The sequence below is a fragment of the Ahaetulla prasina genome, chromosome 7 (genome assembly GCF_028640845.1).
Source record: "Ahaetulla prasina isolate Xishuangbanna chromosome 7, ASM2864084v1, whole genome shotgun sequence".
NCBI lineage: Eukaryota > Metazoa > Chordata > Lepidosauria > Squamata > Colubridae > Ahaetulla > Ahaetulla prasina.
This window is the reverse complement of record NC_080545.1, coordinates 41,667,261-41,739,349: the sequence shown is the minus strand read 5'-3', so window position 1 is coordinate 41,739,349 and position 72,089 is coordinate 41,667,261. Positions and strand designations below refer to the sequence as shown.

Here is a 72,089-nt window from a genome sequence, read left to right as displayed (position 1 = left end):
AACGAGGGCATGAGTGACCGTGCATAGAGAGTCCCGGTCCAGGAAGGGACGCAACTGGCGAATCAGGCGAACCTGATAAAAAGCTCCCCTGGTGACGGCTGTCAAATGATCTTCTAAAGACAGCCGTACATCCAGGAGAATGCCTAAGTTGTGCACTGATTCCCTGGGGGCCAACGATTCGCCCCCCACAGTCAGCGATGGAATTAGCTGACTGTGCCGGGATGCTGGTACCCACAGCCACTCCATCTTGGATGGGTTGAGTCGAAGTCTGTTCGTCCCCATCCAGACCCGAACGGCCTCAAGGCACCGGGATATCATATCAACGGCTTCGTTGGAGTAGTTCGGGGTGGAGATGTACAGATGAGTATCATCAACGTACACTTGACAACTCACCCCAAAACCACGGATGATCTCCCCCAGTGGCTTCATGTAGATGTTGAACAGGAGAGGCGAGAAAACCGACCCCTGTGGCACCCCACAAGTGAGGTGCCTAGTGGTCGACCTCTGCCCCCCTACCAACACCATCTGCAAATGGTCAGAGAGGTAGGAAGAGAACCACCAAAAGGAGGAGAACCACCCCACTCCCAAACCCCCCAACCGTCGCAGAAAGATACCATGGTTGATGGTATCAAAAGCCGCTGACAGATCTAATAGGACAAGGACAGAGGAACAACCCCTGTCCCGTGCCCTCCAGAGATCATCAACCAACGCGACCAAAGCTGTCTCCGTGCTGTACCCTGGCCGGAAGCCAGACTGGCACGGGTCTAGATAGACAGTTTCCTCCAGGTACCAGGGAAGCTACCATGCCACCACACTCTCAACAACCTTCGCAACAAAGCGAAGGTTGGAGACAGGACGATAATTAGCCAATATAGCTGGGTCCAGGGAAGGCTTCTTAAGGAGGGGCCTCACCACTGCCTCTTTCAAGGCGGCTGGGAAGACTCCCTTTACCAAAGAAGCAATAATAATTCCCTGGAGCCAGCCTTGTGTAACCTCCTGTGTGGCCAGTACCAACCAGGAGGGACACGGGTCCAGTAAATATGTGGTAGCATTCAGCTTCCCCAGTATCCTGTCCATGTCCTCGTGAGTCATAGAGTCGAACTCCGCCCAAGTAATATTCTCAAGAACTGCCTCCATCGTCCCACCTGAATCCACCCAATCAGCGTCCAGCCCGTCCCGGATCTGAGCGATTTTATCGTGCAGATACCCTCCAAACTCCTCAGCACGTCCCTGCAAGGGGTCCTCCTGAGCATCCTGAAAAAGAAGGGAGCGGGTCACCCTAAACAAGGTGGCTGGGTGGTTATCTGCTGATGTGATAAGAGCGGAAAAGAATTCCTGCTTTGCCATCCCTATCGCCACTAGATAGGCCTGAATATGCGACTGTATTAGTGTTCGGTCAGATTCGGAACGGCTGGCTCTCCAGACGCTCTCCAGGCGTCTTTTCCGGCACTTCATCTCTCTCAGCTCCTCAGAGAACCAAGGAACCGGTCGAGAGGAGCGCCGGGTCAGAGGCCGCAAAGGCACAACACAGTCCAAAGCCCCCGCCGCTGCCCTTTCCCAGGTGGCGACCAGTTCTTTGGCCGAGCTATGGGCTAGATCCTCAGGGATCGGCCCAAGCTCCGTCAGGAACCTAATCGGGTCCATCAGGCACCTGGGAAAGAACCACCGAACTGGCTCTGTCTCCCTGCGGTGTGGGTTTGCAGTTTGAAAGTCCAGGCAAAGAAGCGAATGATCCGTCCATGGCAGGGGAGTAATAACTAAATCCCCCAATTCCAGGTCATTCAGACACTGTCTCGAGACGAAAATCAAGTCCAGCGTGTGTCCCCCAATGTGCATGGGACCATTCACTAACTGGGTCAGATCCAAGGCTGCCATGGAGGCCATGAACTCCCGAGCTGTTGACAATGCTTCACCTACCGACAGCAAGTTGAAATCCCCCATGACCATAAGTCTGGGGGTTTCAACCGCCGACTCGGCTATCACATCGAGCAGCTCAGGCAGGGCTGCCGTCACATGGCAGGGAGCCAGGTACATGATCAGCAAGCCCACCTGTAACCCCTGGCCTGACCATACAAAGAGAGACTCACATCCGGCTGTCTGCGGGACAGTGACCTCCCTCGGCTCCAAACTCTCGTTGATAATAACCGCTACCCCCCACCCCTACCTTGAACCCTCCGCTGATGAAATGCTCAGAAACCCGGTGGGCACATTTCCACGAGGGGAACCCCCCCTTCCGTGCCCAACCAGGTCTTCGTAATGCTCATCAGGTCCGCACCCCCCTCTTGTATCAGATCTAAAATGAGGGGGGCCTTATTAATCATGGACCTGGCATTGCACAACATCAGCCGAAGGTCAAGGCCCTGAGGAATCCCGCCACTCGGGGAACGGGAAAAGACAGGGGGGCCAGAGCGCGCAATCACTTGCAAACAGCGTGGGCGCGCTCCCCGAACATGATATGGTCCCCCACTTCCGCCATATCTGCCCCTCCCATAAACTGTGCCGATCGAATAGCCCCCCTGGACACGGGCACTAGCCTCCTCCCCCAATACAACCTCCGGACCTACCTTTATGTCGCGAGCTCTGGCAAGGTCTGGCCCCCTCCCAAGTGGGTCACACCTCCGACCCATCCTAACCCTCCCTCCCCTTAAAAAACCCTTAAAAGATTTAATTAAAAAACTCCTCAAACCCCTTTTTGCTGCATGCCACCTCTCGGGATTCCAAAATCCGTCATCAAGGTAGGCCCTCGATAGAGTTGAGGGCCATATCTGCAAGAGGGGGGCATCTCGCAGACCCAAGAGTTGTGCAGGTAGGTACTTAATGTCCTCGAGGTAACGGAAAGTCAGGAAAGTCAAGTCCCAGCCAGTCCACAATGATGGTATCTTCCGCCAGGGGCTAACATAGATGACAAAGTATGGTCAAGGTGTAAAATGACCGAAGATAATTGCCTCTTCAGTGAACATCACCAGTCCGGCCTCTCCAGCCCCCCCAATGACCCCAATAAAAGGCAGCCCCCGCCGTCAGAGATGGAAAATTGCGGCCTCAGCCACTTAGGGGTCCATTGGGAGACTCCATGGCATCAGGGCGTCACCGCAGACCCCCACCACCAACCGCCAGTGTTGCCATCGCCGCCACCACCGCTGACGCCATAGCCATAGTCACAAGCCGCAAGTCCGCCCAAGCCCAAACCTCTCGAACCACCAGCCTCCTTCTGCACTGGCCAAGTGATCCATGGGTTCTCAGGGGTCTACTGAGGTCCACCGGGTCCCGCGATGAGACACTGCCGTCACCACCGCCGCCATCATACGCCAGGCCCGGATTCCGACCTCCGCTTGCCTCAAGCCACCTACTGGACCAGCCTTTCCCCTCTAGGCTGGAAGATGTTCCGCCAGCCAAACTAAAGACCCAAGAGGTCTCAACGGCTGCCCCCGGCCCAGCCCGGCCCGGAGAAGGCCGCTGCCACCGCCGCCACCGCCGCCGCATCACTCCGCCGCATCACTTCACCGAAGCTATGCCGCCGCTGCAGTCGCCACCCCACGCCGAGCTCAATCGGGGCCGCCGCTCCTCCCGGGGCTCATCTAGAGCCGGCTTCACCTCCATCTGGCCGGCGAAATACCCCCATGGCCGGGACAAGGACCGGGTAGGCACAGTTTGCCCTCCTAATGTGAGGGCTGGCCGGGAAAACACCCCTCTGTTCCACCACTAGCTCAGCCTGCCGCCATCTTGGAGCATGCGCAGTTCTGTTTTTTTAATTTGTACGCTAACCATCAGCCAGTTTTATTTGCATTTTCAAAATAATTTTGTTTTGTCATCCTAATCTTCTGTGCCAATTATTTTGGTATTATCAAATTGCTTTTATGTTTTAGAATGTTCCATTTTTCTTTTATTCTTTTATTTTATGGATCTTTCTGTAAATTATATTCTGTTTTCTGCAATTCTTCTTGTTGTATTTTCTTTTCTTTATTTTTCCTAGAATTATATGTGATCATTAATCCCCGGATGTTGTATCCCATAAATTCTGTGTCGAGGTGTCATCTTTTTTGTTTATGTGAAAAAATACTGTCCAACATCATTCTATATTCTTTGTCGTTATGTAGATTTTGGTTCATCGTCCATCCTTTTTTCTGTTTTTGGCCTTTCCATTTTATTATTATTGGATTATGGTCTGCCCAATCACTATGTTCAATTTCAATTTCTTCTATGCCATTTTGTAGCTCCGGTGTCATCCAGGTCATATCAATCCTTGACCAGGATTGATGTGGATATGAGTAAAATGTATACTGTTTGTCTAGCTTGTGTGTCTATCTCCAAACATCTTGGAGAATTAATTCTTAATTAAAAAATGATTTTGGTAATATATTCTTATTATTATTATTCTTTTTGCTACTTTTGTAGTCTTTCTCAACTTCAACAATTGCATTAAAATCTCCAATCAAACAAATGTTTTCATAATCTAAATCTACTGTTTTGTTGTGTACCTTTTAAAAATATTCGTGCTGGTTTCTATCTGGGGCATATATTGCTGTGAGTAAACTTTGTTTATATTCCAATTCTATTTTATATTACTTTATAATTCAATAAAAATGTTAACTCAAAAAAGAAAATGTAATGAGCGGCATTAACCAGATATCTTCAACTGGGAGATCTTTTGTTGATTTCCAAGTTTTATCTCAGAATTTAAGAATCCCCCATCTTTTCTTATTATTAGGTTCTTTTCAGTTCTCTAATCAAAATGGGGAGGAAACCTTACAGAGTAAATTCAAATTCAAATGTCTTTATTACTATCTTTTTACCTTAAAAAAGAGAAAAAGTTTAACACAGCAGTTTATTATTGAGAAAGGGGAAAAAACAAGACAATAAAATAGCATATCTAAAAGTTTTATAGAGTTCTATAACGATGAATATATTGGGTTCCCTGATAGATGAGTGTGTGGTTGGCATCCTTAAAAAGTAATAAACCTCCTTAATCTCTTACAGAGTAATTTCAAATCCACAACATTTGTTGGATTACCCAATTAGTCAACATCTGGCTGACCTTGTTGGACTCAGAAACTAAGCAGGGAGAACTAGGAGGAACAAGCTACTGGGATTACTAGGACTGCTATTGATTATAAAACTGCTGGAAAAAATGTTAACAACCATGTTTGTGTTTTTGCTAAGCAACCTAAATGGCTGCATCAATTAAATCTCCAGGTATCATTTAAAGGAGACTTTATAGACTGAAGAAAGTTATCACCCACCCCTCTGAGAAAAATGAAATATTTTAGGAAATATTAAAAAGGCAGATTATATTTCCCTGTGTTGAAAGAAATGTCCATGTGGGTTCAGTTCCAAGTGGGGGAAAAGACATTGGAAACATGGAGACTGCTTGGAAAGATGGTTTAATGGTGGATAGGATCACATGGTTTGAATTCCTGAACAGAAAAGGGTCAAGATGCTGAAGAGTCCCTTTTTAAAAAAAAAAAGATGTGAGTGGGACACACAGGCTCTTGGCAAAAGATTAAAATTGATCAGATCAGTGAGACTTGATGGGTGCTTTTAATTGTTCTGATGCAAAGGGGAAAGCATTGATAGAGGCAACAGAAAAGGATTCCTTCAGTGGCTCCCAAAAGCTTTCAACCATGAAGATCTAGCAACCAGGGGAAAAGTTGTCCATGCCAATTGTTTCCAGATGTTTCATGTCACTTTCTGTGAGCTTTCAGTCAGGTTTCAAGCAAGCACACATGCCAACATTTTTCACAGCCATGGTTTTCCTTTAAATTACAGGCTGCCCATTTCCAAGGGATGGTTACTTGAGCCTGCCCTAGTTCTTACTTTACTACATCCAGGATTTTTAGTCCAAATTAAGGTTAGCCAGTGTGCAATCCAGGTTTTTTTTTAAAGTATTTTTTTTAAATTACACACAATGAGCCCTGGGACTTCTACTCATGAAACCACCAGCACAACATATCTTGCTTCACTGGGCAACTGGGCAGCATCATTTATGAGTCACGGTCAAGGCTTGGGTTTTGGATATCACTTTTTCTGCTATTTCTTCAAGTGAGGGAATTGCCTGAAGGAGATGCCACTCCCTCATGGAATTAGCAGGGAATGACTGCTTGGGCTTTTAGTGCCACAGAGCAAAAATCAACCTAGGAGAAGTTTTGTGTGGAGGTAAGTTAAAGGAGTAAATTCAATCTGATTCTAAATGGTGTCTCTGTGTGTGCATGTGTATGCAGCTACTTCTAAAATACAGGCAATACAGACATTTTGGACAAATTTCCCTATCCACCAGACAGAAATCTAAGGTACAGAACTTGCTGTGGCAACCACTCCCAAATACAATTCTTATATGAATACATTAAACTGATTACAATACAAATGAGACAAGAAAGAAAACCTTACAATGAATTTCCACTCTCCCCCATAGTCTTTCCAGCTGTTTTCTGGGGATTGAAAAGAGTCTTTTGGTCTTTACTTGTACATCTCAGGGTCTTGTCTTTCATGTCTGCTGGGTGACATGCTTGGTGGTAAGGCTAGTCAGTCAGGCTTGGGAAGGTTTGCTCCACTCTGGTTGCTGTGATGACTTTTAGTGGAGGTTGGATTCAAAGCCAATTCCTGGCTCAAACAGATGGAAGGTCTCTTCTGGAGGAAGTATCTGGAGCCATGTGCTCTGCTTCCACAGGTTGCAGAGTCATTCGTGAAGGGTTGAAAGACATTAAAACAGTGTCTCCTCCCCCCTTTTGTGGGTAATCTTCCCAGGAATGGCATTATAACAGGATTGGAGATGGGCGGGTAGATAGCTTGCAGGCAGATTTGAAAAGAAACAACAACACATCAGTGTTGCAGTTATTAGACAGATAATGCAGTTTCAACAAAATGGAGACACATCAGATGCGAAAGAAAAAAACTGGATTCACATGCTTCAGGAAAGAGATGAACAGGTAAAACCATTTAAACACATACAGTAAGTACAAGACTGAATCTTTTTTCTGTAAATGAACTTAAAACATTTCCTCATAAATTTGGGTTGTTACTTTAAGATACAGAGAGGGAAGGAGAAAAAAATAGAAATGAAATGAAGTTTTCTTTACTCTGTTCTTGTTGGCCAGACAAACACAGGGCAAAGGTTCTTTCTTTTTTCTCTCTCTCCCCCATTTTTCATTGCTTCAACCTTTTTTTTTCTAACAATTTAAAATTCTTTTCTCTACGGATCAGATACATTTTACAGTTACAATTACCTCAAGGGCGCACAAAGACTTAGACACACATAAAAACAAGGAGGACAAAGAGAGGAAACCGGAACTCTGAGATTTACACACAAACTGATCATTCCCGCAATAAATCTCAGTTAAATTAGGGAAGGCACAAATCTTAACAAACATACCATGTGGTTGCATAGAAGACAAAGAGATGAACAAACAAAACAAACAAAAACCCAACATTCTTTTTTATATATTTCCCTTTTCTTTTAAGTACCTATATTTAGCCAAATTTGTCTTCCTGTGGTGCTTTTAGTGTTTTTATATCAAAAGTACCGCTGTCAGGCCAAATCTGTCTCCTGTGTTATCTCTCAGCAAAGCCCATTTTTTAATATAATTTCCTTGAGTTCTTTTTACTCATGCCAGCTAAGACTGGCATCTGCCTGGAAGATTGTTCCAGGGGGCTTCCTGCCACCCTCGAGCTACTGCTTCCCATGATTCATGATGTAAGGCTCACTTTGGTTTTAGCCGGGCAATGCCACTGTCAGTTTGCAGACAAAAAAAAGACTGGGTATTGCCAGAATGTTCAAGGATAAATCTGAAAAATGCTGGAAGTGTCATTAGACACCTGGATCATATTACCATATGTGGTGGACATGCATTGAAGCAAAAAGATATTGGACTAAAATACACACGTGGTTGGAGAAAATGATTAAAAAACATATAGATTTTAAGCCAGAAGTCTTTCTGTTGGGAATTATTCCTGAGATATATACTAGAGATGTAAAATATTTGATTGTGAATATTATTACAGCAGCCAGGATTGTGTTTGCTAAAAACTGGAAAAATGAGAAATTACCTTTGCAAGAAGAAATAATTAGGAAGATGATGGAATGTGCAGAGATGAGTAAATTGACATTTGAAATTAGAGATCAAGAAGATAAGCAATATTATGAAATATGGAATTTATTTTACCAGTGGTTAGAAGGAAAGATATGTTAGAAAAGATAATATATCTATATGAAAGAGATGTTTAAGTAGAGATTGCACAAGAAGATATGTAAACACCCCTTCAGCACATTGTAATTGTTTGATGAGAATGTGGTTTTTTTTTGTTGTTGTTGTTATGGAAAAATAAAAACTTTTATTAAAAAAAAGACTGGGAAGGACTCCCTGTACACAGTATGGGCCCCTTCCTGGTCAGGGAGTTTGCCTAGGTTTTTGGATCAAAATAAAAGGAGATCCAGGAGGACCTGCTGCTCCCTGCAGTGAATACTAGCACCTCCTTAGGTCGCTCAGAGGTGGAATCAGACTGTTGTCCGGGTGGAATCACACACACACACACACACACTCCCTCCTTCCCTAACAGAAGGTCCTGTGCTCTGGCAAATCCCCCATGCTCTCCAGATTGTTTGTATTTTTGCGGTTAGGAAATGCACAGAGGAAACAAGATCCAGCTGTGATTGGGTGAAGGGCCCTCTCACTCACACACATGCAGGCATACACACATTTCCCATGCTTTTCCATGCTTTAAAATTAAAATTTAGAGGTACTCACCTTCTTTCCAAGCAGCCTTTGAGCTCAACACTCAAAACCCCTTTAAAACCTAGTTCCAAATGGCCACGGTCCAGGAAAACTTACCCACAGATTAATGGGTCTGCTGCTAGCTTACCTGGGCCAGGTCCATTGGTTAGGTTAGCTTGGAGTCCCATCTCTGGGGTGCCAAATTGTTAGAAGAAATGCCCATCTAGGTTCAGTTCCAAATGGGGAAAAAGACACTGGAAACATGGAGACTGCTTGGAAAGATGGTTTAATGATGGACAGGATCACATGGTTTGAGTTCCTGAACAGAAAAAGGCCAAGATGCTGAGAGTCCCTGGGTTTTATACCCTCTCTGGCTTTTAACTTCCTGGGGCACAGGAAAAGTATCTTGATTGGTTGCTGTCAGATGTCATAGCTAGCCTTGCTGGCTGATGTAATCTGTCCAGGAAATTCTGTGAGGAGAAGTGGGGAGTTTCTGTTGCTAGATGGGTCCTATTGTGTTGCAGATGATCGTCCATTGACAAAGAGGGGGATTGGGTTTCTGCCTCTGGCCCATTGACAAAGGTGGGGAGGGAGGCAGGAAGGTGGGAGCTTCTTTGTCTTTAAAACATGTTTCTCCATTTCTCATCCCGGGAAATACATTCTGCCTTTTTAATATTTCCTAAAATATTTCATTCTTCTAGGAGAGGGGTGGGTGCTAACTTCCTACACCTGGATGAGAAAAGGAGAAACAGGTTTTTAAAGACAAAGAGCAGCTCCTTGCCCCCAGCAGATATTTGGTGCACATTAAGGCTGAGCCAGCCTATCTACAAAACAAAAGACCTCAGCTCCAGGCTGATGCGATTAAGACATGACCCTCAGGATGTAATAGGAGTAGCCCTCTACCCATCTAGCAACAGAACTCAGCACATGGCACAACCAAGCCGCTTGATTACATCACCCAGCACAGTTCAACCAGACTTATCTCAGATGAACTCCTAGGATTTGCGTATGACCCCTACAGCAACCAACAGAATACCTGCCCTTGCCACACAAACAGGAAGCTCAAGTTCAAAGCCCAAGAGAGAATATAAATAACACTCACTCTCTACTCCATGTGTTCAGCTGCACCAGGACCATGTGCTTAATGGTTCTGCTCCATTAAACCAGGTTTCCAAACAGCCTCCATGTTTCCAGTGTCTTTCTCCCCACTTGGAACTGAACCCAGATGGACATTTCTTCCAACAAGATTAAAGAATCATTGCCAGTAACAACTTACCTTTTTTAATTCTTAAAATTTAATTTTATGTTTTGTATTTGTTATGCTTTCTTAAATTCAGAGCAGATTATGTCAAGCCAAAATGTTAAAATAATTTATAGTTTTAAAAAGGGTCCAGTAAATTGTAAATATGACAACTTGCATAATAAATTGTAAACACAGCTGTATAATAATTTGCAAAAAAAAAGGTTTAACAAATTGAATTTAAAAAGGGAAGTTTGAATAATCACATCACTATTAACAAAAGCTGTCTGATTAAAAAAAAGGTTGGTCTTATTTATATAATAAAACATAATAACAAAGCTAGTTCTCAATGTACAAGCCATGGAGGAACTGGTGGGGTTATGAGAAATCAAGCAAAGTGGGGAACATATCCTCTCTTTTGTCTTCATGTCGTCCACCCAGCAGGCACAGCCTTAAAATCAAATATTGTAGGACTTTTTCCTGAGCAGCTTTCCTCTGTGGTGCGGTATTTTCCTAATTAGCATTAACAGCAAATTAACAAGCTCTGCTCTTTAATTAGCTGATTAGTACCCTGAAATTGACACAACCTTAATCAGTTATATGCAGAAAGTTTTTGTCTCCTTATCTGCTCTAGCACATTCCTGAGATTGAAAAACCAGTATTTCTGATGCTGGAGAAAGTCATTTCATATACAGTACAGTAAGTACTTTTTTGCAATTTTTCATTGTAATTTTTGTTGCACATGCCCAAAAAAGTTTTTTAAAAAATTAATGTGTCCTAATATCCACCACTTATCCTCCTCCCAAAGTGCCTAAGATCTCCTTTACCTGTTCAGATACTTGGTAACACTAGCTCATTGAGATTTTGAATTAGCCATTATTTTTCATTTTGTGTTTATTACAAGGATAGAATCGGGTTTGCAGGAATAGAGAGATGGGGTTTAGGGCTGGATGTCCTCACCCTCTAATTTAGCTTCTGCATAAGGCTACTGGGTCAAGTCATCAGTATACTGATGATACTCAGCTACACCCAATTCCTAGATCAGCCAAGCAAAACTATAGAATTTATCAGCCAGTGCCTATAAGCTGTGCAAGTCTGAATGGCGAGCAACAAACTCAGACTCAACCCTTGCTATTTTGAAAGGCTACTGATATTTGAAACCCCTGATGCTGAAGATATTCTATCCTTGATCCTGAATAGTCACACTACATCAATTAGATAAAATGCACAATCTGAGACCAGGACGGTTTCACACAAGTCCATCTCATATGTCTGTTGAACCCTTGCCTAGACTAAGAGGCCTTTCTGAAAGTTATGTCTTGTCACCTCACAGATGAACTCTTGCAATGTACTGTAACAGCACCTACCCTTGAAAATTATTTGTATGCTACAGCTGGTCCAAACTGCAGTGGCATGAGCAGTAATGGGCACACTTCAGTGGTGAAATTCAATTTTTTTCACTACCAGTTCTGTGGGCATGGCTTGGTGGGCGTGGCTTGGTGGAAGGATACTGCAAAAGGGGAATACTGCAAAATCTCCATTCCCACCCCACTCCAGGGGAAGAATACTGCAAAATCTCCATTCCCTCCCCACTCCTGGGGGAAGGATATTGCAAAATCTCCATTCCAACCTCACTCTGGGGCCAGCCAAAAGTGGTATTTACCATTTCTCCAAACTACTCAAAATTTCTGCTACCAGTTCTCCGAACTGCTCAAAATTTCCGCTACCGGTTCTCCAGAAACTGTCAGAACCTGCTGGATTTCAGCCCTGGCATACTTGTCCATCTTCCTCTAATAACCATGTTTTGTGAACAGCATTTGATACCAGTTATCTCCCAGGATCAATTCAACATGCTGCCTGTCACTTTGAAAACAAGGGATGTTAAATTATTTAAGGTACCATCTGTTTCCTATAGTCTCTGCCAGGGGTGAAATGCTCCCGGATTGGAGGAGATCGCACGATCCGGTAGCGATAATGGCTGCTGGTTCGGAGGACCGGTAGCAAAAATCCCTGGCCCCGCCCCCCTGCCTCTGCTGAGCTGCACCATCTGCAGAGGTTTTTTTTTTTAACTTTTAAAAGCCGGTTTTCTACAAGTAAAAGTAGAGATTCTAACTCTAAGGCACTTACCTGATTACTGAGGAACGCATGGCTCTTTCCAGCCGGAAAGCAGTTTCAGTTTCAGCCCAGACAGAATCAATCTATTCTACTAATCTATTTCTTCGGTGATCAACTGGCTGGCTTTGCTGACCGAGGAACTCTGGGATTTGAAGTCCACAATAAAATAAAATAAAATAAAATAAAATAAAATAAAATAAAATAAAATAAAATAAAATAAAATAAAATAAAATAAAATAAAATAAAATAAAATAAAATAAAATAAAATAAAATATTTGTGCAGCTTTCTGAGATTTGGTGTGTTTCTGTAGTGTTTCACTCTAACTACACAAACACACAAAATCTCAGAAAGCTGTGGCATATTGTGTGTGTGTGTGTGTGTGTGTGTGTGTGTTAGTTGTGTGTGTGTAAAGTGTGAAAGTTGGTTTTTGAGCTTTTTGTGGCTGTGTGAAGTGTGAAGTGCAGCTGCTTTTACATTGTGTGTGAGTCAGTTGGGTTGGGTTGTGTTGTGTGTGTGTAAAGTGTGAAAGTTGGTTTTTGAGCTTTTTGTGGCTATGTGAAGTGTGAAGTGCAGTTGCTTTTACATTGTGTGTGAGTCAGTTGTGGTGTGTGTGTAAAGTGTGAAAGTTGGTTTTTGGTACCTCTTATTGTTTTTTTAAACTTTATTATTTTTATTATTTATTGTTATTGGCCACGCCCACCAAGCCATCTGACCACCAAGCCACGCCCACCAATTAAGCCACGCCCACAGAACCGGTAGGGAAAATTTTTAGATTTCACCCCTGGTCTCTGCCCACTTTGACAAAGTTATCTCATTCCTGGTCCCATCAATTAAGCAATAGCACCTAACAGGACTTAGAAGGTGGCTCTTTGTTACAGCACCTGTTCTAGGAACAGCATCCTTCCCCCAGAAATTTCCATGGCTAACTTCCCATCTTATTGGCCTCCAAGACCTTTAAGAGAACTGATAAAATTATAGGAGACATTTTTGTGCTGTCATTTTTTCCTACTAATGAAAAAAGCTTCTCTTCAAATTAAGCCTGACTCAAAGTAACTTCATAGAGGAGTTGATATCTTCTACAGAGCTTAGAAATCCTGCCTCTAAGCATGTGAAATACATGTGAAGCTACATGAGCTAAGTGAACTCTTAGTTTGAATGACTTCCCACCTTTATTTATTATAGTATAAACATAAATGCTTTTCAGACTCACAAAACTCATCATTTCTAATAAACATAAGAATCATATCTCTTGCTGTTCAAACACTGTTCTGGCAGCCTGAATATTCCCATTCATCTGGGGCAGCCAGCCCAAAATTGAGATCCTTCAATCTGTTGATTTCAGCTCCCGTAACTGTCAGTCAAGATGCCCCACCCATTATAGGAGCTGGTCTCTAAGACATCTAAAGGGCAAAGGTAGGGTGAACTAAAGAAAAAGTCACAGGACTATCTCATGAATTATCTCAGTACAAATTAGGCTTCCCACTTAAGGGGTATTGTTTTTCCCCCCTCTGAGACACTCTGGGGAGCTAAGGTCAGATTCAATGTGAATACTTGAGCTTCGGGTCCAAACCCACAAGAGAAAAAACTAATCCTGTGGCAGGACCTAAAAGGGAACTGGTGAATGGGAAACGTAAATAAGCTCTTAAATTGAGTTGTTGAGCGCAGAGAAATCAAACAAATCGCACGTGTCTTCTGAGGATCTTTTACGTCTTTCTGTTTCACCTCGGATAACTTTCCTTTAATATTTTATGTTAACATTCCTTGGGGTTGAAAGAGTCACTCTCTACATGGGGAAACATGACGAGCAATATTGCTTTGATGTGGGTGAGTCCATCAATGGCTTGCTAGGCTGATTTCTTCCCAGCTCAGTCCTCAGCTCAGCTACAACCAGCTTGGTTATCGTCCCTGGAAGATGCTGTGATGAGATTACGAAGTGGGAAATGCGACTTCAGCGCACGTCCGCTCAGAGAAGATTCACCTCTGCAAGCCGGCACTTGCCTTTTTCTCACCATTAGCAGTTTTGATAATTAACTGTAACGTCGGCGTTTCCATTCCTTCTCCTCCCTAGGTGGGCGTGAAAGGCTTTGAACCAACCTGCGCTACCCTCCGCCTCGCCCCGCCCCGGGGTAGAGAGATGAGTAAAAGCTTCACGTGACGAGAAGGGCGCGTCAATCGTCTTCCAGCCGCAGTAGTGGAAATTTTTCGATCCGATTGCTGCGCGCGCAGCTAACAATACCACCCCCCCCCCCCCCGTCTTCTGCATCTAAATTCTAGAATATTCGGGAAAGAAAGAAGGGGAGCTGTTTCCGAATGGGTTTTGTAGGCTTTTTATAGCGGCACCAACAGGTAGAAGGCAAGGCAGAACAGGATGTCTTCCATTCCCCTGTCTGCTTTTCAGAAGACCAAGCAGCGAGGAATTCATAACGGGGCAGGAAAATATTGTCTAGGCTATAGTTGTGGCCACACCGTGTTTTCTTCCAGTAACACCTCCCCCCATGTTATCAGGGACAGTACCTTACTTAAGAGGCAGCCCAAAACACCCATTATTAATGAACGCATGTATTTTATACAGAGAAATATCTCGAAGAAGCTACTTGGAAGGTGGCAGGCAACAAAAGGAACACACCATCCTTCCGCCTTTCGTTCTATAATAAAGCCCTTCGTTAATATACCTTATATATATAAGGTATAATACCTAAGCATCCAAACAATAACTATGTGTTAACTATGTATAAAATTATGCTGTATAACTACAGCATAATTCTAAATAATTCCTTTTTAATGGTCTTCCCCATCATAGAAAAGGCAGTCTGTTTCATTCCCAAGTGGCAAATTTTGGATATAGTTTAAAATTTAGAAAAGCAGCTGAAGGAACATAGCAAGAGCTAATATAGCTCTTAATAAAAAGAGAAGTGCAAATGCAAAACAGGAGAAGAGAATATCACAAAAAAGATTATACAAGAGAAAGGGATCTGGTATACAATGTGGGATGGAAAACCTGTTTTTTTCAGCTCTTTGATCAAAACAATATATTTCTGAAGTATTTGATATATTTAGAACAAGAAAACATAGAATGGAGTACCTTTATTATGTGATAAAATCTATTGTGTTCTGCACATAAATTAATAATTGAAAATTTTCAAAACTTGCATAGGTGATCTGTGTCCCTATAATCTGGTATGTTTCTGCCTATTGATAGAAGAAAAATCCAGATCCAATTCCAAGCCGCGAGAAAGACACTGAAAATAACATGGAGGCTGATTGGAAAGAAGGTCCATTTATTCATGAACAGAACTATCAGGGTTTATGGTTCTGGGTCAGCTGAACAACTGGTTAGATGAGTACATGGATTTTTATAAAGCTCCTGAAATACAGTTGAAGTGGGGTTGTGGAATGAAGGGGCTTCTGTTCTGAAAGGGTGTTGGACAATTCTTATTGTGGCTAATGGCTTTCATCCTATGCTGGATCTTGGGTGAGGGGCTGCTGTACTAATCCTACAATTCTGCTTTTGTTAGCTATCAAACTTTGCTGCAAGGAGTTTCAAAATATCCTGTAAATGAAAACAAACAAACATTTTTTTCTTCTGAATGAGCTTCAACATTCTCTCCTGACAAACTTGAGCTGTTTTAATGTTACAGGGAGGAAAGAAAGAAGAGGGGAACACAGTTCTCCTCACCCTGTATTGCTGGCCAGGCAAACTAAGGTAAAGGCATTTTTCTGTTCATTACTTTTCCCCCCTAACAATTTAAAATTCTTATCTCTAAGGATCAGAGACATTTAACAGTTACAATTATTTAACACATGAAGAATTTTACACACATACACACAGAGAGACAAGGGAAAGAGAAAAAGAGAAGAAACAGAGTTTACATTCTGGTCATTCCCACCATAAATCTCAGTTAACTCAAATTAGGGAAGGTACAAATCTTAACAAACATATTATATGGTTGCATAGAAGACGGAGAGAGAATGGGGGGAATCAATGTTCGTATATATATTTCCCTTTTCTTTTTAAGTACCTTTATTTAGCCAAATTGGTCTAAATTCAGGGTTCATCCCTGAGCAAAGTCCACTTTTCACATAGCTTGCACATGCATGTCTTCCTCATTCCTCCCTGGATGGGCAATTTGTCCCAACCCCAGGCTTCCATCAGTCTCCCTTCCCATTTCCTGGTCTGCTCTTCCAAGGCTCTTCTCTCTTCTTTTACTTGGGTCCCTCACAAAGAGGGAGAGAGGGAGGGAGGGAGAAAGAGAGAACTTCTTCTCCACTTCCCTCTCTTTCCCTTTCTACTCTACTCTTCTCCCTTCCACTTCCCTCTCTCCTTTCCCCTCTCTGCCCTTACACTTTCTCCCCTCCTCTCCTACTCCCTTCCACTCCACTCCATTTCCCTCTCTCTTTTCGTTGTTGTATGTAATATTCCCAATACCTACAGGATATGATGTATTTTCCCATTAATATCTCTTTCAACTATAACTATACAACTTCTTAAAGTTACATTTGAAAATAAAAGAAACAGACTTAATCACTTAAACATGTGTTATTAATAATAATAATCATAATTATAATATCACGTTAATATTTTTGCACACATCATCATTCTAATCATATATATATTACACTCATCTCCAGAACAAAACGCTTAGCTGATGAACAACACCTAAAAACCGAACTACACGCTCTCACTAACATACTAACATCCAATGGATTCCAAAGAAATAAGATTACCAAACTAATCCAAAAAGAACCCCCCACTAAAATCCAAGACAGAGAACAAGAAAACGGCACAGCCCTCCTCCCATATATAAAAGGCACCACAGACAGAATCAGCAAGATCCTCCACAAACACAACATCAAGACAGCATTCTGCACAAACAGAAAAATATCCACCATCCTAAGAAACCCCAAAGACAAAATTGAGTTAGAAAATCAAGGAGTATATGAAATCCCATGCACCGCCTGCCCCACCACATACATTGGACAAACCAACAGAAGAATAAGTGCACGCATTGAAGAACACAAGAACTCAGTCAAAAAAGAGGAACCAACTTCTTCCCTGGTCCAACACTTTAAAGTCACAGGACATGATATTGACTTTAAAAAGACCAGAACTATCGCCAAAACTGAACACTTTAACAACAGAATAATCAGAGAAGCCATTGAGATAGAAAAACGCCCACACAGCATGAACAAACGAGATGACACCTCCCGCCTACCAGCCATTTGGAAACCCGCCCTTATTGACAAACGAGTCCCTAACACGAGGAATGACACCAGACCCACACTCACGAGGTCCACACAGGATGTCACCACCACACATCCACCCAGAAAGCAGACCCAAACCCACACTGATCATGAAGCACGGCCAAGGACCAGAAGCCAGACTGCAGCTGCAACATTAGCCATTTCAAACCCCTCCAATCCATACATGCAGCAGACTGACACCCACTATGAAGATGTAGCACGACCACAAAGCCAAACAACAGCTATGCAGCTCACCAGCTCAAATCCCCCTGCAACACAGACTAAACTGAGCACAAACAAGCCCCCACCAACACAGGAGACACCCCCAGCCAATCAGAGCACAAAACCCCCCCCCATCCAATCAGAGCACAGCCAAGCTCCCACCCAATCAGTTCAAACCCCCACTAGCAGTTAAAAGGAAGAAACAGCTGCGATCACACATTGCTCCCAGAAGCACGAAGCTGAAGCCTGAAGATGACGAATGAGACTTCGTCGAAACGTCGCCAAGACACTTCAATTTTACGGAGAAAACCCGAACAACCAAGACATATATATATATATATATATATATATATATATATATATATATATATATATATATATGTAGATCTTTGGTTATATATATATATGCAGCTGCAATATTATTCTTTTAATACTAACATCACTTCACTGATCAAACAGCATACCGTCTGAATACCAGTTTCTTACACCCTAACATTTCAAGTTTACCACCATTTTCATTCTTTGTGTCTATTTTTCATGTTTCTTTTCCTAACTTATTTGACTTTGTGATACATTGTTTTATACCCTTCCATTCTAAACTTCCACTAATATTTTTCCTCCTCCACATTATTATATTTAAGGACATAATACTCTGTTTTGTTATTCATATTCCCATTATTTAACTCTTCCTCTCTGTATATTTTAGTTTGTTAATACACATAAATATATCTACTGTCACATTACTTACACAATAATCATAGTTAAACACTTTTAATAATACCATCATTCAACCTCTCATTTCCAATTAATAATGAATTCTCATTCATAATTTTCCAGTTTCATATCTATTTGTTGTAGTGTTTATCCTAATATTTATTTATATTAAATACCAATTGTCCAGCCTATATCATTCTAATATTAATACAATTATTAACATATATTCATGACATACCTATAACTCTTTTTCTCCCCTTAACCATTATCTCTTATCCACATCCCATCTTTTAATATACCTTTTTTTAATTTGTCTCCTGTTTTCCTCTTAAGTCTGTTATTCCATCTACTTCAAAGTTTATATTCTGAATCCATAATTTATTTTTTCCCTTGCTCTGTCTTTTCCCACTGTTTAATTTGAAAGCTTTCTGCTCTAAATCCTATCGTTTCCCTCCAAACCATTTCCCGTTCCTCCCATTTCTTTTTATAATCTTTTAAAATGTTTTCTCCCTGTTTTAATTCCTCAATTCTTATTAATTTTAATAGTGTCTCCTCCTTGTTATCTTCTTTTTGCTGGTTTCTCAGTTCTCCAGCTAATTCCATTCTTTCCTTCTTGTCCTGGTCTTTGCTCCTTGTCTCTTGTATACAGTTTTCCTGTCTTCTATCTATACGATCAAATATTTCTATCATGTCCTTGTGTAGTTCCAGGATAAGGTCCTTAATGTCTTTAATGTTCTGAATCATTAACTCCATTCCATTTGAGTCTCCACAACCATCAGATCAGAAACCAAACCTCCAAGTCAAATTTAAATGTCTCATCAATGTTCAATCAAATCAGTTAGTTACTTCAGGGATCCTCCACTCCTCAAGTCATTTTTGTATATCCAATAGGTACTGTTGAGTGGGGGGGTTGAATGAAGAGGCAGGACTCCAACTAGTGATTTCAGCTCTTTATTTTGAGACTTGGAAAAACTTCTCAGCTGGCTGACTGAAAGAGCCCTCTTTTAAAGGGATCTGTCAGGCAGCCTGGCCATTGACATTGCTTTTTTTTCCTGCCTTTGGATGGACCAATTAGCAGTGAGTATGCTAATGTCTCTGCTGAATCATACTTGAGTGAAGCCTTTGCTCCAGGCTTCACTCCCTATATACTTATTTAACACCCCTCCACTCTGGAATTGTGCTAACCAATCTAAAAGGCTCAACTCACGTAATCCCGCAGGTAGGCGGGGCATGGGTGGATGCGCCCTGATCTGCACAGCTCAGTCATACCAGCAGCGGTAGCTGGGCAGTCAGGCCTGCTGCCTCTCCAGAGTTAGTTAGTTTTATTCCAAATTATTAATAATGAATTCCTAATTATGTGTCTTCTAAAATACCCATGGCTTTTGTACTTTTCACCCCACAGGAATGCATGCCATCCTATCTGTAGGTTGTGGCCTTCTATTGTTAAAATTCTTTTGTTTCTCAACTCCATCCATTCCTTTAACCATGTCAGGCATGCTGCTTGGTAATAAATTTCTCAATCTGGTAGGGCTAGTCCCCCACCATCTTTAGTATCCTATAGGGTTATTTGTCTAATTCTAGGCTTTCTTTCTTGCCATATAAATTTTGAGGTCAATTTATTTAATAAGTCAAAATATTTTTTTTCTATTCTTATCGGTATAACCTGGAAGAGGAACAGGATTTTAGGCAAGATATTCTTTTTTTTCTTTTGCAATTTTTAAATTTTTTTTATAAACATAATAGTAAAAAACATCATTGTAAACAGATTGTCAGTCAGGTACATGCTTAAAACCAATTCAGATTTCATCCCTCATTGTATATTTCCTTACAATATATTGTACAATATATTTCCTTCTTCTTCATTCAAATTAATAGTTTTGCAGATCTCTAGTAAATATTGTGTTCCATATCATTGAAATTTAAATGAAGTCTAGTCCCCATATTTAAATTCCCTAAAACCTCATTAATAATTCTCCTATTAGCTTCTTAAATTCCACAAATTTAAACATATCTAGATTACTTTTAATCAGAGGTCAGACCGTCTAAAAACCTTTTCATAAAGCTGCCCTGCAATCACATAAACATTTCCATCATACTTAGGATTAGTCCTGAAATCACAAACACTATTCCCTCTTATCAACTTCCTCTGCCTCTAAGTAACATATGTTTCTATATCATCAATTCTCATTAAAAAAAAACCAGCTTAAAATTGAGAGGGATAGATATTATTACTATTCCCTTGGAAATTTTATCACTAAACATTTTAAATTCCTCACATATTCTTAAAATGAAAAAAAAGCAAAGGAATAAAAAAGAAGAAAAGAAAAAAAAGATAGCCCATTAAATTTTCCAAAACTCAATTCCCACTTTCCCCCTCTATAGTTATCACTTATATTCTTGCTTGAATACAGTTCTCTATTAAAACCTTTAATGTAGATCTAAAAGCAGCCATTTAATGTCCTTTCTTAAAGCGGTCATGCAATCACACCAAACTATCAATCTTCATAAGAATAGTCCTGAAATCACAAAGACTATTCAGTTTTTACATTCTTCCTCTGCCTCCAGAAATCATCATTTAATACAGTTGCAAATCGTAAGTAACATAACATAACAACAGAGTTGGAAGGGACCTTGGAGGCCTTCTAGTCCAACCCCCTGCCCAGGCAGGAAACCCTACACCATCTCAGTCAGATGGTTATCCAACATTTTCTTAAAAATTTCCAGTGTTGGAGCATTCACAACTTCTGAAGGCAAGTCGTTCCACTTATTAATTGTTCTAACTGTCAGGAAATTTCTCCTTAGTTCTAAGTTGCTTCTTTCTTTGATCAGTTTCCACCCATTGCTTCTTGTTCTACCCTCAGGTGCTTTGGAGAACAGCCCAACTCCCTCTTCTTTGTGGCAACCCCTGAGATATTGGAACACAGCTATCATGTCTCCCCTAGTCCTTCTTTTTATTAAACTAGACATACCCAGTTCCTGCAACTGTTCTTCATATGTTTTAGCCTCCAGTCCCCTAATCATCTTTGTTGCTCTTCTCTGCACTCTTTTCTAGAGTCTCAACATCTTTTTTACATTGTGGCGACCAAAACTGGATGCAATATTCCAAGTGTGGCCTTACCAAGGCATTATAAAGTGGTACTAACACTTCACGTGATCTTGATTCTATCCCTCTGTTTATGCAGCCCAGAACTGTGTTGGCTTTTTTAGCAGCTGCTGCACATTGCTGGCGCATATCTAAATGGTTGTCCACTAGGACTCCAAGATCCCTCTCACAGGTACTACTATTGAGCAAGGTACCACATATATGGTACAGGTGCATTTTGTTTTTTTGGCCTAAATGTAGAACCTTACTTTTTTCACTGTTGAATTTCATTTTGTTAGATAGCGCCCAATGTTCAAGTCTGTCAAGATCTTTCTGTAACTTGAGCCTATCTTCTGGAGTGTTGGCTATTCCTGCCAGCTTGGTGTCATCTGCAAATTTGATGAGTTCCCCATCTATCCCCTCGTCCAAGTCATTGATGAAGATGTTGAAGAGTACTGGGCCTAAAACAGAGCCTTGGGGTACTCCACTGCATACTTCCCTCCATGTGGATGTAGTTCCGTTGAGGACTACACGTTGAGTGCGGTTGGTCAGCCAGTTACGAATCCATCTGGTGGTGGTGCTGTCTAACCCACATTTTTCTACTTTATCTAGTAGTAGGTTATGGTCTACTTTATCAAATGCTTTACTGAAGTCCAAGTAAATTATATCGACAGCATTCCTCTGGTCTACTAATTTTGTCATTTTGTCAAAGAATGCGATAAGATTAGTCTGGCATGATCTGTTTTTGACAAACCCATGTTGGCTTTTGGTTATTACTTTGTTTGCTTCTAGGTGTTTGGTGATTCGTTGCTTGATTATCTTTTCCAGAATCTTCCCCGGTATTGAAGTCAGGCTGATAGGTCTGTAATTTCCTGAATCTGTTTTTTCCCCCTTTTTTGAAGATGGGAACTACATCAGCTCTTTTCCAGTCCCCTGGCAGTTCCCCTGTGCTCCAGGATCTTTGAAAGATATAGTTCAGTGATTCTGAGATCTCATCTGCCAGTTCCTTCAGAACCTTGGGGTGTAATCCATCCAGTCCTGGTGATTTGAACTCATCTAGGGTAGACAGGTATTCACTTACCATTTTTTCCCCTACTTTAACTTGTGTTCCTAATCTGTTTTTTGTGGTGCTGTTTTTGATAGGTTGGATTGTTTTTTTTTCCTTTTGTGTAAAGACAGATGCAAAATATGAGTTAAGTAGATCTGCTTTCTCCCTGTTGCTTGTCACCTTCATGCCACTTTCTCCCAGCAATGGGCCAATTGTTTCCTTGACTTTTTTCTTGTTTTTAACATGTTGGAAGAAGCTTTTTGTTATTTTTACTTTTGTCGCTAGCCTTTGTTCATTGTGAGCCTTAGCTTTCCTCACTTCATCTTTACAGGCTCGGCTATTTGCTGATATTCTGCCTTAGTTATTTGCCCTCTTTCCACTTTTTATATTTGTCCTTTTGTCTTTCAATTTGTCAGATAGTTCTTTATGCATCCATGCTGGTTTCTTTTGAGATCTATTATTTTTCTTCTTCATTGGTATTGTGTTAGACTGTGCTTTTATAATCTCACTTTTCAAAATTTCCCAAGCTTCTTGAGTCGTTTTCCCCCTGAGGATTCTCATCCATTGAATCCTTCTCAAGCTCTAAGTTTATTGAAATTAGCTCTCTTAAAGTCCAAGACTCTAGTTTGACTTTGCTCTACTACTTGTATTTGCTTAATGTCGAATTCCAATATTGCGTGGTCACTTGCCCCCAAGGTTCCTGTAGCTTCAACACCTTCTATCATTTCATCTCTGTTAGTGAGAATTAAGTCCAATATGGCTGATCCCCTTGTCGCCTTCTCTATTTTTTGGGAAACAAAGTTGTCTGCTAGGTTTGTTAGGAACCTGTTGGATCTTCCACTTGGTGCAGAGTTTGTTTCCCAGTTGATGTCAGGGTAGTTAAAATCCCCCATTACTACTGTGATGTGCTTCCTACATACCTTAGTTAGCTGACTAGCAAAAAGTTCAAGTAATAGTATTACTTTAAAATTTCAAATTATAGAGAACAACTTTCTTCTTAAGAATTATTCTATAATTATCACTTGTATTTTTACATAAATTTAGTATAAATCTAAAAGCAACCATTCAACATCCTTTCTTGAGATGGTCGTGCAATCATACCAACCTTTCAATCTTCATAAGAATAGTCCTGAAATCACAAAGGCTATTCAAATCTTACATTATTTCTCTGCTTCTAGAAATCACAATTAAATAAAATTACAAATCATAAATAACAATATTTTTTAAAAAATTCAAATTATAAAAAAACAAGTTTTCTTGTCCCAAATCTTATTAATCCATAGTTATCACTTATGTTCTTGTTTAAATGACAAAGTTCTCTGCTTAGATCTTCTTTTAAAGGGAAGGTGTTCAAAGTCTTTTTTTGAAGCAGTCTTGAATCATACCAGCATCTCAATCTTCATGTAAAAATACTAAAGCAAAGTTTATTCAAGTCTTACTTTTCTTCCTCTGCCTCTAGATGTCACTCTTTGATACAGTTGCAAACCACAAAAGATTAAGTAGCCATTTTAAGTAGCAGTTGAATTTCTTCTTGTTTTTAAAAAGTCAATTTTGTAACCACAAATCTTATCTTAAATGTCTCTTAAAATCGCATCAAAATTATTTTAAAATCTCAAAAAACAATTTCTTACTTTCATTTTTTTCTATCTTTAAATGTTTTTTTTTAAATTACAGTCGTAATTAACACAGTGTCCATTTTAATTTCTAAAAAAATAAACCAAACCTTCCCTTTGTCTCCATTTGCTTTTCTTTTTCACTTACCCCACTTATACCTAATTTCCATATAGAGTCCATACCATGGAAACAACTATAAAGTCACAACAAACCATCATTGACTCCATTCAGTCAAGCTTAGAAAAAAAGAATACTAACATGTTTAGAACCACGTTTCACAAATCTTGGGGAAAAAAATACAGCACAAAAAAATGGAAACTCAGCAGATCAAAATCTTTTCCCAATTCAACAAACATTGCCTAATCTACAACCTAAACCGCAAATATATGCCAATCAACCAAACAACGTAGCCATACTAGTAAAAGATACCATCGAGAGAGAACAAAAACATCAAAATGCTATATTATTTGGATTAGAAAATACCAGTGAATCAGATATATCTAAAGTTCGTAACATCATTAAAAATTGCAATTCACTCACCTTCTTCCCTGATGAAATAACCGAAGTCTCCAGAGATGGACCTGAATACAAAAACAGTGATGGCTCAGTCGCACCTAAATTCTGTAGAGTCATCTGCATAAATGAGATCAGCAAATGAAAGTTTATTCATACTATAAACACAATTGCCAGAACCAACCCCAGCCTCAACAAACTTAGAGCAAGACCTGACCTGACCTATCATTTCTGCAACAAATTCACTCCTGTGAACTTCGCACAGAACTCAAATGACAACAAAACAAAGGCAAAACCTTTACATTGACTACCGTGCTGACTGCATAAAAAGAAAAACCTACAGTCAACTGGCAAACATCCAACCCCCCATTACTCAAAACATCCAACCATCCGTCGTACAAAACTTCCAACAATCCGTCGTACAGAACCTTCAACCAACCGTTGTTCAACCAACCAACCTCGTACAGAACTTCCAACCACCCATTGTACAGAACCGTCAACCCATCATACAGAACCTTCAACCACCCATCATTTAACCAACCAACCTCCAACCATCCGTCGTTCAGAACCTCCAACCAATTGTCATCCAAAACTAGGTATGCACGCCTCTTATTTCCAATACACCAAACACTGCAGATCTTAAATGCAAATTGATAAATGCAAGAAGTATTGTAAACAAATTGCCTGAATTTCTCCTCTTGTTAAATACTGGTACATTTGACATTATATTTGTATGCGAAACATGGCTGAACTCATCCCTCCCTGACTCCATTATTTCAAACAAAGAGTATCATGTTTTTCGGTCAGATCGTGAAACCTGTAGAGGAGGTGGAGTGGCTATCTTTTACAAAAAGTCACTGAATCTAAAAAAATATTCAAGTTGCACATAAACTCGCTCTTCCTGAAACTATTGTATGCGAACTGTACCTTAACATCACACTTCGCTTCTTGCTATGCTACAGAGCCCCTGACTATAACATCGCACATGCGAACATGTTAACCACACTACTAACATGGGCTACCTTTTGTCCATATCCTCTCATCTTCCTGGGTGACCTCAATCTACCTCTTATTAACTGGATAACAAACGAATGTACAACTGAACCCATCCATATTTCCCTGTACAATGCTGTTACAAATCTAGGTCTTGATCAACTAGCAACTAACAATAGTAGACTCAACAACTGCCTTGACCTCATCTCCTGCAACAATGCAAACTCAATTTATGGACTACAAATAAAAGAACCCTTTTCCAACAGTGACCACAGCATGATAGACTTTTGTCTCAATATACGCCCTTACAAAAATCTTCATAATAATGGTATTCTAAACTACAATTTCAAAAAAGCCAACTACCTTATAAACACCTACCTCTCATTTCTTGACTGGCAAAATCTATTCTCAACCTGTATCTGTTGTGTCTTGCCCACTCTCACAGCAGCCGGGGCCTTCTTATCTGCTCCCGAACACGGAGGAATGTATGCCTCCCGGCCCCAGTCCTGGCTCCATGCCCAGACAAGCTGAAGAGGAGGGGGCACCTCCCAGTCCCAGCCCTGGCTCCATGCCCAAGCAGGCTGCAGAGGAGGGAGCACCCCCCGGCCCCAGCCCTGGCTCCATGCCCAGGCAAACGGAGCAGCTAGACCCCTCCCCCTCCTCCACAGCATGTGAGCCTGAGGAAAGTTTATTTCCAACAGCTGCTGATTGGAGTGACCCTTGCATCAGAAGACTGGATAGGCGGAGGCAACAGAAGGAAGGGAGGGGCAGGCCTTAATGAGTGCTGAGTCATGGAGCCACACCCCATGGCCTATATAAAGGATCTGCTTTCTGGCAGTCTCTGAGTCAGGCAAAGTCGAACTTATCTTGCTGAAGTCACTTTCTGGTCTCCTGCCTGCTCTGAGGACTTTGCTAGGACTTTGGGCAGAGCTGCAGAGGCAAGCCTGATTTGGATTTCCCTGACCCGGCCGTCAGCGGAGGAGTGGGACACGACAGTATCACTGCTGAAGACCACTATAGAGTTTTTCTACTTGAAGTCAATAGAGTCATTAAACTACGTACCACAAACCACCACCATAATCAGAAAAAACAAATTACCCATATCAATAAAAAAGCTCCAATCCAAAAAAAAAAAATCCCTCTGGCGAAGAAACAAAACTGGCTATGTAGCCAACTACAGAAACTGCTACAAAAATATATGCAACCAAATAAAAATTGAATGCACCAAATTCCAAACGTGCTTTTTATAATTTTGTGAACAACAAACTTAAACACTCGAGATCCATCCCACCACTAAAAGGATCTAATGGCAAAGAATATAATGATGAAACAGTTAAAGCAAAACTATTTAACACATTCTTCGGCTAGTCTTTGTTACAGTAATGGCTCATACCCAACATTCCCCAGTCGTACCAACAATGAGTACAATGACCTAACACAAATAGATTTCACAGAACATAATGTTGAAAAGGCACAAACTAAAACCATCTCTGTCTATTGGACCTGATGTACTATGTGCATATTTCTTAAAAAAGCTTTCCACTAATATAGCAGAACCCCTAAGCATAATCTTTGAAAAAGCTTTCACGACCGCCTCCCTTCCCAAACTTTGGTCACTAGCCACGGTCATTACTGTCTTCAAAAAAGGAGACCTCAGCCTAGTTGAAAATTACAGACCAATCCCTTTATGCTGCGTCACCTGCAAAGTAATGGAATCAATCATCAACCAATCCATTATCCTCCAGCTAGAAACAAACAACCTATTCTCTAATAAACAATTTGGTTTCAGAAAAAAATTATCCTGTAATTTAGAATTTCTTCACTGCAAAAACATATGGACTACAAATTTTGATCAGGGCAAAGCAATAGATGCAATCTATATAGACTTCTGTAAAGCTTTTGACTCAGTGGTACATGACAAACTTCTCCTAAAACTAAATTCCTATGGCATCTCCGGACCCCTCCACAATTGGATAACAGCGTTCCTGTCAAACAGACAACAAGTGGTCAAAATAGGCAATGCCCTATCAAATCTTGTTCCTGTCCATAGCGGCATTCCCCAAGGCAGTATTCTTGGACCAACACTCTTCATATTATACATTAATGATCTCTCTGACCATATTATAAGTAATTGTGTTCTCTTCAGTGACGATGTTAAACTATTTAACACTACCAACAATACAGCTACCCTTCAAAAAGACCTTGACTTTGTGTCGGAATGGTCAAAACTTGGCAACCCCAAATCTCAACCAGCAAATGCTCTGTCTTACACATTTGAAAAAAGAATCTGAACAGTATATACAAGCTTAATGGACATTACCTTGTAGAAGACCCCCACCCCGTTAAAGACCTTGGAGTTTTCATATCAAATGATCTAAGTGCCAAAGCCCACTGCAACTACATCGCAAAAAAGGCTTTAAGAGTTGTAAACTTAATCTTGCATAGTTTCTTCTCCAGAAACACTTCACTACTAACCAGAGCATATAAAACATTCGTTAGACCAATTCTTGAATACAGCTCGCCTGTCTGGAACCCATACCCCATTTCGGACATTAATACAATTGAGCGTGTCCAGAAATATTTTACAAGAGTTCTCTACTCCTCTGATTACAACAAAATACCTTATGCCACCAGACCTGAAATCCTGGGTTTAGAAAATTTAGAACTACACTGTCTTCGACAGTACCTGAGTTTAACTCATAGAATCATCTGTTACAACGTCCTTCCTGTTGAAGACTACTTCAGCTTCAATCACAACAATACACGAGCACACAATAGATTTAAGCTTAATCTTGATTGCAGATTTAAGTTCCAATCTTGATTGCAGAAAATATGACTTCAGTAACAGGAATGCCTGGAATGCACTACCAGACTCTGTGGTCTCTTCCCCAAATCCCCAAAGCTTTAACCAAAAACTATCTACTATTGACCTCACCCCATTCCTAAGAGGTCTGTAAGGGGCGTGCATAAGAGCACCAGTGTGCCTACTGTTCCTGTCCTAATGTCTCCTTTGATTGTATCCAATTTCATATAGTTATTACATACTTATGATTATATATTATATGAGGACCCAGATTGTTGGGGGCAATAAGTTGACTTTGCATATAATATACAAATGGATGAAGACTATTGCTTGACATAGTGTAAGCTGCCCTGAGTCTTCGGAGAAGGGCGGGATATAAATGCAAATATATATATATAGGTCTTTGGTTATTCGGGTTTTCTCCCGCGTAAAATTGGAAGTGTCTTGGCGACGTTTCGACGAAGTCTCATTCGTCATCTTCAGGCTTCAGCTTCGTGCTTCTGGGAGCAATTTGTGATTGCAGCTGTTTCTTCCTTTTTAACTGCTAGTGGGGGTTTGAACTGATTGGGTGGGAGCTTGGCTGTGCTTTGATTGGATGGGGGATTTTTTGTGCTCTGATTGGATGGGGGTGTGTCCTGTTTGGGTGGGGGCTTGGTTGTGCTCAGATTAGTCTGAGTTGCAGGGGGATTTGAGCTGGTGAGCTGCACTGCTGCTGTGTGGCTTCGTGGTCGTGGTTGTGCTACATCTTCGTAGTGGGTGTCAGTCTGCTGCATGTATGGATTGGAGGGGTTTGAAATGGCTAATGTTGCAGCTGCGGTCTGGCTTCTGGTCCTTGGTCGTGCTTCCTGATCAGTGTGGGTTTGGGTCTGCTTTCTGGGTGGATGTGTGGTGGTGACATCCTGTGTGGACCTCGTGAGTGTGGGTCTGGTGTCATTCCTCATGTTAAGGACTCGTTTGTCATTAAGGGCAGGTTTCCAAATGGCTGGTAGGCGGGAGGTATCATCTCGTTTGTTCATGCTGTGTGGGCATTTTTCTATCTCGATGGCTTCTCTGATTATTCTGTTGTTAAAGTGTTCAGTTTTGGCAATAGTTCTGGTCTTTTTAAAGTCAATATCGTGTCCTGTGGCTTTAAGGTGTTGGACCAGGGAAGAAGTTGGTTCCTCTTTTTTGACTGAGTTCTTGTGTTCTTCAATGCGTGCACTTATTCTTCTGTTGGTTTGTCCGATGTATGTGGTGGGGCAGGCGGTGCATGGGATTTCATATACTCCTTGATTTTCTAACTCAATTTTGTCTTTGGGGTTTCTTAGGATGGTGGATATTTTTTGATTTGTTCAGAATGCTGTCTTGATGTTATGTTTGTGGAGGATCTTGCTGATTCTGTCTGTGGTGCCTTTTATATATGGGAGGAGGGCTGTGCCGGTTTCTTGTTCTCTGTCTTGGGTTTTAGTAGGGGGTTCTTTTTGGATTAGTTTGGTAATCTTATTTCTCTGGAATCCATTGGATGTTAGTACATTTGTGAGAGTGTGTAGTTCGGTTTTTAGGTGTTATTCGTCAGCTAAGCGTTTTGTTGTAGAGATGAGTGTCTTGGCTACGGAGTTGATCTGTGCTGGGTGGTGGTGTGAGAGTGCGTGCAGATAGCGGTTTGTGTGTGTTTTCTTCTGGTAGATGGTGTGTCCTAGGGAGCCATTGGGTTTCTTGTAGACTAAGACATCTAGGAAGGGAAGTTGGTTGTTAACTTCTGTTTCCATGGTGAACTGTATTTTGGGGTGTAGGCTATTGAGGTGATGAAGTATGTCTATGTATCTATAACGGACAAAAATAAAAACAAATAGAAGGCGCACCCATGGGATCACCCCTCTCACCTGTCATTGCCAACTTCTACATGGAACACTTTGAAACCCAAGCACTAGAAAAATCTGATCACAAACCCAAACTCTGGCTCAGATACGTAGACGACACCTTCATAATCTGGCCACACGGGAAAGAAAAACTTGACAACTTCCTCACACACCTCAATAGCCTACACCCCAAAATACAGTTCACCATGGAAACAGAAGTTAACAACCAACTTCCCTTCCTAGATGTCTTAGTCTACAAGAAACCCAATGGCTCCCTAGGACACACCATCTACCAGAAGAAAACACACACAAACCGCTATCTGCACGCACTCTCACACCACCACCCAGCACAGATCAACTCCGTAGCCAAGACACTCATCTCTACAAAACGCTTAGCTGACGAACAACACCTAAAAACCGAACTACACATTCTCACAAATGTACTAACATCCAATAGATTCCAGAGAAATAAGATTACCAAACTAATCCAAAAAGAACCCCCCACTAAAACCCAAGACAGAGAACAAGAAAACGGCACAGCCCTCCTCCCATATATAAAAGGCACCACAGACAGAATCAGCAAGATCCTCCACAAACATAGCATCAAGACAGCATTCTGCACAAACCAAAAAATATCCACCATCCTAAGAAACCCCAAAGACAAAATTGAGTTAGAAAATCAAGGAGTATATGAAATCCCATGCACCGCCTGCCCCACCACATACATCGGACAAACCAACAGAAGAATAAGTGCACGCATTGAAGAACACAAGAACTCAGTCAAAAAAGAGGAACCAACTTCTTCCCTGGTCCAACACCTTAAAGCCACAGGACACGATATTGACTTTAAAAAGACCAGAACTATTGCCAAAACTGAACACTTTAACAACAGAATAATCAGAGAAGCCATCGAGATAGAAAAACGCCCACACAGCATGAACAAACGAGATGATACCTCCTGCCTACCAGCCATTTGGAAACCTGCCCTTATTGACAAACGAGTCCTTAACATGAGGAATGACACCAGACCCACACTCACGAAGTCCACACAGGATGTCACCACCACACATCCACCCAGAAAGCAGACCCAAACCCACACTGATCAGGAAGCACGACCAAGGACCAGAAGCCAGACCGCAGCTGCAACATTAGCCATTTCAAACCCCTCCAATCCATACATGCAGCAGACTGACACCCACTACGAAGATGTAGCACGAACACGAACACGAAGCCAAACAGCAGCAGTGCAGCTCACCAGCTCAAATCTCCCTGCAACTCAGACTAATCTGAGCACAACCAAGCCCCCACCCAAACAGGACACACCCCCAGCCAATCAGAGCACAAAAAATCCCCCATCCAATCAAAGCACAGCCAAGCTCCCACCCAATCAGTTCAAACCCCCACTAGCAGTTAAAAAGGAAGAAACAGCTGCAATCACAAATTGCTCCCAGAAGCACGAAGCTGAAGCCTGAAGATGACGAATGAGACTTCGTCGAAACGCCGCCAAGACACTTCCAATTTTACACGGAGAAAACCCAATAACCAAAGACCTACATACAAACACCATGAAAACCTCAGAAAATATATATATATATATATATATATATATATATATATATATATATATATATATATATATATATATATATATATATATATATATATATATATATGCTTATATATCGTATAGTTATTTTATGCTTATGCTTATATATATTGTTGTGACAAATAAATAAATAAATAAAATAGTTGGCTTCATGCTGAAGACAAGACTAGGTCTATGTTTTTAGCCTGATGCTGTAACTGCCACACCAATCTGGCTGTTCTATCATTAAGCAATCTCAACTGAAGAGTGTATATAATATTCAGATGACATTCCCAGAATTTAGCATGCATAACTTGCTGGCAGGCATATTATGTGACATCATTTCCCTGGAATTTTTCCGAGTTAAAGTATTATTTAACTTGTCTCTTCCCTGCACTGTCATTATCAGTGAGAATTTCAAGTTTGCCAGGGCCACCCAGGTTCTTGGAAGCAGTTACATGATCTCAGTTGTGACCCCGTTGAAACAGGGGACTTGGCTAAGACAAATAAATCTCTTCCCTACTCTCAGCACCAGGGGATTTAAGGCTTTCGCCGAGCTACTTCGAATAGTGTCTGAATAAAACACGGCGTAGGGTCAGCTTCAGAGATCTTCTCTTCGACCAGGAGGTTCCTGGAAGTCGCAGTAGATGTTTGGGGAAGAAGGGTGGAGCCATGAAGCCCAATGTTGGTACACACCGTAAAGTCTCTGCACGCTGCCGACGCGAATCCTCCCCTTCCCTTACATTGCTTGCTACCTCTGACGTCGCTACATGCTTCTCTCAAAAGCAGAGGTATCAGCGCGCGTCCCCTAGAACCGAGCGTGCTGTTCCGCGAGTGGCTTCTCCTCGCTCTCGTTCACCCCAGCGTTTCTCTGAGCGTGGGGCCTTTGTCTGTTTTCACCAGAAACAACCTAACTTATTGTTTTCTGTCGGCTTGACATATTACAATTGTTTTTTTTAAATATATTTAATTTTATTACTACTGGTAATTATTTTTCGTACCGGTCCTTCGGACTGTCGATATTTAAGATTTTTTTGCTTCGATTTAAAGAGAAATCGACCGAAGAAAGAAGCTCCGGAACTTTGCAAGTTTTAAGCTTTGTAGATTGAGGTAAAATATTCAATTTTGGGTTTGGGGGAGAGGCTTGAAGAAGGTATCAACAGCTGTCTGAGTGGGTTAACTGCGTTTGCTAGTGATATAACTAGCTGTGGACTGATTTTTTAAATGTAAGAATGTGTGAGAAGATGTGAGGAGGATAGGGAGGGAGCATTTGGGGGAGGGAGAATCCATCAGCCGCCGCCAGCTCTACTGTGTCACAGCAGGGCGTCGAGGATCTTCCCCCTCCCCTCCGCCTTTTCAAACCCTCCCCACAAAAGACGTCGCTGGTGAGGCAGTCTTGTGACTGATTTGCATTGTTGTCTACATTTTCCAAAGTATAATTCCCGGGAAGGAAGAATTCCCGAGGAGGAGAAATAAATAGCTGAAAACGCTCCGGAAAGTCCAAAAGATGCTTCGGGCGGCAGAATCAGTTAACGTTAGAAAAAGACCGTGACAATCGGTTACTTAGATTGCATCATATGAAGTTCCGGGCGAAAAGAGGACGGATGGGTGGAGTTCGTTCACTTCCAAATCTGATTACGCAATCATGTAGTGAGTGTGTGTTCATAAGCTTCCCTGATCTTAATGTGTTGTGTCTCTGGATGATTGAAACGGGGGAAAACGCGTGAAGGCTCTTTGCTTATCTGCTTGGCTGGGCAGAGAAGCCTCTTTTGCCCTGTCACCCTGGCTTCTCACCGTAGATCTTTTGTTCCCCCCAGCCACCCCATCTTTCTAGACAACGTGTGCTCCCAGTGTTCTAGCTGGAGATATCTTTGTTCTCCTCCCAGTACTTTTCCTTCCCTCGCCCCTCTTCGCTCATCCCGCCCTTCTCTGCTGGTACTTTTCCACTCGCCTGGCTGAATCAGCCGCGGTGAGCAGTAGCTTCGAAACAGCATCTCACGTGACCAGCTTCGGAAGACTACTGCAGTATTGACGTTTTCCCCTCACCTTCGCAGACAAGGCAGGACCCGCGCCGTCAAGGACAAAAGATCACGAGGACCCCAGGCGATCCCTCCCAATCCAAATAATTGTTTGGCTTAATTGATCCGCTCCCTAAGAAGACACCCTGGATCCCAGTATGACCAAAGCTGAAATGGGCAAGCTGAACAATACCCGAGAGGAGGACAGCAGCAGCTACAGCTCCAACAGCAACGATTTCAGCTATCACTACCCCACCAAATCAGCTGCGATGAAGAGGTCAGGGAGATTTCTTTGCCTTACTTTGAACCACAGTACAACATCCTTTTCAAATACCTGTCCCATCTGACTGAACTGGGAAAAATAGGATAGATAGATAGATAGATAGATAGATAGATAGATAGATAGATAGATAGATAGATAGATAGATAGATAGATAGATAGATAGATAGATAGATCGATCTGTTTTTAGAATTCCCCCACTAAAGGAAAATTTTAAAAAATAACCATATCACAAGCCAGGAAAAAAAAGAAAATGTGGCACATTGTGGACACATTTATTCAGATTTTAACTCAGTTAAAAATAAGTGGAATTTTACAAAACCGTAGTATTTAAAGTTCCTCTTTCTCTTCCTTTCACAGCCATTATGTAGATATGGATCCAGAAAACCAAAACTTTTTACTTGAATCCAACCAAGGGAAGAAGAAATATGAAACTGAATATGTAAGCACATACCAATAGTGTTTTTACAAAGTAAAATCAATTTTATTATAAAACCTGTTGCAAGTAACAGCAAATTGTGAACTTTCACCATTCTTATTTACAGCATCCAGGTACAACTTCCTTTGGAATGTCAGTATTTAATCTGAGCAATGCTATTGTGGGCAGTGGCATCCTTGGACTTTCTTATGCCATGGCAAACACAGGAATTGCTCTCTTTGTGTAAGTATTAAAATGCAATAAAATCACAATATGTTATTTTAGGAAAATATTTGCAGGTGCTTGCTTCAAACCTAAAACTTAATTCTACTAAAGTATCTGAACACAAGCCATTTTAATCCCGTTGACATTGCTAGAGGCAAGAACCAGTGAACATTTATCTAGAAATACATTTAAACTTACAGTAAATTGTTTTAAGTGGCAAGCCTATGAGATTAGACTGCAAATTACTTTGAACAGAAAAAAATCAGCTCAAACTAATAATTTAGAGACCCAGTAATTTCAGTTGAAGAATAAAGCTCATGTTTATGTTTACATTTCTCCTATTGGAGCCAGTAGGATTTTAAACATTTAGGTTTGAATAGCTCATATACATCTTCTTTCCTTTTTGTAGGCAATGGAACAGATTTTGAAATTTTTGAATTTATACACTATAAAAATGAAATTGCACTCACTTTTAGTGTTTTAGTTATAATTTGTTAAGTTGCATTTTATTTTGTTTAAAGGCTGTGTCTTTCCTCAAAAATGATTTTTACATTAATATAAATATCACTGATAGTTTTCTCAAATATTTCAATTTATTTATTTTAATTTCTGGATTATAATGTTATAACATTACTGGCTGGTGACTTTGGGCCAATCATTCTCTCTCAGCTCAAGCTATCTCACAGGGTTGTTATTATAGGAAAATAGTAGGAAGGAGGAGAATTAGGTATGTTCATCAGCTTGAGTTATTTATAAAAATGGGAAACAAACTAGATTTGGATACTATTTGCCATCCTACATTTTGCCTATAGCATCATAAAGCATTTGTCAATTTTTGCTTTGATAATTTCTCATTAAAAAACATCATATGCTATAGAGTTTGCTATTGGTCCTGCTTTAAATAAGAAAAGGGCATCTGTCATATTACAGAGAGCAGCAGATCCTGAGTAAAATTTAGCTATGTAGTCATTGGTGTGAAAAACAAGGAGATACATAGAGATGTATTTCTGTTAGAAGGCTATTTTAAGTCTGAAAAGTTAAAGGACTGTATATTCAGAAAGGCAAATATATAATGGCATGTATATGTTGGTTAGGGGGATGTGGTGGCTCAGTGGGTAAGAAGCTGAGCTTGTTGGCAGTTCAGCGGTTCAAATCCCTAGTGCCGCGTAACAGGATGAGCTCCTGTTACTTGTCCCAGCTTCTGCCAACCTAGCAGTTCGGAAGCACATAAAAAATGCAAATAGAAAAATAGGGGCCACCTTGGTGGGAAGGTAACAGCATTCCGTGCGCCTTTGGCATTTAGTCATGTCGGCCACATGACCATGGAGACGTCTTCAAACAGCGCTGGCTCTTCTATTAATAGAAACCAAAGAAATATAGAAATAACATAATAAATAATTGTATTTTATTGTGCCATTTCATGCTCCAAAAAAGTTTTGCAGTGGTTACAATGTAATCAGCATAATGCATGGTAGTGGGATTCTCTGATGGGCAGAGTTTGACAAAAAGCACATTTAAGTCAGAGGAAATAACACACATATAAACACACATACAAACAACAGACACAGAGTTTGTTAGTACGTTTTATATCAGTGTAAGCAGTGATGGGATTCAGCCAGTTCGCACCACTTCGGGAGAACCGGTTGTTAAATTTCTGAGCAGTTCGGTGAACTGGTTGTTGGAAGAAATCATTAGGGCAGAGAACCGGTTGTTAAATTATTTGAATCCCATCACTGAGTGTAAGTATGTTAGAATAAACAATGAGTTCAGTGAAGCTTGCGGATATAAAAATGTAACCTAACATTATGTTTTTTTCTTAAATTGTTTATCTTTTCTATTGGAAATTAATTTATCTAAAATATAAATTATAAATAATTTATCTAAAATATATTGTAAAGCAAGGACTAAAATTTTAAAAAAGTAAATACCATTTTATTTCTTCTTGGAATAAATAAGCATTTCAGACAATAGAAACAACTGAGTAGACAATGTTGATCAGCTTATAAAATAATTCCTGTCTGTATCTGAAATGGCTTAAATCTTGAGATGTATTTTCTAATCAATTTATATAGCTTCTCCCACATAAACAAGTGCTCTGGGCAGTATATAACAGAGCAAAAACTGTTAATAAATATATTAAAAGTTTAAAACCAAGCTAAAATAAAGAATAATAGACAGAAAACTGTTAAAAGTAGCAGAGCTACCTCGCTAATTTACAATCTTGAATCCCCAGGCCTGCAGGCATAAACTGGTCTTAAGGGACCTCCAGAAGCCCAACAGTGATGAGGCCAACCTTGTCTCAGGGAGAAAAAGATTCCACAGCACAAGTGCCAAGGCAGAAATGACTCACTGCCAAGGGCCTGCAAAATGTAGCTCCATAGGTAACCGAACCCATAACATGCCCTCTTTGCATGGTAGATGGGAATATAAAATTGGAAAAAGACCCCCAAACAACTCAGTGCCATGCTATGAAGGGCTTCAAAGGTCAACACCAGCACCTTGCATTGGACCCAGAAACACACTGGTAAACAATGCAGCTCATGAAGTGAACGTGTGACATGATCTACCAGAAACAATCTTAACTGCTTGCACCATTACACTAGGCATCTGCTAAGGTTTCCAGATAGTCTTCAGGAACAGCCTGATATACAGTGGATTGCAGTAATCTAGCAGAGAGTACCAGAGCAGGAATGACCATGAAATCATCCCCTGATCTAGAAATGATTTGTGCTAGATTTATATTTTTAAAAGTGGCAGTTGGGCTCTTTTTAATCCTTCTTAGACTGTTTCTTGTCCCTTGAGCACAGTAAATATTCCTAATATATTCACTGCATTTAAATTTATATTTAATTTCATTATTTACTTTGGGAATAATGTGACCATGTTAAATTTATTCATTTTTCAAAGCCATTATAGCCAATAAAGAATTTAAGTGTGTTTAGGTAGTTGTAATTTAACTCACTGGAAGAAATATGTATATAAATTTATATGATCTTGATACTTTTTATTTATATATTCAATTTCAAAACAAAACATTTCATTTATATTTGCTTTTTAGAATTCTCTTAGTCTTCGTGTCAATATTTTCTCTATATTCCGTTCATCTTCTTTTGAAGACTTCCAACGAAGGAGGTAATGACAGTAACTATTTGTCAGTCATAGATTCAACCCCTTTTCCCTTTCTAAATTGCATTATTCCGAATCTCTGGTCCTATAGGATCTTTATTATATGAACAATTGGGAATGAAAGCATTTGGTATGCCTGGAAAACTTGCAGCATCTGGATCAATTACAATGCAGAACATTGGAGGTAAGATAGTTCTCAGACACCCTAAAAGCAGTCGTCTTCTTATTCCTAAAACTATCTTTTTACAAAACATGCTTTCATTAACAAATTCAATCATGTCATTAGGAACTGTATTTTGTGATTTTATATAATATGTTGTTATTGTAATTATCTACAATATTATTCACTTGCAGCTATGTCAAGCTACCTCTACATCGTGAAATATGAGTTACCATTGGTCATCAAAGCATTTTTGAACATTGAAGAGCATTCAGGGTAAGTCCTAGAACTGCTTGGTAGAAATTGTTTTTATGAGAACATGTAAAGGGACATTGATATTTGAGGACTTTTGTTGAAACAGGTTAAGTTCTTAAACAAAGGTAACTAAAGTAGTAAATTACAGTTATGATTTCCTGACTCTGGAGAGGTCTGTTTGAAAGTCTAGTGGTTAAGGTACCAGGCCAGAAAGCCGGAGACCAGGAGTTCAAGTCCTGTCTTGGCCATGAAAGCCAGCTGTTACCTTGATGAACGTATATTTTCTTTTATGTACACTGAGAGCATATGCACCAAGACAAATTCCTTGTGTGTCCAATCACACTTGGCCAATAAAAAATTCTATTCTATTCTATTCTATTCTGTGTAACCCTGAGCCAAGTCATTCTCTCTTAGCCCAAGCCATCTCACAGTTGTTGTTGTGACGAAAATAAGAAAAGTAAGGTGTGTTGAATGTTTGTCTCCTTGAATTATTTCTAAAAATAGTAAAGGTGGGATTCAAATAAATAAATAAATACAAATAGTCAGATATGGAAAACCTTGTGCAGAAGATACTCCAGAATGGAATCATTGTGCTTCCTGCATTATAATCTCAAACAATCCTCAAAATATAAAATCTTCACTTGAAGTTCAGTTCTCGATGTTCTCTCAATATGTCACTATAGTTTTACTGGCAGCAAGAAGGAAGGAGTTGATTAATAATTTCCTTCTGACAAATCTTTTTGACTTCCTGATCTAGGTTAGAGCCCTTTAGTTCCTTAAAGTTTCTAATTCAGGTACTAAGCAATACGTTTTCAAAACCAGTCTAGGTTGGCCAGGTGCTTTCACTTGTGGAGACACCTAGCCTTAGAAGATTGTTAAATTGTCAAATCAGATTATCTTGCAAGGATTTCACCATGTACATTCTACTTTTCCTTCTAGAGAATGGTATTGGTACACTAATGGCGATTATTTGGTTATATTAGTATCCTTGGTGCTCATTCTTCCTTTGTCATTGTTAAAAAATTTAGGTAAGTGGTTGTTAATGTTGATATTAATGTGGAATAAACAAGAAAAACAATGGTTAACTTACTTGCAGTCCGTAAGAGAAATTCCTAATAGTCAAGCAGTTTTTCTTTTTCTTTATTCTGTATATGCAGATGTAAATAGCAAGATCAAATTCACAAAACTCTCTGGTTGGCGTATGTTAATTTAAAACAATACATGAATTTAACATGATGACTGTCCTGAAAGGAAAGTGTAGCACTATTTGCATCACATTAAGTATTCCAATTGTATATTGGTTTAACTTGGAATATACTGTCTGAACTTAAATGGGTTACAGTATATTCTTAATGGATATATGCCAATAGTTAACTTGCTAAATTAGACTATTTGCCATTTGGAATAATTTGAACTAATTATGTATTAGAAAGGAAATTCTGATTAATTGATTAAATGTGTACTGGGTGATTTGTAAGTGGATATTAAATTAAAATATTTCTGATAACAATTCCTACTAATGTCTACTGAACAAGATGTCATAACAGTTCAAAATGCTGAACATGTTATTTTTCATATGTACTGTATGCTTTAAATTAAAACATTCCTTTACCATTGTAGGTTATCTAGGCTACACCAGTGGATTTTCCTTATTGTGCATGGTCTTTTTCCTTATTGTGGTAGGTATTGTTTGTTTATCTATATTTTTAAATGTTTAGAATATTAATTCAAATGCTATTACAGAAACTTGTAATCATGTCTTGTAATTAGAATTAGAATGGCAACAGATTTATCATGTGAAATTAATTCTGGTCATCCTTTGTTAGGTCATTTGCAAGAAATTTCAAATTCCTTGTGGAGCAGAACATGATTTAATTAATGCAACTCTAAACATTACCATGGAACAACTGTTGATTGCAAATGAAACAAATATTAATGCAACGTATGATTCCTGTGTACCAAAATATTTTATCTTCAACTCAAAGGTAATAATTAAACTAAGTAAGTATGATTGTGACTTCTTCAAAGTCTAACTAGTTGTGAAACTTCCTATTCACCTTGTAAAAGCTATTATAGCAAAGATCAGTATCTTGTTGTCCTTGAATTAAATTGAACATAAGTATGGGTGAGGGAACAATTTCATCTTTACCCAGTTGTTTGACCAGACAGAATACTTCAAGAATAAACTAATGAGATACCACACTTATACCAGTGTGGTATAACCAGGTATCATCTCATACAGGGGGAGTTTTTCTTCCCTACCAATTCCATATATCACCCATTATTTAACTCCTTGGAATTAATTTGCAAGTATGAAGAATGTTACATAAACAGTATATTCTACTAGCCAACACTTTTGAATAAAACCCAACATGAGCACTCTCATACTCATTTAGTGAAACCTTTAAAATTCCATCTCACTGCCAAATAATTCCATGGTGTGCATAAAATGCAGTGCCATCTCTACAATTGTATTTTTTTTAAAAAAATGAATAGAGTGATTGATAACCTGCTTCATGACTTAGATAAAAGTAGATGTGACTAACAATTGTATACTAACAAATACTTTTCTAGTATTTAGTGTATTTGCGTAGGATTAAAAATTCCAATTGCCTTCAGACTATTTACTTTTCTTCCACCTAATCTTTTTCATTCAAACCTTTATTGTCAGTGCACAAGATATGTACAATGAGATTGGTTGAGCTCCCTCAGTGCACCCTCCCAACACAAAACAATTCACAGTGAGTTGTTTTCATATGGGAAAGTTGATAAATAGAAAGGGCAATTAACTGTTCATAAAAAAGGAGGAATATGAATGAAAAAAAAGTAAAACATGCTGTTTAGAATTACAGCTCTAGTTTTTCAAGAAACTATCTGAGTGCCTTTTAAGTTAATATAGAAATAGTCATACACCTATTTTTATGTTTTCCAGACTGTCTATGCAGTACCAATCCTGACATTTTCTTTTGTCTGTCATCCTGCTATTCTCCCTATTTATGAAGAACTGAAAGGGTATGTCATGTGTATTAACATCTGTCTTGTGTTTTCAAAGAATTGTATATACATATGGAATGATGTATTTCATAAAAATTCATAGCAATTTTTTTTTGTTTTTCTATAATAGCCGAACCCGCAGAAGAATGATGAAAGTATCCAATGTTTCATTTTTTTCTATGTTCCTCATGTATCTTTTGGCTGCTCTCTTTGGATACTTGACATTTTATGGTAAAAAAGCAACTCTTCTATTTTAAGCTTTGCATGTTAATTTTTTATATATCTTTGGAGTGTGAACAGATCAACTGCAGTAAAGCAAGCTCACACTGTTCTGTCCTTACGTAAACATGTGCTCCATTGTAACATTTGTATTTCTAATTAAGAGGGCAATTTCAACTTAAAGCAATAAGAAGCTTGCACAAGCATCCTTCCTTCCTTCCTTCTGCAGAAAAATAAGTTCCACAAATATGAATTAGGCATTCATTTTTTAGTTAACTGGTTCTATGGACTTCTGAACTCCATTACTAATAAGAAGCAAGTCCTACTAGAGTAATAAAACATATTTCCTGTAGAGATTGCATGAAAAAGGCTCTTCAATTTTTAATAACACCAGACCCATCAGTCATTGCGAGACCATGTTTATGGCCACACACAAATTAAAAATGGCTGTCAGGGAGGTTAGGACCAATCAATTTTGTGAATTTTTTGTTAATGTTATACTGAATCACACTTATGTTCTGCCTGACTTCTGTGGAAGGAAGACAAAGAAAGTCCATTACCTGCAAGGGGCAAGATGAGGACTCTATTTCTGGTTCCATGTGGCATTCCATTCTATTCAATTAGAATGTTATAAGGAAAAAGGGTTAGGAAGCTGAATCATATCATATCATAGACTATCAGTAACTTTCATTCGGGCAACAGCTGTATAATTTAACAGCACTTTGTTTATTGAACAGAATATCACTGCTTGTAGCTTTAGCTTTAGAAGCTTTGTAGCTTTAGCAACACACAATGTGATGTGCAATAACAATAGAAATACCATAATGGTATTAAATGGGAACACTAACAAGTAGTCAAAACTTAGATTGAAATAAAAGTTTCTGGAATTCAGCCAATTCAGAACACTATTTAACAAATAACATTATTATCAGTGTTACAAATAGATTGTGGCTACTGCATTGCAATGCATTCTATATTACAAAGCTGTATAGTCACACAATTCCACTTGCAAATCAATTGTAAACTTTTAAAAATATGCACAAGAATCTTGTTTATTATATTATGTGAATATTAAAGTTAACAAATATCCTGCTAAAACACATGTCCCTTTCCAGGAAAGGTGGAAGCCGAATTGCTCCATACTTATTCAGAAGTGCTTGGGACTGATAATCTCCTTCTGATTGTGCGCTTAGCAGTCTTGATGGCAGTCATTCTTACTGTTCCAGTTGTGATTTTTCCAGTGAGTAACTTTACTTAATGAGGGGAGTGTAATGTTAATTTATGTTGAATTTTGGAAAGCAAGTATTTATGGAGTTTGCATTTAGTTTCAATTATCATTTTCATTTTTTAAATTCTCTGTTATGTCTCTGTGTTCGGTTTGTTTTACTTTTTTCATCATTGTATAATCAGTACAGTTGGAAGGCAATATAAATTCTGTTTTAAAAGAATATTTAAAATTTATTTAAATATTTAAAACATTTTTGGGAGGGAGTAAATTTTAATGTGTCTTTAATAAAAAGTAATTTAATTAATGTGTATTTTACAGATCCGCAGTTCCATCACACAATTACTGTGTGCAGGCAAAGAATTTAGTTGGGTGCGTCATTGTATTATTACAGGAGCTATTTTGGTATGCACCAATATTCTCGTCATTTTTGTTCCCACAATTCGAGACATATTTGGATTCATTGGTGAGGATTATTTGAAATACTTACTGCTCTAAAAATGTCTATATAATGTAATAAAAAATAAGCAGTCTTAATTAAACTTTATGGTTCATTCAGGTGCCTCTGCTGCTGCCATGCTAATCTTTATACTTCCATCAGCTTTCTACATTAAGCTTGTGAAAAAAGAATCCATACAATCTGTGCAAAAAATTGGGGTAGGTACTTATCATTGTGTTTACCTAATAAAAGGAAATGTTTTTTTGATACTCAGAATTGTTAGCTTTGTTCTCGCAGAGTGTTTGACTTATAAAGCTTTCTTAATTGCCATGAATGTCTGCATTTACTGTACTGAGGCCTTTTCATTAACTCACCCCCTCTTTCTTTCTTTAAATGTTTGTTTTTATTCCTTTTATTTTATTTTTGCATCCCTGTAAGCTGCTGAAAATCTTTTTGGAAATTAAGGAGCATAACATACCCATATTTAAAAGTCCAGAATATTGGCCTGGATTTTATTAGCCTTCTCAAAAAACGAAGGCAGAATGTGTTCAATGTTTTTCATCTTGGCTTTGAATGATGCAGTTTTGAAAATTGCCAAAAAAAATCGACTTTTTTGTATAATAACTTTTTCTTTCATGCTCTTGTTTCTGACAAAATTAATTCAGTATTTTGTTTTGTTATTTATTTAGGCTCTCCTGTTCCTGCTAAGTGGCATAATTGTGATGATTGGAAGTATGACCTTAATCATTATGGATTGGATCAACAATTAACCTACCTGCTTTATACATTAGTCTTCATTCTGCCATCTTCTGGGAAACAAAAACTTCTGCCTATGTTTCCAGCTCTGCTTCCTTTGATGCTAGTACTTCTATTTGTAGAACAGATGGATTTTAAAGAAAGAAAAGCAAAAGAAATTATTCTGCACAAGAATCGATACTAATACTCAGCTGAATCTTTGGCTGAGTGAAGTGACTTTTTTTTATTCCATTCCAGGGAATGGACAGCTCACTCTATAAAATTTTATCAAGCCATGTTTGGCTTTGGACGTTGTTACTTGGAGTCTTTATTATTTACTTGAATGTGCCTAATGGAAACAATAGATGTGAGAAGTAAATTAGTTTACAGCAAGTTTCTAAGCTAGCCATTAAAAGCAAGGGGAAAAAACAATTATTATTTTTATACCAAATAACTATGGACTGAAAAGCACTATTTTGACTTTTAAGAAAACATTTTATAAGTTAAAGATCCAAATAAGGGTAAGAAAAAATCAGTATACTGTTTAATCAATAACCTCAGTTCAAAATGTTTGCCTGTCTACAAAGGCATGTTCTTAAAATTATATTTTTTCATCTCAATAAGCTTATTTTTTAAATCTATTACAACTAATATTTAATTGGCTATCTTGAAAGAATAGAACTATAATTAAATTCCATTTGGAATTTTAGTTATTCTAACACTAAAACCAAACCAAGATTTGTTAAGAAGTTCCAATTATAGTATATTGAATCAGTTAGCATAAGGTACTATACTGTGTTTCAAGGAGCCATTTCCTCAAATGTAATTTTTTGGGAAAAAAACATCAGAATTTCTGATATATTAATTTATGGCATTCTGTTCTCATTAGAGCTATATCCAGGCAACTCTTGAAATTAATGAAAATTGTATAGGAGCATTATTTGGCAAATTGCTGGGCCATTCATAAAATATAATGTTGGCATTTTTCTTCTTGAGGTACTCAGTAGTGCAATTACAGAAGATAAAAACATTTTTATTCTTTTTTTAAAAAAAATTGATCTTACCAAAGCACAGTAAATTGTTAGATAATGTGATGTTCCTAGCAAAAAATCTGGCTTTTTAGCATATAGAATAAAAATATTGAGGTCATGCTATAGTTTACTGGAGGTAAAGTGTACAGATAGTGTGGTACTTTTCAGATGCATGTTTTCATTCATTATTAATATTTTATATTATGATACATAATTGCACCACATAATGTGACAAAATTCTTTTCATAAAATAACTGGATTTCTTAATGCAGTTTTCTAATGATTGACTAAACTGTCTCATATATGTATGTGTGTGTGTGTATACATACACACACACATACATACATTCACACACATACACACAGCTAAATGAATGGGTCTCAGTATTATTGGAACAGTAGGATAACAACCATAGGTCATGTACAGTAGATGTCCAGAACATGATCCTGCCCTGATTGGGCAACATATTATATGGAGTATAAGCATTCAAAGAACATATGAACTGGCACACCTCTCACACTCCTGTCTGTCTCCCATTCATCACTCAGCCTGGAAACTCAGGAAGAACTGAATGTTGACATGGGGAATTCATATATCCCATTTCTATGAAAACTTAGAGAGATATTTAATGAATTTGCCAAATGGGATAGAGGGTAAACTCATCTCTATTATGCTTTGTAGTAATAAATCTGTGTTGCAAGATTTATTTGCAACATTTTCCAGAGGAAGAATCATGTTCCAGTTTGGTTACTACATATATTAATTTTACTATTTCAACCCCAAGGTATAGGGTTAAGACATATTTTTTTTCATTTCACAGAAATTGCTGAGCAGATTCTCTGCCAGAATCTAAAAAAGAATTTAACTAGGTAACATTCAGACAATTGGCATACTCTAACTTAATAGTAATAGTTCAATAGTAACTATTGAGTTAGAGCAATCAAAAAATGGTATATAATTAACCAGAACATTTTTTAAGCTTAGGTTTGTTTTTAAAAAAATATACAGTAAATATTTCCCATTGCCTTCTGATTCTTAACCTAATAATGTTTCATTAGGGCACTTGTCAATAAGGAACATGATTTATTGAAAAGTGACTATAATGTTTCCCCTATTGCCTTAGAAAGGCTAGAATCCAAGCCATGGTTCTAAACAGGACAATATAATCTGTACTTGAATAATAGTTGTGATAATCTCTTTTATTCTTAAAATGTCAGTAACCAACACTAGCACTGTTAAAAATAGAAAGCTTATTTTTTGATCTAGATTGTCTAAAGAAAACATCTTAGAATTTCAAAGATCACTTTTTAGTAAGCAATTGGCTTATATAATGTAAGATCTCATTGTTAAGTGTTTATATCTCAGAACTACCATTGGCATTACTGGGTGGATACAACATACTTATGTAGCAGATATAAATAACTTAATATTAATATCCAGACTTAATATCTTCTTGTATTTTGTACTAGTCTAATGGTATTTTGCACCACATAGTAAATACTCCAGAAAGCATATGGTATAATTTAAAAATGATTTTTTTTCTTTACAACAACTAGGGTTGCCCAGTATCTTTAACCTTTTTAGGGAGTTAAAGATCAAAAACAATTCTTTTCCAAACAATAAAAAATATTGTTATAACCTAATTATTCAACTAAAAGCCAGAAAAGTGACAAAAGTGGGGGAAACACTTGTCCATCTGCAAAAATGATACTGAATTCTTGCTGAATCAGCAATATCTGGGCAGTTCAAATTAGGGATTGCACAGTTTTCTTTCATTTGCAAAGTCAAACTTCTCTAACTACTCCTGAGTACTACTAAGATATCTTGTTTGCTAACATACAGATATGTGGTACACAAACTTCTCAGGAGCTAGTAGTTTCAGTATTAAACCACTGTTTGTCACCTCATTTTAAAATTACTGTCTTCCATATTATTTTACTCACAATATGTAACATGTTATTTATGGAACAGTAGCTGTTGACATTAAAACCTATTTTTCAATATTTATGGGTAACCTCTGTATATAAATTATTATACTGTACATGTATATATATGTATATATACTGTAAGTATATTGTATATAAGGTAAGGTGAGGATTTTGATTATGTATATAAGTTTATGTTAATAGTTAGCATATTAAATCCATAATTCATGTTGTATATCCAAGACATTGTCACAGGAAAATCTCTTAAGAAATTGTATGCCAGTGATCAATTGTTTTTGCATTTGTAATACAAATCTAAAAGTGTACCCAAAATGTATTAGTTCAATTTTACATTTCCCTTTGAACTGTACAACTCATACTATACTGCAAACTAATAATGAGATTCCTTTAGCTTCCAAAGCAGTTTGTGATGTGAGAAGAATGGGAGCTACTATTTGACGGCAAAAAAATACCCCTTTTTTGATTCAGAAAATTAGTTTCCTAATTATCTGGACCCAGGGCCATTGTTGTAGGCCACTGTTGTAAAGTGAGAAACCTAATTTTACAATGTACAATTTGCATTGATGTTTTCAGTGACTGTTTTTAAAACCAATGACTGATGTTTCATATATAGGTATGATTTGTATATATTATGTATATAGATAGAGATAGATAGATAGATAGATAGATAGATAGATAGATAGATAGATAGATAGATAGATAGATAGATAGTTAAAGAGATACACGCTGTATTGTTAGATCAACAATTTAAATACAGTTGTTGAAAAGAGTGCTACACTGTTTCAATGAAACACTGTAAGTTTTAGCTAAATAAAGATCAAAACTTAAGAATGTGCAAGAATGAAATTTATTGTCTATTATAGAAGTATTTGTTCATGTACTTTACAGGTAAATCAATCTTAGGCAGTTCACAAAAGTTGCAGTTGCCTTTGAATCCAAACTATGAGATCACAGATCATATTAAGTCATGATTTGTATTAATAAAAGTTTACTGAACATGCCATAATATCTAGTTCCACATATTATTATAAGCCAAAACCAAATAAGTACAAATTATGCATCATATAATAAGATGAAGCGTTTGCAGAAGTGCATTACACAGTTCTTGGTATATGAATATATATAACTCTAATACTGGACACGTTTCATCACTTGGAATTTGAAATAAACATTAGTGATAAATATTAATATGGGCATGTTAATAAAAGTGATGTGGAAACATTTTCAACAATACATTCAATGATTTTTATTGTTCAATGTATACCCTCTCTGTTTACTTCACCATTTAATACAATTAAAAATGCAAAATATAAATTAATAAAATTGAAACCAATCATTACAATCACTTATAAAAGGTTGGCAAAAGAAGGAGACTCTTACCCATCTTCCTAAATATTGAGAATGGGAACCAAATTCTTTGGACGGTGCAGTCTATTCCTTGGAAGCCACATGGAAAAAATACTTTCCCTGTATGCCCAGTAGTTGAAATGGTGGAGGTTGGGGCATATAGAGTGGCCTCAGTGATCTAATTAACCAGGCAGGTTCATAGCAGTAGGAGCGATTAACAAATAATTAGACATTTAGCCAAATTAAATTGTGTGTAAAGGTTCCCCTCGCACATACGTGCTAGTCATTGCTGACTATAGGGGGCAATGCTCATCTCCGTTTCAAAGCCGAAGAGCCAGCGCTGTCAGAAGACGTCTCCGTGGTCATGTGGCCGGCATGACTCAACACCAAAGGCACACGGAACACTGTTACCTTCCCACCAAAGGTGGTCCCTATTTTTTCTACTTGCATTTTTACGTGCTTTCAAAACTGCTAGGTTGGCAGAAGCTAGGACAAGTAACGGGAGCTCACCCCGTTACACGGCAGCACTAGGGATTCGAACCACCGTGCTGCTGACCTTTCGATCGACAAGCTCAACGTCCTAGCCCCTGAGCCACCGCATCCCCTAAACTACCTTTAAATTGTGCCTATTAAGCAATTAAAAGACAAGGCAAATTTATAAGGAATTATCCGTAATGTTCTTATGGATTGCATTAATCAGTAATATAGTCATTTTATCGCAAAATGTATTACAAATATTTTTCAAGAATAAACCCATTTAATACACATTTCAATACTTAAGTTAATACTTAATTTAATACTTAATACCTATCTCCACAACCCCCATCTCAGACACACCAACAACAGCCAAACCTCCTACAACTGACCCCATTTCATTGGGTTCACAACCCCTAGTGATCTCAGAAAAGGAAGTGCAGGACCTATTTCACAGACAAAAGCCAGGAAAAGCTCCAGGCCCAGACAAGATAACTCCTTCTTGCTTAAAAGTCTGTGCTGACCAATTGGCCCCCATCTTCACCCATATTTTCAATAAATCACTAGAGATGTGCTATGTTCCTTCTTGCTTCAAACGCTCTACCATCATCCCAGTGCCGAAGAAGCCCACCATCAAGGAACTGAATGACTACAGACCAGTTGCTTTAACATCTATAGTCATGAAAACCTTTGAAAGGCTAGTGCTTTCCTACTTGAAAACCATCACGGATCCGCTGTTAGACGCCTTGCAATTTGCATACCAAGCAAATAGATCAACAGATGATGCTGTTAATATGGCTCTGCACTACATCCTACAACATCTTGAATCTCCAAAGACCTATGAAAGGGTTCTCTTTGTAGACTTTAGTTCAGCATTCAATACCATCATTCCAGACACTCTTCTAACTAAGCTAAACCAACTACAGGTACCGGAACAGACTTGTAAGTGGATCACAAGCTTCCTAACAAACAGGAAGCAGCAGGTGAAGCTAAGCAAGATCACATCAAATACCTGTACAATTAGCACAGGGGCCCCCCAGGGCTGTGTGCTCTCCCCACTTCTCTCTGTATACCAATGACTGCATCTCCAACGATCCATCTGTTAAGCTACTGAAGTTCGCAGATGACACAATAGTGATTGGTCTCATTCGAGACAATGACGAATCTGCATATAGATGAGAGGTCGAACGACTAGCCTTTTGGTGCGACCAAAACAATCTGGAACTGAACACGCTCAAAACTGTAGAAATGATGGTAGACTTTAGGAGAAACCCTTCCAGACTTCCACCTCTCACAATACTAGACAACACAGTATCAACAGTAGAAACCTTCAAATTTCTAGGTTCTATCATATCGCAAGATCTAAAATGGACAGCTAACATCAAAAACATCATCAAAAAAGGACAACAAAGAATATTCTTTCTGCACCAACTCAGTAAGCTCAAACTGTCCAAGGAGCTGCTGATTCAATTCTACAGAGGAATTATTGAGTCTGTCATTTGCACCTCTATAACTGTCTGGTTCGGTTCTGCAACCCAACAACAACAACAACAACAACAACAACAACAACAACAACAACAACAACAACAATAATAATAATAATAATAATAATAATAATAATAATAATAATAATAATAATAATAATAATAATAATAATAATAATATTTTAATTTGTATACCGCCCTTCTCCCGAAGGACTCCGGGCAGTGAACAGGCAGATAAAATACAAATACATACAATAATTAAAAACATCCCTTAAAAAACTAATTTAAATGCCCAAATGTTAAAAAACATACTCCCCCATAAAATCACAAAATTTTAAAAACCCATCCAATAAAGATAAAAATCAGGCTAGTCCAGCCATACGAAATAAATAAGTTTTGAGTTCGCGGCGAAAGGTCCTAAGGTCAGGTAATTGTCGAAGTCCGAGGGGAAGTTCGTTCCACAGGGTCGGAGCCCCCACAGAGAAGGCCCTCCCCCTGGGGGCCGCCAGTCGACACTGTTTGGCTGACGGCACCCTGAGGAGTCCCTCTCTGTGGGAACGTACCGGACGATGGGAGATAGAGGCCGGCAATAGACGGTCCCGTAGATAGCCCAGTCCTAAGCCATGGAGCTTAGAACAAGAAAGACACAGACTTCAGAGGATAATTAGAACTGCAAAAAAAATAATTGCTACCAACCTGCCTTTCATTGAGGACCTGTATAGTGCATGAATCAAGAAGAGGGCCGTGAAAATATTTACAGATCCCTCACATCCAGGACATAAACTTACGGGACCGCCTGCTGCCACCGGTGGCCTCCCATTGACCAGTGCGCTCCCATAGAGAGGGTCTCCTCAGGGTGCTGTCGGCCAGACAATGTCGGCTGGAGACCCCCAGGGGAGGGCCTTCTCTGTGGGGGCCCCAGCCCTCTGGAACGAACCACCTCCAACGTTGTGCCAACTCTCTGACCTCCGAGCCTTCCAGCGTGAGCTGAAGACTCTTTTATTTCATCGAGCAGGACTGGCCTAATAGTTTTTAATAGTTTTAATTATTTTTTTAATGGGTTTTAGCAAATTTTTATATTTCGGCCAATTTAAAATTAGTTTTTTAAAATTGCTCTTAACTTTTGTATTATTGCTTTTACTTGGCTGTAAACCTCCCTGAGTCCTTTGGGAGAAGGGTGGTATAAAAGTTGAAATAATAAATAAATAAATAAATAAATAAACTGTTTCAACTCCTACCCTCAAAACGACGCTATAGAGCACTGCACACCAGAACAACAAGACACAAGAACAGTTTTTCCCTGAAGGCCATCACTCTGCTAAACAAATAATTCCCTCAACACTGTCAAACTATTTACTAAATCTGCACTACTATTAATCTTCTCATCATTCCCATCACCAATCTCTTTCCACTTATGACTGTATGACTGTAACTTTGTTGCTGGCAATCCTTATGATTTATATTGATATATTGACCACCATTTGTGTTGTAAATGTTGTACCTTGATGAACGTATCTTTTCTTTTATGCACATGAGAGCATATGCACCAAGACAAATTCCTTGTGTTTCCAATCACACTTGGCCAATAAAAAAAAAATTCTATTCTATTCTATTCTATTCTATTAAGAAAGGCTATAAACAAGACACAATTTTCCCTAGAACTAATTTACTCAGGAAGGATCAGAATTGGATCAGCTACTCATAATTATGCAAACATGTTTCTTGCATCTGTCACCACCTATAAATCCAATGTCTGCTGAAGACAAAGGACTCTCGGAAACTGCAAACCACTCTCTCTGGGGGAATGCAATTATACCCAAAACAAGTTTCATCTCAATACCCCGACCCATTTTTTCTTCTCTGTGGTGTCTGAATTTTAATTTCAGCTTGATCCAACCCACTACCAACATTAGCAATGCTCATGTTTCCCAATATTATCTCTTGTGACCTACCAATATTGGCATTCAAATCAAGTCAAAGTTTGAGTGACTTTGTCTGCAAAGAATTATGACAATTACTGGCATTACCTCTATTACAATTATCTACCCCCAATATATTTATGAAGGGTATACCCCATAGCACAGAAAAGTATTATTGGCCAATGAGTGTGAGTAGTGTTTTTCATTATTCCTATTACTAAAGTAGATTTTTTTTCTGATTCATTAAGAAAGATCCTCCATTTGAGATTCAACCTCATTGTTTCATTACTTTCAGTTCCTTAATTTTTAAAAAGGTCTCATTGGCTCTGCTACAGGAGAAACATTGCTTAGCCAGAATAGTGAAAATTATCTGGACAATCAATCATGCAACTCTTCAAACAATGAGGTATGAAATTTTGTTAACAAATGAGGTGTGAAATTTTCCAAGCACGATTTTAAAAAGTCATCTGAGTCTTTCAGACCTGGTTTAGAACATTTTAACTGAACCTCAATTCTTCCAGCGATTGATAGCTGTTGCCAGTCTAAATTGACCAGAGAGTGATCTGCTATGACAATGGAATTACAAAAAATGTTCAAAGCGTTATAGTGAGCATCAAATCCTGAGCCATTCCAAGCTGGGCTAGCATGGTATCATGGTATAGACCAGTGTTTCTCAAGCTTGGGAACTTTAAATTATATGGACTTCAACTTGCAGAATTCCACAGTCCGCATATTGGCTGGGGGATTTGAGGAGTTAAAATCCATGTCAGGGTTCCAAGTAATACACCCATAGAAAACAGAACTCCAAGTAGATTCCTCAAAGTATAGTTTTATTGGATATATCATATTGGCACAGACTGGTGAACGACTCTGAAGTTCCCGTGGATTTCACCTAATTAAAAGTTTTTCCCCTTTCCCAAACAATCAGTCACATGGTCCAATCAAGGTGCTGTCTAGTTACCTGGTAATGTCACTCCTCCTCTCTCCGGCCACCTGTTGGAATGTTTTTGGTTCCCAGGAGAAAGTATTTTCTTTTGGCTACAAAACCCCAGCTAAGGGGCATGCATAAGTGCACAAAAGTGCCTACTGTTCCTGTCCTATTGTTTTCTTTCATTATATGTGCTTGTATATAATGTTGTGACAAAATAAATAAATAAATAAATATTTCTATTCCCCCCTCCCTATCCCTAAGCTCCACTGTGGCAACACTGAAACTGCAAAATGGCCTCGGTCAGGTCTGCTTCAGGGTTGATAGTCCATACATTTTAAAGTTCTCAAGCTTGAGAAATGCTGGGTATATAAGATCTAAAAGAGACAAACAATAGCCCCTCATATGTTGGAGACCCAATGTCAGTGAAATGTGTAAAGAAAGATAAGCAACATATTCCTAGTTTTTTTAATGACACTTTGACTAAAATAGTTCATAATTCATTCTCTAATTCATTCTCTATTCTGTCACACAGGAAACCTCCAAGTAAAAATAAATGGGGCTTAGTTTTAAGCTTAATAAACCACAATGACATTTCTAAGAAATAGTCTGTAACAGAATTGCAAGAAGAAAGCGCAGAGGAAATGATGCTCAATATTCGTTTCTAATTGGTATTTCTGAATTGTTAGCAAACACTGTTGACCTTTTTAACTAACTGATGCAGGGGTGGGTTCCACTTACCTTTGCTACTGGTTTGCAAGGGGAATGTGTGCATGCACAGAAGCTTCTGTGATAATGTCCGGCGGGTGGGCAGAGCCTCCTGCCACCGTTACTACTGGTTCGCAAGATCCAGTCTGAATTGGTAGCAACCCACCACTGAACTGGGCCTCTGGTGGCTCAGACTGCTAAGACAGTCTGTTATTAACAGCAGCTGCTTGCAATTACTGCAGGTTCAAGTCCCACCAGGCCCAAGGTTGACTCAGCCTTCCATCCTTTATAAGGTAGGTAAAATGAGGACCCAGATTGTTGGGGGCAATAAGTTGACTTTGTATATAATATACAAATGGATGGAGACTATTGCTTGACATAATGTAAGCCTCCCTGTGTCTTCGGAGAAGGGCGGGATATAAATAAAAATTATATATATATATATATATATATATATAGACACATATACATACATACATACATACATACATACATACATACATACAGATATGTGTACTAAAATTTTGTAGAGATAAAAAATCCACTGAATAATATAAAAACTGATGCTTAAATTAAACTTAGTTTTAATTTTCTGATACACGCTTCCCAAGACAAAGAAAATCTAGGTGCTGGTAAGGTGCTAAGTTTAATATAATAATTGTTATATTCATTTAATATGTTTTGTGCTATGGACTTTTATATGCTTAGGTTATGTTCTGAACAAAATGAATGAGACTCGGTCTTTTTCTTTAATTTACTGATTCTTCAAAATGGGTCTAAGACAAATTCATCCTGATGTGCACGGTTTTATATAGGGGATTTACTATTTTATGCAGCAACCTTAAAATATAAATCTTAATCTGAGGGGGATAAAAATCACTTAGGAAAAGACATTAACATAGGAAAATATCAATTGACATTAAAGTCTCCAAGACAAGATGTCTAGAGTAATCCAGTGCCATGCTAGAGATCATCAAAGCTATTTCAGGAGAAGATACTGTTTATAGTGGAATAGATATATATTTCCAGTACTCCTATACTATCTCAATCATCCAACATCAAATGTTGTAACATCAAATATTCATATTTGATTTTTAAAAAAGGGGTTTAAATGAGGTTTTAAATTTGTATTTATAAGTTAGAGCATCAATTGAATTTAACTATCTATTCTTTAGCTGTTTTTATCTATTATATGTTTTCTGTTGTTTTTTGTCTGTGAACCGCCCTGAGTCCTTCAGGAGATGGGCGGTATACAAATATAATAAATAAATAAATAAATAAATAAATATTGGCATATCATTAAATTGAACTTCTGACTACAGAGATGAAATTCCTGTAGACTATGATCACAGCACCTCTCCACCCCACCCATTCCTAGACTGCTGGATCATATTCTGGTGGTGGATATAGCTGTGGAAGGTTGTTCTTCCTTTCTTCTCTCAGACAGATCTCTGAAGTACCATCCAACATTACATTGCAGCCAATTTTCCAGCAAGTGACCTGGCTTTTAAAAGCAAGACTTCAGCAATAGTTGTCACATAGACTTTTTTTTTGTTAGGCTTTACTCTGGAAATTAGTGAGGCCAGCTTCTGAACCACTATTTCTTTGCAATAGCAAGGTTGCAGCCAATACCTCCCTGCTTGTTACTCCCATGATTGCACCCACTGTCTCTGTAAAAAAATTCACAACTCCATCATTTAATGATAACAATCAAAAACATTGGAAGGATACCCACAACAAAAATGAATATTTTATCAAAATTACTATTTTTATTTCAAGCAATCCCGATAAAATTAGGAAAAAGGTTTTTTGAGGACTTAAACAAATTGATGACAGAGTTTGTCTGGCAAGGAAAAAAACCAAGAATCACATTGAAAATGCTACAAGACACTAAAAATAAGAATGGTTTGGACTACTGGACTAGGAGCTGTATTACCAGGCTTCAGTGCTCACATCCATCCAGTGCTTCATACATATGAAGAATGGGATAAATTTGAAGAACAAAAAAATATTGATGTTAGAAGGACATGACTTACAATTGGAGTGGCATGTATTTGTATGGGATAGAAAAGTAAACTAGATAGATATTTCCAAAAGCATAATATCAAGAATGCTCCATTGTCTGAGTAAATTTAGGAAATATTTTGTATTAGATATATTTTTGAAAGAGAGGGGAATTGAGAGTGTGATTATGTGTGGAGAGACTAGAGATTATAATTTAGGATTTATTTTGGATTATGATTGTTAGTTTTGATACCCTGAATTTTGCTCTGGGAAGTCAGGGGGATAAGGGGGAGGGGAATTGGGGGGGTTGAGGGTAGAGGATGGAGTGATGGTTAATGTACAGGGATTATTGAAGATGTATAAATACAATTAATGTAGGATCGGGTCTGCCCAGCTACCATTTTAGAATGGTGGGGAGGGAGAAAAGAGGAGAGAGTAGGAAGTAGGAAAGAGGAGAAGAGGGGTAGAAGAGGGAGAAGAGGAAGGAAGAGGGATAGAAGAGGGAGAAGGAAGGTATAGGGTGGAGGGAGGAGAGGATGTAGATAAGAGAAGGGGAGGAAGGTCTGGAAAGTAGAAGAAGGTAGACGAGGGAAGAGATTTAAAAGGAGGGGGTGGGGACTGGGCAAGCCCGACTAATTGTATATGACTGTACATTGGATGAGTTGTTGGTTATGAATATAAAAATAAAACTTTTTTATTAAAAAAAAAAGAATGCTCCATTGTCAGTATGGGAAAAAAATCAAACAAAATCACTATATGAAAATACCGGTCTGGCTATCCACGATGGAATCGCTAATATACCCTAATGTTTTAGAATTTGATAAAATTGTAAGGTACAAAGATATACTGAATGAACAAGGGGACTTAACATTAAAACAGAAACTTAAAAATCATTTTAATTGACGATTTGGAATTGACTTGGGCTGGTGGCCATATATCCAAATACAAATGAGACATAAGAAAGATGCTAAAAGATATGGATTTTACAAGGAACCCCAAGAATCGGACCAGAGATTGCTACGGACAGATGATAAATTAATAAAGAAAATTTATAATTACTTATTGAACTTTAAAATGGAAGAAGAATGTGTGAAAAAAAACATGGTAGTATGGGTAAAAAATAGAATTAGACAACTGGCAAAAATCGTGGGAAAGAAATTACTAATTAACAATGTCAACAGCATACAAAGAAAACCTGTACAAAATGTTCTGTAGGTGGCACTTCCCACCAGCAAGAATGGCAAAAATGTTCCAAATATGTCACCAGAGTGCTGGAAATGTAATCAGGTACTGGGATCCTATTACCATATGTAGTGGACCTGTCCAATGGCAAGAAAATATTGGTCAAAGTTAAAAAGATGTTTAGAAGAGATGACAGCACAACTGACAGATCTAAAACCAGAATTGTTCTTATTAGGTATACTACTGGGGAAATATAACAAAAGAATTACATACTTAATGTTACATGTAATAATAGCAGCAAGAATCACATATGCACAAAATTGGAAAAATGAAAGTATACTGATAGATGAAAATGTAATAAAGAAAATATTAGAATGCGCCAGAATAGACAGGTTAACAATGGAAATTAAGGATAAAGAGAAAACAGAACATTACTTAACATGGGATTTACTGCACAAATGGTTAGATAACAGGTGCAGAGATTAGTAATTTAATAATAAAAGAAGATTAACAAAATAGAAATACATATATACTATGAGTAATATTACCAGTGGACTGTACTCCACTATAAATTAAAATGTATAGAGTGACTAGTGTATAGAGTGTTACAGTATAATTATGAGAGTAACAGTTATAACTAGGATATACAAGATTATGTATATTTTAAAAAGACTACATTGTATAACTATGAGAACAATGGTTACAATCAGGGTGTATAATACTATGTATACTTATTTATTTATTTATTTATTTATTTATTTATTTATTTATTTATTTATTTATTTATTTATTTAGTCACAACAATATATGTAGGTATCATACAAAAAAGATTATATAGTATATAAACACATATATGAGTAAATATAAGGAGGTATAAGCATATATATATATATAGGAAGAAGAAAAGAAAAACAATAGGACAGGAACGGTAGGCACGTTTGTGCGCTTATGCACACCCCTTATGGTCCTCTTAGGAATGGGGTGAGGTCAATAGTAAAAAGGTTTTGGTTAAAGCTTTTAGGATTATGAGAAGAGACCACAGAGTCAGGTAAAGTATTCCAAGCACTGATGATTCTGTTACAGAAGTCATATTTTCTGTAATCTAGATTAAAGCAGTTGACATTAAGTTTAAATCTATTAGTTGCTCTAGTATTATTGCAATTAAAGCTGAAGTAGTCTTTAACAGGAAGGACATTACAATAGATGATTCTGTGAGTTAAACTTAGGTCTTGTCGAAGGCGACGGAGTTCCAAGTTTTCTAAGCCTAGGATTTCAAGTCTGGTGGGATAAGGTATTTTATTGTTTTCAGAGGAATGGAGAACTCTTCTTGTAAAATATTTCTGGACATGTTCAATTAAAAAAGATACTTGATACAAACAGTACACTGTCATTGCAGAAATGGAAACACGATGAATAATAAAGGAAAATGTATATTAAAAAATAATAATAAAAAAGAAAACAACAAAAAATAGTTTCTCCAGTGTTAGAATCTTTCAAAATGATTACTTTCTCTCTCCTGTATGTCCAAATAGAGAAAGTTAAAACACAGTCTGGCAATCTCTTACATATCTCCCAGATATAAACCTAATAACCTACTATGTTAAGTGCAGGTTCATAAGCTAACCTGGAAAAGCAGAGAGCTAAGGAGAGAAACAATTAGTGGTATGTCAACATAGAAACTTGGAGTGGATTGGGCAACAAAATAAAAAGAGGTTGATTTGGAATTTTAAAGAAGAAAATGGCTATATTTATTTAATCAATCAGCCCTTTGAGATAAGCCTGGGCAGAAGTCAGACTCCACAAGGACTTCTGAAACTCTATTTTATTTTTCACGGTGTAATCAAAGAATCTTGAAAGCCTGATGCTTTAGTCTTTGAAGAGCTGGAGGTCAAAACTATCTTATGGCTTTGCTATATTATAACATACAGTGGCTAAAGTAGTCTGGGATCTTAACTCCCGTCTGCAGTTGAAAGAGGACAATAAATGGATTCATGTTTAAAGGGAAGCATAGATATGAATCTGTACAATTTCAATTTTTCACTCAATATTAAGCTAACTACAATAAGCTGATAGGAACATAGGAAAATACAGAAAAAAGGGAATGCAAATATGTTACATCCTAAATCTGTCAGTATTGTCTAGCTACCTACTGCTACTGCTACTAAGAATAGAATAGAATAGAATAGAATAGAATAGAATAGAATAGAATAGAATAGAATAGAATAGAATAGAATAGAATAGGGGTGTGCATAAGAGCACAAACGTGCCTACCGTTCCTGTCCTATTGTTTTCTTTCATTATATCCAATTAATATAGTTATTGCATGCTTATGCTTATATATATATATATATGCTTATATATTATATAGTTACTTTCGTGCTTATGCTTATATATACTGTTGTGACAAAATAAATAAATAAAATAAATAAATAGAATTCTTTATTGGCCAAGTGTGATTGGACACACAAAGAATTTGTCTTCCATACATAAGCTGTCAGTGTACATAAAAGATATAAGTGAGAAATCATTATCATAATCATCATAAATACATTCATCATGAATCATAAGATACAACACTTAGTGATAGTCATAGGATACAAAATAAGCAATCAAAATCATACTAGGAAACTAAATAATACAACATAAATTGTAAAGATACAAGCAACAAAGTTATAGTATAAATAGAAAGAAGCTAGGTAATAGGAAGGATGAGAAGAAGAATAGTAATACAGTCTTAGTAAAGTTTGACAGTGTTGTGGGAATTAGTTGTTTAGTAGAGTGATGGCATGCAGAAAAAAACTGTCCTTGTGTCTAGTTATTCTGGTGTGCCATGCTCTATAATGTCGTTTTGAGGGTAGGATGTGAGGGATCTGTAGATATTTTCACAGCCTTCTTTTTGATCATGCAGTATACAGGTCCTCAATTGAAGGCAGGTTGATAGCAATTTTTCTGCAGTTCTAATTATCCGTTGAAATCTGTGTCTATCTTGTTGGGTTGCAGAACCAAACCAGACAGTTATAGAGGTGCAGATGACAGACTCAATGATTCCCCTGTAGAACTGTATCAGCAGCTCCTTGGGCAGTCTGAGCTTTCTGAGTTGGCACAGAAAGAACATTCTTTGTTGTGCTTTTTTGATGACATTTTTGATGTTAGGTGTCCATTTTAAGTCTTAAGATGTGATAGAACCTAGAAACTTGAAGGTCTCTACTGTCGATACTGTGTTGTGTAGTATTGTAAGAAGTGGTAGTATAGGAGGGTTTCTCCTAAAATCTACCATAATTTCTATGGTTTTGAGTGTGTTTAGTTCAAGATTGTTCTGGTTGCACAACACAGCTAGCTGTTGAACCTCCTATCTGTATGCAGATTTGTCGTTGTCTCGAATGAGACCAATCACTGTTGTATCATCTGCAAACTTCAGTACAGTACAGCGGTATCTTTTGAGATGCAGTCATTGGTATATAGAGAGAAGAGACGTGAAGAGAGCACACAGCCCTGGGGGGAGGGGGCTTTGCTAATTGTACAGCTATCTGATGTGATTTTGCCTGGCTTCACCTGCTGTTTCCTGTCTGTTAGGAAGCTTATGATCCATTTACAAGTGTAGTCAGGCACAGCTAGCTGGTTTAGCTTAGTTATAAGAGTGTCTGGAATGATGGCATTGAATGCTGAGCTGAAGTCTACAAAGATGACCCTTGCATAGGCCTTTGGAGATTCAAGATGTTGTAGGATGTAGTGCAGAACCATATTAACAGCATCATCTGCCAATCTATTTGCTTGGCAGGCAAACTGAAACAGCAGATTCACTATGGTTTTCAGGTGGGCCAGCACTAGCCTTTCAAAGGTTTTTATAACTACAGATGTTAGGTCTGAAGTCATTCAGTTCCTTGATGGAGGGTTTCTTTGGCACGAGGATGATAGTAGAGCATTTGAAGCAAGAAGGAACATAGCACATCTCTAGTGATTTATTAAAGATGGGGGTAAAGATGGGGGCCAGTTGGTCAGCATAAGCTTTTAAGCAAGAAGGAGTTACCTTGTCTGGGCCTGGTTCTTTTCCTGGCTTTTGTATGTGAAATAGACCTTGCACATCATTTTCTGTAATCACCAGAGGTAGGGGGCACAGTGGGATGGGGTCAGTTCAGTGGTGGGATTCAGCCAGTTCGCACCACTTTGGGAGAACCGGTTGTTAATTTCTGAGCAGTTTGGCAAATTGGTTGTTGGAAGAAATCATTAGGGCAGAGAACCGGTTGTTAAATTGCTTGAATCCCACCACTGGGTCAGTTGTAGGAGGTTTGGCTGTTGTTGGTGTCAGGGTTCTGACTGATGCCCTAATTATGAGCCTCAAGCCAAGTTTCAAAAGAAATCCAGTTATTTATTAGGCACTTCATGTCGGCACAGACCAAGCGAAGCCAACTCTGACCTCATTTAATTCACGTGCTGGGTTTGACCCTGTTTCCCCCTCCTCCCAAGGTGTGTCATCAGTCACATTCTCCAACAAAGCAATTTTGCAGATTGTAGAAGTCCCTCCTTCCGGCCACTGTGTGTCTGCACGGATATGACCTTGACGTGGCAAACTGAAATGTGCTTTGTTTTAACTGAAGTGCAAGTTCCTCAATGCAGTTGGGATGTTTGATTCCCCATTCCCCTGCCTATGGCACCACGAGAGCAGGTCAGGAATGCTTTGTGAATTGACATTCGGCTTCCCTCATTTCCTGAAGGTGACCTGTGCAAGGCAAAAACAGTTTGAGTACAGGTATAGATTTTAGGGGTGTGACCCCCCTCCCAGGCTTTGTTGGGTTGTCTTCATGGAATTTAGCTATGAGGCATTCACCTTGGATTTTTCTGCTCTTTACCAAGATGCCTCTGATAAGGGGTAGCCCTTCCACTTGATTAGGTATTGGAGCTGTCTCCTGTTCCATCTCGAGTCGAGGATGTGTTGTACCTCATAATGGGTTTAGCCCCCTATAACTACGGGGTCTGGGGGCTGATGGGGTAGTGGCCGACCATGAATTTTAAAAGGCTGCTATGGAATACTGGGTGTATCTTCCCTAGCAGTTGGGGCAATTTTAATTGCACCATGACCGGGTTGATAATCTTCACTCTGGGGAATGGCGCCATGAACTTGCTTCTTGCTGGTGAGTTTTAACCTCAAATATTTTGTGGAGGGGTAGACATTTTCCCCCAGCTGGAATGGCCATTGCAGGGCTTGGTGTTTGTCTCCCTGTTTCTTATAGGTCTGACATTTCTTGACATTTTCCCATGCTGCTTTCAACATTAACAGCCAGTCTGTCAAGCTGACTGAGGACGGGGAACCCCTTGGATATTCTGGCATTGGGACAAAGTCCATGCTGCTCACTACTTTGAAAGGAGTAAATCCCGTGCTACTGTGAACAGCATTATTGTACACAACCTCAGTGAAATGCAGGAGGTGTCAGGCTGCCTCTGATTATATCTAGGAAAGAAATACACCTTGACTTCATTTGCAAATAAAGAAAAGTACTTTTACTAGATACATCGGGATAGCAGCTGCGTTTAGCGGTGGAAAGTTGAATCTGAGACAAAATATGGCTAACAATCTGTATCACTCTATTCCTCCCTCCCCTTTCCCAAAAGGTCATCAGGTCTGGTCCAATGCCAGCTCCTTCCCGGGGTCCCGTGGTAATCTTCTTCCGCAGCCCTCTGGTTGTCAATCATATCAGGAATGCAATGTCCGTTAGAGTCCGCGCCAAACATTCCTGTTGAATTCAAAATAGCAATCTCCCCTCCCACCTTTAATTATGTCAGACCGACACTCTTAAAGGGCTCTCTCTACTTAACTTGAATCCAATAGCTATGTACATTAGAAATACAATCCCATGCTATCTATAACTAAATATAAGGAGCACAAAGAGATACGAAGGTTGGAGTGGAGGCTGACATTCGGCCCTCCTGCAACAAGGACGTCAGTCCTAGAAAGAAAAAGAAAAGTTAGGGTTTGTCAGGATATTTTTTATAGAATTGAGTTATTTTTCCTGAAGCACGAACATCTTCCTTGTTCACCCATTCAGCCTGGGATAAAGGGAAGTGCTTCCAAGCAATAGGATATTGAATCTTATTTCTATGTTTTCTGGAATCCAAAATTTCTTTTACTTCAAAATGTTGTTCGCCCTCAATGAGAATTGGTATAGGAGGGGGTACATGATCAGCACGGAAAGTGGATGTGTGTTCTGGTTTCAACAAACTGACATGGAACACAGGATGAATTCTTCTAAGAGTTTTTGGCAATTCTAGTTGTACAGTCACGGGGTTGATGATTTTCACTATGGGGAAAGGTCCCACATACTTAGGTCCTAGTTTTTTAGATTTTTGAGTGGTTTGTAAATATTTGGTGGAGAGATAAACCTTATCACCAACTTGGTATTTGTTCTCAGGGGATCTTTTTTTATCTGCTTGTTTCTTGTGTGCATGGTGAGCGTCATCGATCGCCTTGCGAGTCATTTTCCATGTGCTTTGTATTTGATCTATCCATTCTGATAAGGAGGAAACCATGGTTTTCTCCTTGGGAAGTTCTGAAATGGGGACAAAATCTTGGCCTGAAGCTATTTTAAAAGGAGTAAATCCTGTGCTACTATGAATAGAGTTATTGTAAGCGACTTCAGCAAAAGGTAGTAGGTCTGCCCAATTGTCTTGTTGATAGTTAATGTAGCAACGTAAATATTGTTCCAGTACCGAGTTCGAGCGTTCGCAACTTCCATTAGTCTGAGGATGATGGGAGGAGCTTAATCCTTGGGTGGAGCCAATCAATCGTAAAAACTCTTTCCAAAATTGAGAAGTGAATTGAACTCCGCGATCTGAGATGATGCGGTCAGGCATGCCGTGTAGTCTATAAATGTGTTGCACAAACAACTTCGCCAGAGTCTTTGAGGAGGCTATCTTTGAACATGGAATAAAATGAACTTGTTTGGAGAATAGGTCTGTCACTACCCAAATCACAGTATTGCCAGCACTTTCGGGTAGCTCTACTATGAAATCCATGAATATTTCTTTCCATGGAGCTCCTGGTCGGGCTACTGTTTGAAGTAGTCCAGGAGGTTTTCCTGGAGGCCTTTTAGATGATGCGCAAATAGGACAACTTGAGATATATGATTGAACATCTTTTTTCAGACTTGGCCACCAAAATTGTCTTTTAAGAAGATGTAGGGTTTTTACAAATCCAAAATGTCCTGCCATTTTGGCATCATGGCACCGTTGTAGGATGGTGTCTCTAAGTGACAAAGGAACATACAGTTTCGGTCCTATCCAAGCTAGGCCATCACGGAGTGTGCATTCATGCGAATGCATCAAGAACCAGTCATCAGTTTTCAAAGCTTCCTTAAACAAGTTAGTTAGTTCAGCTGGTAGGGATGACTCGGTCTTGGTATGGCTTCGGGTTATAGCTGGAGCTGCTAATTGTCGAATGGGAAGTATTGGCTGAACCACCTCAGAGCGAGTACCATTGTATTGGGGCAAACGTGAAAGAGCATCTGCCAAAAAATTTTTCCCTCCCGGAATGTAATGTAAGGAGAAGTTAAAATGATTAAAATATTGCGCCCACCAGGCTTGTTTGGGAGAAAGTCTTCTAGACGTTTTTAGCGCTTCTAAATTTTTGTGATCAGTCCAAACTTCAAAAGGATGATTAGAACCCTCTAGGAATTGTCTCCATGTGCAAAGAGCCCAGTGGACCGTGAATGCTTCCTTTTCCCAAATAGCCCATCGTCTTTCCGTTTCAGTTAATTTTCGAGAAGTGAAAGCACAAGGTTGTAGTTTACCATCGGAATTGTTTTGGAGTAAAACGGCGCCGACTGCTACATCACTTGCATCAGCTTGTATCACAAAAGGAACATCCATGTCTGGGTGTTTTAAGATAGGTTCAGCGGCAAACAATCTTTTTAATTTCTCAAACGCTGCTTGACATTCCATTGTCCATTCAAGAGGTAATGATGGGTTTTGTATCTCCTTTAGTTTTTAAGAGGTTGGTGATAGGCAAAGCAATTTGAGCAAAGGAAGGGATGAATTGACGATAAAAGTTTGCAAATCCCAGGAAACTTTGCAACTGTTTGCGTGTGCGTGGGGGGGCCCATTCTAAGACAGCTTTCACTTTCTCTGGGTCCATTTCTAGTCCATCAGCCGATATGCGATACCCTAAGTAGTCTATTTTAGTTTGATGGAAATCACATTTGGATAGTTTGTAATAAAGTTCTGCAGATAATAACTTTTTAAGAACTGCTCTTACTAGTTTAATATGTTCTTCCATTGTTTCTGTATAGATAAGTATATCGTCAAGGTAGACTAGAACTCCTTTAAACAAATGTTGATGGAGTATTTCATTTATCAGTTGCATGAAAACTGCAGGCGCTCCCTGCAGTCCAAATGGTAAAACTCGAAACTGAAAACACCCTAGGGGGCAATTGAAATCCGACTTCCTGGTTGGCTCCGTTGGCAATGGAGGTGATCTTTCTGGTCACCAACCTCTGGATCATGTTGGACTGCTAAGACAGCGACAATCAGCTGTCCAGCAGTTCGGAAATCCCCCTCTTCGGGAGAAGAAGCGGTGGTGAGCAAAAAGAAGCAGAGGTAGAGCTTCCCTAGAGCTCCTGGAAGATACCAGGGGGCTCGAAGGGTTAAGCCCCCTCAGAACTTCAAAGTGCTCCAGATCTGAGGCTTTTTTCCTGCTCCAGCAGACCTAATTGCCGCGACCAACTTCCGGGACCAATTTTAACTTAAAGAAGATAATACCGGACTGAACAGAAACAGGAGAGCTCTAATTATAAAAGCAAGTAATCAATCAATTCCCTGTTATTTTTTTTTTTTTAAGTTTTAGATTTGACTTCAAAGTGAAAATGGCGATCGTTCTTTAATGAGCTACGCAGTTGAAAACTAAAGTGTTACAATTCTCTGTCTGCTGTTTATTGCTGAAGGCCAGCTGGAAATTTTTTTTAAACATTGTAATGAGAAGGGAGAAGAGCTCGAGATACTGAGACTGATTTAAAAAAAAAAAAGATTTAAAAGGTTTATACGTAATATTAGCTGGGACCAATTTTAACTTAAAGAAGATAATACCGGACTGAACAGAAACAGGAGAGCTCTAATTATAAAAGCAAGTAATCAATCAATTCCCTGTTATTTTTTTTTTTAAGTTTTGGATTTGACTTCAAAGTGAAAATGGCGATCGTTCTTTAATGAGCTACATGATTGAAAACTAAAGTGTTACAATTCTCTGTCTGCTGTTTATTGCTGAAGGCCAGCTGGAAATTTTTAAACATTGTAATGAGAAGGAGAAGAGCTCGAGATACTGAGACTGATTTAAAAAAAAAGATTTAAAAGGTTTATCGTAATATTAGCTGGGACCAATTTTAACTTAAAGAAGATAATACGGACTGAACAGAAACAGGAGAGCTCTAATTATAAAAGCAAGTAATCAATCAATTCCTGTTATTTTTTTTTTTAAGTTTTGGATTTGACTTCAAAGTGAAAATGGCGATCGTTCTTTAATGAGCTACAGTTGAAAGCGAAAGTGTTACAAGTCTCATTGTCTGTTGTTTATTGCTGAAGGCCAGCTGGAAATTTTTTTTAAACATTGTAATGAGAAGGAGAAGAGATACTGAGACTGGAAAAAAAGAGACTTAAAAGGTTTATCGTAATATTAAGTTAAAGAGAAATTTTAAGAGATGGCAGCAAAACAATTAAAGTCAACTGCTACAAAAACCCCAGGAACATTAACACCGGGAGTCTCTCCAGCACATACAGCAGATACAAAATCACTAAATTTGGAAGCACTTCAGGATAACCTGAAAGAATTTATGAAAGAATCTCTTAACGATGCTATGAATTGGCAAACTTCCCAGATAGAGGATAAGTTTAAATTAATTACAGAAGAAATGTCAGAGATGAAAAAACAGATGTTAGAAATTCAAACTGGAAATAAAGAAGTTAAAGAAGGTTTGGTGTCAGCAGTACAGGGTCTGGCATCAAATGTGATTTTATTGGAGCAGGAAGTAGAAGAAATAAAGAAAGTTAATTTAAAATTGGAAAATGAGATTGAGGCAGTTCAATGTAAAATGGATAAAGTTGATGATGAAATTGTTTTGGTACAATATAGAGCAATGGAACTTGCTTTACGAATCCGTGGGCTGAAAGAATGTAAAAATGAGGATTTGAAGCAAATTTTTTCGGAGGCCTTTGCAGAGATTTTGGCAGTTCGGCCAGTAGATGTGGCATTTTATATTGATAAAATTTATCGTGTGAATTCCTGGATAGCAAGACAAAGAAATCTTCCCAGAGACATTGTTATTTATTTTACTACTAGAACAGTGAGAAATGAGATTTTACAAGCTTTTTTTAAAGGAGACAAGATTCAAGCAGCCGGCCAAGATATTTTAATACTAAAGGAAATTCCCCCCAAAATGTTGAGAGGTAGGAAGGAGTTTGCTTTTTTGGTGAACGAACTTAAAAAACGTCAGATTGAGTATAGATGGGATAATAGTTTACTATGAAGGGAAAGCACATCGTCTTAATACAGTCAGTAAAGCACAAGAGTTTTATGCTTATGTGCTTAAGGCTGGAAGTCCACCATCTCCGGATGGTAGGAGAAAGGAAGGTGAAATTAAAGAAAAAGAAGTGATAGTAATGGAAGAAGACCGTTTACAAGCGTTGGATGTGTCTAAGATGGGATCAGAGATTCCAAAAGAGCCAAGGATGACAAGAGCAGCTGTCAAACGCAAGGAACAAGAAGAAAAGGCTCAACAGGCTCAATCTGCTATTACCAAGACGGAAACAGTGGGAGGAGCAAGGCCCAAAGAAAGATATGATTTGCGGCTGGTGCTTCAAAAGTTTCCGATTGCTGATAATGGCAATTAGACTTTTATCTTGGAATGTCAATGGATTAAACTCACCACAAAAGAGAAGAAAGATATTTCATTATTTGAAGCAATTTAAAAATGACACTGTATGTTTACAAGAAACACATATTAGAACATTAGACCAGAAATATTTGATAAATTCGAAATTGGGAATACATTTTGTTGCATCTGCTACAGAAAAGAAGAATGGACTAGTTGTTTATATAAAGAGTAATTTATCTGCGACATTAATTGAAGCGGATAATCAAGGAAGATATATTGCTATTGAACTTTTATTGGAAGGGAGAAAAATACTTTTAATAGGAGTTTATGCACCAAATCAACAACAAGAAAAATTTTATAAGTTTTTACATAAAAGAATAACATCTTGGGATTATAAAACTTATATATTAATGGGTGATTGGAATGGAGTGATGGATACCCAGAAAGATAAAAGAAGTCTTAGAAATATTTCCAATCGTGTAAAACTGCCAAAGGCATTCTTTGATTTGATGGAAGATTTAGAATTGAGAGATGTATGGCGAGAACGCAATGAAAAGAGAGATTTTACATTTTTCTGACAGACATCAATCTTTTCTAGGATTGATTTCATTTTAATTACTAATGATTTGTTTTTCAGAGTGAAGAAGACAAAAATTTGTTCTAGATCCTTGTCTGATCATAGCCCGGTATGGATTGAGTTAGATCGGGAAAAAGAGGCCAGGAGGTCGTGGAGGATGAATGAGAACTTGTTTAAATATGAACAAAATGTAAATGAATGTAAAACTCTAATGAAGGAATTTTTTTCTTTGAACATGGATAAAGGGACACCTATAGAGATAGTTTGGGACACCAGCAAAGCTTATATGAGGGGAATTTTATTAGAGATGAATAATAAATATAGAAATAGACTGCACAAAAGGCGAAAAGAACTAGAAGAGGAAATTAAAAGGAAGGAGCAGTTATTGGTAGGCAATCCAGGAGATAGTAAAACAAAAGAGTCAATAAATATATTAAGAGGTCAATTTAATATGTTAATGAAAATGAATGTTTTGCCTAGATTTTTATTTTTGTTTCAAATGATTCCAATTTTGAAGAAAGATGCAAATTTACAAGAATGGCAAAAAGGGATTAATAAATTTGTATGGAAGGGTAAAAAACCGAGGATAAAGTTAAAAATAATGCAAGACGTTAGGAAAGAGGGGTTTAAAATGCCTAACTTGAAATTGTACTATGATGCAGTTGTTTTAACTTTAATTTCTGATTGGATTAATTTAACAGAGGAAAGGATTTTGAATATAGAAGGTTATGGTTTGTTATATGGATGGCATGCATATGTAATATATGACAAGAAAATTGATAAGACATTTAAGAATAATATGGTCAGAAGTGCGTTGTTGAGGATTTGGAAAAAATATCAATATAAGTTAGATGGAAAGATACCAATATGGACCATCCCCAGACATATGATAGAGAATATAAATATATTACAAAAAATGGAAGTTATCACTTACAAAGAGCTTTTGACTATGGAAAAAGGGGAATTACAGTTAAAATCTAGGAGAAATTGAGGATGAAGGAAGAAATTATACATGGTTCCAGTATGGACAATTGCAATCTAGATGGAAAATAGATCAGAAAATTGGTATAAGGCAAAGTGATGATAATCTGGTAAAACAAATAAAAGATCAAGGTCAACAGCATATAAAGAGATTATATAATGTATTGGTTGAAATTGATTCAGAAATGGAGTTAGTTAAAGATTGTATGGTAAAATGGGCACAAAATTTTCAACAACCTATAATGTTAGAAACATGGGGAAAAATTTGGGTGAGGAATGTTAAATTCACAAGCACAAAATTTAAGAGAAAATTTTATAAAATGTTTTATAGATGGCATTTAGATCCTAAAAAACTGTCATGTATGTATCCAAATGTGAAAGCAAAATGTTGGAGATGTGATTGTGAGGATGCTACCTATTATCATATATGGTGGACTTGCAAAAAAGTTAAAGCCTTTTGGATTAAAATATGGTGGATTATGCAGAACATTTTGAAAAAGAAGATCAAGTTTGTTCCACAGTTCTTTTTATTAGGAATAATCTCAGATTGCACTGTTATAGAGACAAAACTGATTCTGAATTTAATAACTGCTGCAAGATTATTGATTGCACAATATTGGAAGAAAGAAGACCTACAATTGGAGAATGGATTAGTAAAGTATCAAATTTAGCAGAAATGGCAAAAATTTCTGCCTACTTGAAAGACTGTACACAAGAAAAATATATTTTGGAATGGAGGAAGTGGATTGATTATATTCAAAATAAGTATCAGATTAAAAAATATCAATTAGTTTTTGAGTGAAGTTAGGAATTATTATGTATTAGTTTAAGAAAGAAGGGAATTGATAGTGTGATGGTGTGAAATGGAATATGTTTTATGTTATATTTTAGATTATGTTTGTTAGTTACAATACCCTGTATTCTGTTCTGGGAAGTCTCGGGGGGGGGGAATGAGGGGGGGAAGGGGAAGACTATAAATTGATTGGTTGCCATTGTACAGGAATAATGGTAGAATTAAACAAGTTGGAATGGTGTAATGTCGGGACTGCTTGGCAAACACTCCCGAAGGGAAAGGGTAAGGAAAGAGGAGTAAAGAAGGAAGAAAGTAGGTAGGTAGGTGGGTAGGGAGGAAAGAAGGGAGGGAGAAGAAAGGATAGGAGGAGGAGAAGAAGGAGAAGATAGAGGGTTAGAAAGGATGGTAGTGAGAAGTGGGAAAGAGGAGGGGAAGTAGGAAAGCGAGGAGAAGGTGGTGGTGGAAGTTTAAGAAGGATGAGAAGGGAAGAAAGGATTAAAGGGGGGAGTGGCAGTCGAGCAGCCCTGATTGAGTATAATTTGAGTATAGGACTGATTGTTGGATAAGTGATTGTATTGTACACTGGTCAAATTGTGGGAATTATTATGGGGGGAAAAAAATTAAAAAAAAAAAAGTTTGCAAATCCCAGGAAACTTTGCAACTGTTTGCGTGTGCGTGGGGGGGCCCATTCTAAGACAGCTTTCACTTTCTCTGGGTCCATTTCTAGTCCATCAGCCGATATGCGATACCCTAAGTAGTCTATTTTAGTTTGATGGAAATCACATTTGGATAGTTTGTAATAAAGTTCTGCAGATAATAACTTTTTAAGAACTGCTCTTACTAGTTTAATATGTTCTTCCATTGTTTCTGTATAGATAAGTATATCGTCAAGAACTCCTTTAAACAAATGTTGATGGAGTATTTCATTTATCAGTTGCATGAAAACTGCAGGCGCTCCCTGCAGTCCAAATGCTAAAACTCGAAACTGTAAACACCCTAGGGGGCAATTGAAAGCGGTTTTCCATTCATCCCCCTCCTTTATACGAACTCTGTAGTAAGCCTCTCGTAGGTCCAATTTGGTGAAAAATTTTCCTTTTGCTAGATGTGTTAACATATCTTTCATGAGCGGCATGGGTTATACGTTTTCGGCGCACACGGCGTTAAGGTTTCTATAGTCAACTATAAGGCGATAAGAGCCATTTTTCTTTTCTCGGAACATCACTGGTGCAGCCACACGAGGCCTAGCCGGTTGGATAAACCCCTGCTCTAAGTTTTTGTCTATGAATTTACGTAGCTCCCCCAATTCCTTTTGGGTCATGGGATAAGCTTTTGGTTTTGGAAGCTTTACCCCTGGAAGGATGTCTATTGCACAGTCAATAGGCCTATGGGGAGGTAGAACATCTGATGCTTTGTCACTAAAGACTTCTTGCAAATCCCAATATTCCTTAGGTATCCTCTCCTCCCCTTCTATCCGTTCGATCATTGCCCCCATTGTATCTTGGAACATGGCCACGGTAGATCCCTCCTTGGTTTCCCGTTTCTCCCCTCTTAGTGTCCTAGAACGGAAACGTAAAACTCCCGTCCTCCAGTTGATATGGGGGTTCCACTTCCGTAGCCATGACAAACCTAGCAACAGGGGTTGGTCCATCCCAGGGGCTACTATAAAGTTTAGGATCTCTCGATGGTCTCCCATTATCATTTCTATGGGTTCTGTTATGAAATGGGCGGGTCCTCCCCCTGCCACAGAGCCATCCAATTGAGCAAGGCTATGGGCCTACTTAGGGTTCTCAGTTTTAGTTCCATTTTCTCTACTAGTTCGGGACTGATCATGCACCTGGTACACCCCGAGTCTAGTAGTGCTAACATTTCCCCCTTATTACCCGAAGAGGGTACATACAGTTTGACTGGAATGTCCAAAGGCCCCCGTGTCCAACTCACCAGAAGATCTTTGTCGGATTCTGACGTGGTTTTGCTGTCATCAGTTTCGGTCGAAGCTTCGCACTCCTCCCTGATGGGGGTGGCCTTCTTGGCGACGCCTTCTTCCACTTTTGCCGGCT

General features: G+C 38.5%; 1 protein-coding gene across 1 annotated transcript; it reads left to right on the top strand.

Annotated features, from left to right (window-relative positions):
• The first annotated feature begins 32,485 nt into the window (after nt 1–32,485).
• On the top strand, nt 32,486–48,015 carry SLC38A2 (solute carrier family 38 member 2). The gene is made up of 16 exons (XM_058190056.1): nt 32,486–32,821; nt 33,766–34,006; nt 34,370–34,451; nt 34,555–34,670; nt 37,711–37,784; nt 37,870–37,962; nt 38,133–38,214; nt 39,133–39,221; nt 39,814–39,872; nt 40,020–40,178; nt 41,126–41,205; nt 41,318–41,418; nt 42,522–42,646; nt 42,953–43,097; nt 43,191–43,288; nt 43,760–48,015. Exons 2-16 carry the CDS (start codon nt 33,888–33,890, stop codon nt 43,838–43,840), a joined length of 1,503 nt encoding a protein of 500 aa, XP_058046039.1. The 5' UTR covers nt 32,486–32,821; nt 33,766–33,887; the 3' UTR covers nt 43,841–48,015.
• Nucleotides 48,016–72,089: the final 24,074 nt, after the last annotated feature.

Bases quoted from the DNA above. Each gene is read 5' to 3' on its own strand.
- SLC38A2 (XM_058190056.1), top strand. From the start codon at position 33,888: ATGACCAAAGCTGAAATGGGCAAGCTGAACAATACCCGAGAGGAGGAC. The intron at 37,963-38,132 runs GTAAGATAGTTC...ATTCACTTGCAG, and splicing joins TACAATGCAGAACATTGGAG to CTATGTCAAGCTACCTCTAC. The intron at 42,647-42,952 runs GTGAGTAACTTT...TGTATTTTACAG, and splicing joins TTCCAGTTGTGATTTTTCCA to ATCCGCAGTTCCATCACACA.